Source organism: Euleptes europaea, chromosome 5 (genome assembly GCF_029931775.1).
Source record: "Euleptes europaea isolate rEulEur1 chromosome 5, rEulEur1.hap1, whole genome shotgun sequence".
NCBI classification, from domain to species: domain Eukaryota; kingdom Metazoa; phylum Chordata; class Lepidosauria; order Squamata; family Sphaerodactylidae; genus Euleptes; species Euleptes europaea.
In genome coordinates, this window is record NC_079316.1 from 53,196,643 (window position 1) to 53,268,472 (window position 71,830).

A 71,830-nucleotide genomic window follows, 5' to 3' on the forward strand; every position below is an offset into this window, starting at 1 on the left:
ACCCCCCCTAAGCACCACCCCCAGGAAACCGCATTCTCCTGTCACAGAGTCATGTGCTCGCCCTCAAGGGCCTACCAAATCGGCAATCCCCCCAGGCCCTTACTGGGATTCCATATGGTCAGTAAGAGATAGCAATGCAAACACTGATCACCAAGGACTCATGAACGCTTTGGTGTATCCACAATCCTATGGACTCCCTATAGGGACAGGACTCAATCTGATCTGCACCTTGCAAATGTGCTAATACCCTAAGGCTTCCTCCATGGGGAGACATTTCCTGGCTGTCAAGACACCTTGCAGTCCCTGCACTAAACTCAGTTTTAATACTTAGCAACTTTGAGGTAGAGCTGCAGTAGGGAAGAAGATGGTGGTAGGTGGGATTTTGCCTTGTAGTTTTCCCATCTGTATCCTCAGCAGAGCAGGGACGCCATGTCACCAAAGAGAGGCAGGTGTCACAGAACCTCTAGGTTTCATTCTGCCATCAGGAAGAATTTGTATTGAGCTTCCTGCTGGAGGAGCAGAATAGCCCAATAAATAGGTTGGTGATTTTTCCCTGCAAAACACTCCTCCCTTCCAGTATAACCTACAGTGATGATGGGGAGGTGGATGAAATCGCACTGGAAAAATTTAATCCAGAATACAGCCTAAAGCTGTTCATATGTGGCCTCACTTTATTCCCAACTGTACAGGATCTCCTTCTTGTCCCAAATAATATTATTTGTTAAGCATCTTCAGTAATTAGGCAAGGAAGGGAAAACAGGGGCCAGGAGAGTGACATTTGGGGATTGGTCAAGAATTGTGTGTGATACTGTGCTCAACTTCATGAGGAGATGCAGGCATCTGGGTCTGGGAAACAGCAGAGTTCTGCTATGATGTTTGACTGGAATTAGGTGCATTGACTGAAAGAAAATTCAATTTCACAAGGCTCTCAAAATTGCGATTATAGTGCATGGTAGGAATTAAAGGGAGCACCTATGAGAGGTTCTGGTAAAGAACGGCCATATGGGAATCTCTGCTACTCATGCCCTGCGCCATATCTCTTATTTTTGCTGAGAAGCCTAACGGTTTGTTTGGAAGCTCCTCATCTCTCGGTGTTGCTGTCCCTTTCCTATTGGCATCCTCAAGTTACAAAACCATTAAGTCCTTCGGGAGCATATTATAAGTAGCTAAGAATATAAGAGCTGCATTAGGGTCCTCCAGCAGAGCGCAAGGGACTGCACAGAATATAATAGCCACACTGTTTCAGAGGGCCACAGAAAGACCCTATCTCACACAGTCATTTGCATCAGTGTAATAGACAATCTCCAGATCTCAGAAGCTAAGCAGGGTCGGACCTGGTTAGTATTTGGATGGGAGACCACCAAGGAATACCAGGGTTGCTGTGCAGAGGAAGGCACTGGCAAACCACCTCTGTTAGTCTCTTGCCATGAAAACCCCCCCAAAAAGGGGTCGCCATAAGTCGGCTGCGACTTGATGGCACTTTACACACACACAATAGACAATCTGGATAAGAATGCTGAAAGGGAAAAAATAGCAGGATGACCACTCTGAGGCATGCAAAGCATTTGGAAGAGTCAAAGGTGACACTGAAATCCCATCACGTGATATTGTTGGTCTATAGTGAACATAGAGAAGTGAGGGATACTGAACTATCGGGGAGTTAAGGAATCACTACTGGTGGCAATATTTAGATGACAGAAACAAACGTTATCTGTCCTAGCCTGAGTAACTGCCTGTGCTGAACACAGCTTTATGCTACCAATACTCTTCTATCCTTTCCTAGTCCTGAGCTCCACTCAGCTCTACTGTTGCTACATCCTAAACACCAACCCTTATACCTTTGATTCCTCAGTTTCAACCCCACAGAGTCACAACTCTGAGACAGCGTTTAGAGCAGGAGAGGGGAACGTCAGGCCCGGGTGCCATTTAAGGCCTGCTAAATCATGTGGTCTGGCCCTTTGTGGGTCCTGGCAGATCTCTAGCTAGAAGGATCTAAGACTGGTGATCCGCCCCCTCCCGCGGACAGGAATAGCCTCTATTCAAGGCAGATGTGAGTTTTGCCGAGGAAAGGAACCTTTTCCTCCCTTGCAGAAGAGTCGTTAGCTATGGAACTGCTAGGACCACCCAACAGAGTTAACCCTTTCCCACCTGAGCCATGGAGAAACGTACTACAAGAGGGCTGTACTACAAGAGGGCTGTACCTCTGTACTACAAGAGGGCTGGGGGCGGAAGTGGCAACAATAGAGGGGTTAAAGGAGGCAGGGCCAGAATGCGTGTGTGAGGGGGGGGAATTCTTAGCCAGTGTGTCCTTATTTCATCCCTGCAGGCAGAGGTACCAGGAGCCGGATGTAGAATCCGGCCCCAACCATGCGGAGCAGGAGCAACTCCGGCATGCGGATGGATGGCTATGCCTGGCTGGTGCAACAGACCATGCTGTGCCACCAGGTGGGCAAGTGTGCCACTGGTTGGATGCCTGCCTGCTTGCCTGCATGGGGAGGCGTCATCTGGGGCAGCTGCCTGCTTGGGGCTTGGTCGGCTAATTTTTAAGTTGATGATTTTGTATGGCCCTCGAATGATGTTATAAATATCCAAATGGCCCTTGGCGGGAAAAAGGTTCCCCACCCCTGGTTTAGAGGCTGCTTCAAGGCCCCACTGGAGCAGGGTCCCTGTTTGGAGTGCTTTCAAACAAAGTGTGATTCAGGAGGGATTCCTGTGGCAGTGAATGTGAGATGGGCATGAGGCAGAAAGAGGCACTGGTTGACTCAGGAGTTACTAGCTATGCAAACAGACTTCCATGTGCACTGGAGCCCCTGTGCGGCTCTTCCCTTCCTGAGACTGCCACCACCTCTTGCCAATTCGCCTAATTAATACTTAAAAATCTCTCTTTATATAATCTAGATTTGTGCTTTAAGGATCACAGATGAACTAGACCTTGAGGCAAGGGTAGTGTAGTTCCGTTTCTACAAATAAGAAATTTAAATACAAAGGAAGCAACTACATTACCCAGTCCCATAGTCTCAGGGCTCTTCACAGCATTTTTAAAGCTCCTTTTTCCTTAACTTGGACTACCCCACCCAGGCTGCTGAATGATCATTGCCACTCACAACATTCTGCCCCTTTTTAATCCTCCTCAGAGGATTTAATCCTTTCCATGCATACACTTTGTGAACGGAAACAACTCCCAGTCTAACATCCTCCTATCCCTTGTCATCAACCTCATTTATTAATTGATATTATTTAAAATATTTATTAATTAAAATATTCTTACCTGGCTTTTGCTTTGGCCATACAGGCCAGTTTCCATAAGTTACATTCCCTTAGCTCCCACACCTTGGATCTTTGCCATTCACAGTCCTCCTTGGGGTCATCTTGTCCAGACAATTCTGCGTCTCAAGAGTGGTCACCAATGCTTCTCATGCCTTCAGACATATAACAGAAGCACACCAGGCTGTAGGTGGTATTACTCCTATCTCAAGACTCTCTCCAGTGGCCTACTCAGAATACTGCAGAGTTGCCCTACTAATCTGTAGCCACACATTGAGGCGGCTTCCTGCTCAATGAAGTGTGCATCTGATGATGATCAGAGCTAGTCCACATTTTATTGTTGCCTATTTAACTAATTTGAAACAGCTCACCCAGTGGCCATAAAGTGTGAAGTGGATCATTCTCATCTTAAAAGTTTCCATACTGCCATCAGCCACCATCAAAAATGACTTGTGCTGTGTTAATGTATGTTGCAGAGTGTTTCACATTTTATAGCCAATGATGAAGTAAACTCTCTGTGGAGGCAGTTTCAAGCTTCATGCATGCAGAGCCACAGTGTTTAAACTGTCCCTATCAACTGGGTCCAAGATGTAGGCCTGACAGCAACTGTAACTGAGTAGCTTCCTGTTGACAGCTACCCATTTGTGTGTGTGTGTGTGTGGAGGGGTGTTGGTATAAACTGGTCTCCTTTGGCAAGTATCTGGCTCCCATGAGGTTGTGAAGGTGATACGCCCCTTACAGTATCACCCTTTCAAGGTATAAAGCAGCCCTGAGCTTTTCTGAATGGATTTGTACACTAAGGAATTGACACACACACACACCGTGCTTCCATCCTCGCATCCTCCAAGGTGTTTTTCTGGAACAGGGAAGCAAATTCCGTGGCATTCCCACTTACGGGCTAAATAGGCAAAGCAACAGCAAGATTGGATGGGAAGTGCTGTAAACAGAACTAGGAAAGCACTAGGTAGCAGGCAGAATGGAAACTAGAATCTAGCCTCTCCTGCATTTTCTAGAAAAGCCTAGTCTCAAAGTTTCACTTAACAAGTTGAGAGGTGGTGCTAATGGGCCCAACACAAGGAGCTGTCTTTAAACTTAGTTAGGCAGTCCTGAGTTGAATGGATCCCTGGCTTATCATCCCCAAATTTACAGGCACAGTTTCTGCTGCCCCCCAGCCCTGCTACCTGAGATCCTTTAACTGAAGATAAACTGTGCATCTTCTACATGCATTCCTACAGCCAGCTCCCCTGAAATAGACTTTTCTACTTTTCCCAGTGCCTAGGGTCAGAGTCAGCCTTAGGCCCACCGGAAACAATGCTGGACAGATAGAAACAGAAGAGGAATACCCAATAAGTTTCCCCACCATGCATAATGAAGCCTCCCACCAGTCCAAACCATACACCCTTGGGTTGAGACAAGGGCTTCTATTACCTTTCTGAGAATATAATCCTAGGGGATTTTATAGTGAGAAGTCTGTCTTGAATTGCATACACAACATCACTTCTAATGCAGATTTGCCCCCTTGACACCCTTTAAGCAAAACTGTTGCATGTACAATCAGGCTGGCTAGACTTCCCCACCCCCAGTGGGATTTTCAATATACATTCATGGATGATTACAGAATTAGGTTATCCTAAAATAATTGAAATAAAGAAAGAGGGTGTAATCTTTCCATTTGGCATTAGGTGCTCCTTCCTATCATGGTGGTTCTATCTAGATCATGCCTCAACGCTGCAAAGCTCATGTCCCAACTCATCTCTTACCTTCTCACAGACTGTTTATGGTTTCAATCTGTTTCCATGCTGTTTGTTGCTTCTCTTAATCTGAAAGCAGTCCCCATGTGGACGGGATTGCCTTCAACAGGGAACTAGATCCCTGATGCTGTCTGCTGCTCCCTTCCTCACCCAAATGCCAGCTGCATCTCTTTCTACCTGTGTTCTCACTACAGTCACTTGGCTGGGGACCAAACTGCCCAGTCTGACCACACTAGTGGGGCACATCAGGCTCTGCTATCCGCTTTGCATTTTCAACTCTGTATATTTTGTATAATAACAAAGATCAAATATGACAATAAAATGCAACCACAGTGGCTATGCACTAATACCATGGCCTCTGCTGCTATTTGTTTTCCTGTGCTCCTCTCGTAGTGACAAGTTGGTGCTGAATTTAGATAAGCAGCAATACCCTCCCATTTCCTCAGAGTTGAAACTAGTGGAGACCACATCTTCATATGTGCAGCCTCCACATCACATGGGAATTTCTGATTTGTTAATTCCTAGATGTCAGTAGAAGATCTTCAGACTCTCCAATGCAAATAGGATCTGAAGTCTATCTTGACAAGTGCAGCTTTTTTGCTTCTGTTCATCTCTATGGATTCTACATAAATTGAATCTCCCTTGAAAGCTGCTGGAGGTCTTGTGTCCACAAACAAAGGAGAGGAAGCAACTGTTACTATATCATTGGCTAGGGTAGTGAGTAAACCTTGCAATGATGTTCAGAGTTTGTCTTGTGTGGTATCAGGCTCTGCTAATCAGGTACCACATTATAATTGTCCAAGCCAACTCTGGCTATCTTAGCCATTGAGCAATATCACTTATGCTTAAGTTATGGATACATTTTGTGTCGGGCGGGGGGAGGGGGAAGTTGTTCTTTAACCAAACATTATGAATGATGGAACTACCAATCACTCTTTCATTACAGCTCTTACAACCTGCCTCTGAAAATTACAATAGTACTAAAACATCAAAGCAATATCTCAGTTTACCTCTTCTCAGTTACACAGGTTCAGTTTATATTTCCTACTACTAAAATATACGCTAGTGCAACATGCTTCTTTCTGAAGATGACACAGTTAGCATTTGACTAATTTGTGGTTCAGGCACACACACTCAACCTAACCTACCTCACAGGGTTGTTGCGAGGATAGAATGGAGGAGAGAATTATATAAATCTTTTCAATCCCTGCAAGGGAGAAAATGAAGTAAATAAATAATTATGAATCATCCACAAACAAGCTGATAAAGGGATTGCGAGGCTTCAGAATCCTAAAATGGGAGACCATAATAATAGCTCAACTCAGTATCTAGTCCCATAGCTTTCCTTTGATAGACTAGCAGGAAATGGGGTAGTCCTTATGGCTAAGAGGTTATGTAATAAAATGTTCGAAAGCTGGCCTACTAGTCAAAGAAAAAGGATGTCAATTGCAGTGATCTGTATAAGGATACTCTTGTGTATAAAGGCAAAGAAACCAAACTAATTAAAGCATCTTGAAATTGAAAGAAATATTGGGGGAATTATTTCAAGATGAGCAAAGCAGTTGTGACATTTGAAATACTGCAGCAGCTACCCAGCCACCACTAAGAATTACAAATATTAACAATCCATAGCAAAAAGACCCAAGCTATGCAACCAGTCTTTCCCCCTTCATCTATACCAGTGGTTCCCAAACTTTTCGGGCCACCGCCCCCTTGGTTCCACAAATTCAACCCCAGCGTTCCCTACCCTATCGTATAGAAAGCATGATTAAAAATAGGGGTTTGCATGATGCACTAAAGAAGATAAGAACAATAAAATTTCAAAACAATAACAATTAATTGCACATCTATTCAAAATCAGATTAAAACATTTTGTGTGTGTGTGTGTAAAGTGCCGTCAAGTCGCAGCCGACTTATGGCGACCCCTTTTGGGGGTTTTCATGGCAAGAGGCTAACAGAGGTGGTTTGCCAGTGCCGCCTTCTGAACAGCAACCCTGGTATTCCTTGGTGGTCTCCCATCCAAATACTAACCAGGGCTGACCCTGCTTAGCTTCTGAGATCTGACTAGCTGAAATTTATTCAACAAAACTGATGAATTTGATTCAGTGGTACCAGCTCTTCAAAGTCTGGGGGAGGGAATTCTGATAGTTCCCATCAAATTTGCCAGCATGGTGCCATAGCTCGATCTACTGTAAATTAGTGAACAACAAATTAGTGAACAAGAATTAGTGAAGGCCCCCGCCTCTAGCGCTCCCCTGCTGCCCCCTTGCCTCTTAGTGCCCCCCTAGGTAATCTCACCGCCCCCCAGGGGGTGGTACTGCCCACTTTGGGAACCACTGATCTGTACCATCATTCTTAAACCATGTGAACGTTCCTGCCCACCAACAGTGTCATCTAAAAGCAGAGTTATATCTTTCTAAGTGCATTGAGTCCAACAAGAGTTTCAGGGTATAAGCTTTCGAGAGTCAAAGCTCCCTTTGTCAGACAGGAGTAGAAATGGAGATCTGAGGTTTTTTATTCCAGTCAGAAGGTGGGAGGGATGTTGCAAAGGATGCAAAGATACAACCATGCAGCCAGAATTTTAATTTATAAACCCAGTGCCCTCTGGTGACCAAAAATGGAAAAGCCACACCATGAAGATTCCGCCTCTTAAATAATAGGAAACCTACTTCAGTAAGCTATACATAGCAGTATAGACCACTCTCTAATCATTTATCTAAGTATGTTTGTGAACTATTTTGTACAGTGTAACCCTATTACCTTTGCAGAAAAGCCCTCTTGAATAATTCAGCTTTGCATAGTTTGTGGAAAGCCAGGAGAGTGGGAGATTTCCTGTCATCCTTGGGCAGACCATTCCATAAAATGGGAGCCACAACAGAGAAAGCGCATGTATGGGCAGTTGTTGATTTTGACCATTTGCAGGTTGGCACCTGTAGAAGCCCCTGCTGACATGCATACTGGGGACTAAGCAGAAAGCTGAAATGTCAGTGGTCAGGAGCTTCAATTTCTGTACTGCAGATTGTCATGATTTAAGACAGACACCAGACAATAAAGATGCCAAACTTTGAAGAGCCCTGATTTTACCAAGAATGGGAGCCATCTGTCATGAACAGTGGCTGGTGCTAATATAGAGATGTTGCTAAAAATAAAGTTGCCTCTTATTTTTACTGGCCTTGCTGCAGTGCCTTTGACAGCACAGAAATTCAGCAGAGTGTTTTCCAGACATGGAGATAAGGTGAATTATAAGTTTCACTTGCTTAATTTCTACTTTTCAGATTGCTTACAGAGGCACTAAAATATTGCTAAGCCTAGACCTAAATTGTTATTTTGACCTGGTAATATGATCCTAGCATATTTGGTATTCAAAAGAAGCTAGACTTCCCACTGACTGCCACCGAATAGTACCAAAGAGTTATTCTATATGCAAATGAGCAATAACCAGTTAATTGTGAAGTGGCATCCTTTCCCAGAAAGGGTTGCCAACTAACCAGCATTTTCTTACCAGTTATTAGTGCAACCATTCTTTGTACTGGGATGTGAAGAATCTTGTAAAGTTGTAGATCACCTAGGTTTGGTCCATTAACGTACCTAATTCTCCTCTGGCTCCTCTCCCACTCGCTAGATTGAGGCTTGGCTATCCATAGTGCCTAAACATTTTCTAAAATCAAGACTTGGTAACCCTAAACACCTAAAACAAGAATATGTTCAGGCATTACACCTCGCATAGATTACGAGAACTGTTAACTATGCATCTTCCCGTGAAGAGACAGGCCTTTACTAACGTACAGTAGGCAAAGTCGTGGCACACATCACCGGTGCAAGATTACCCGCTCATTGCACTCGCCCAGTGGCCGTACAGTTAACGGTGTGGCGAATACAAAAGGCAACCGCCTCATCTCTCAGCTTAGACATTCCTTATGAAAGGGCCTATCAGCGCTCACCCTCCAGCTTGGCGAGGACCAACAGGTCCTGACCACGCAAAAGCCTCTAATGTTGCTAAGCAACGGACTCAGAGGCGTGGCAAGGAACTTGGGGAAATGGGTCAGACCTCAGACAGCTCCTCCTCCTTTCTCTTCCGTACGATTGCAATGTGCCCAAAAGTCGACGGGAGGCGGGGGAGGAAGCCGCTTCCTTTTCTTACACATGCGCAGTGCTACAGGGACCTATTTTACCGTTTATTTCAGCGCTTGCGCAGTTACACCCACCGCCTTGTTTATTTCCCCCATCGCTTGCGCAGTAGCCGTCTCAGAAGCCTGCGCGAAACTGCGCACGCGCATAAACATGGCGGGACGAGGCCAATAACTTTTCGCATGCGCAGTAGGGTCAGACGCCAATTCTGCGCATGCTTATATGTAGGTTCCACCCCGCCGACCCCCGCAGGACATGCGCAGTTTATCACCTTTACGCTTCTGGCGCTTGCGCAGTGGGCACGTTTTTAAACTTCCCTTCCCCCTCCCTTTTCTTCGCCCAGTCAATTCGTTCCCTGAAGCAGCCGGGTTGTTCAACGGCTCGCTCCTTCGCCTTCCCGAGGTTTTTGGCTGGCGCGTGGCGAAGGAGGCGGAGCCGCGCGTGATCAGTAACAGCGGCCCTGGTTGGCGGCCGAGCGGTTGGTTCCGGCTCGGACCGGCTGGGGCTGGTTTTCCCCGCGCAAGCGCAGCCTGTTACGGTTAGAGTAGCAGAGGGGGCAATGGCGGCGGGAGGGAGTCCTGCTGCGGCCCTGACTGCGATGGTGCAGGTCGAGGAGCCGCGCGGGGAGGTCCAGGGCGCGCCCGGGCCGAGCCCCGGGCCTGCCGCCGCCGCCGCCGCCCCCAGCGAGGTACCCCCCACCAGGCCAGACCCAGCAAGCCCAGACACGGATCTCGAGAGCGGCGCCGTAGCGGCGGGCAGCAGAGGGGCGCGGCGGTTCCTTTGTGGCGTCGTGGAAGGTAAAGGAAACGGAGGAAACCGGGGTGGGGGAGGGAGAGAGAGTATAGAGCGAGGCGGCGGAGAGCTGGAACAACAAAGCGATGCCTGCCTATTTCCTTCCTCCCGATCACCCCTCCCCCCGTCCCCCCCTTTGTGTACGGTCAGACTCCTCCCTGGCAGTGAAACCTGGAGGTTGGCGCCGTCGTGTCGAATAGGCGGAGGTGTCCGTTTAACGAATCCCTTGAGATGCTCTGAAAACTTGCTGAATTTAAGCTGGGGCTGGTTTTAAGCTCTCTGCACACCCAGTTCTTTCTCTCGCAAGGATGTTGGGGGCTAAAGCGTTAATAGCGTGTCGGGTGCCAAGAAGTACGTCTGTGGAGTGTCGAAGACATTTTACCTACTTTAGCATAACTCTACCGTTCTTTGGTGGTGCAGTTAACTGTTCTTTGTAAATGAACAAGATGCTTGATAAAGGCAACAGGTTCGTTTTCACCTTTTGTTGCCTTCGGCAGGATTAGTGGGGATTCTTTCAACAGAAGTGATCTATACTGGTTGCCTTTCTTGTATTATGTTCTCATGTGACGTTTGGAGGTTTAGTTGTTCAGGAGAATAGATTAAACATCATAGTGATCATCTGTGATCTCCCCACCCCCCACCCCCCGTGCAGCAACTAACATTATTTACATTGTTTTGCTGGGATAATTATGCAAGTTTGGTTACTTTTGTATCCTGCCTTTTATGGAACTTGGGAAGCATATACTTGCAAGAAACCTTGTATCATTCGAGTGACCAAACTCATACGTGATTAGCTTCAGCGAGTTTGCTGTGCCATCATATCATTCCCAGGGCCTATTAAGTATGTGTCCGCTGTGCAAAAAGTCTTGGTAAGGTCTGAATGTGGGACAGGAGGTTTCTTGCCTGCTAGATTGTGTGAAGTGTTTTGCATTTGTGACTCTGATAGTAATGGTACCAACTTTGTGTGGAACATTTGGTTTAAGAAGCTAAACTAGCAGATGCAGTCAGGAGTGAAATCAGGTTTCTTTATCAATCACTTTATGTGTGATTTGCAGAATACTTTTTTTGGGGTCTAAAAACTGCTAAAGGCTAGGAGTGCAGGACACTTTATGGTAATTGTATTGGCCCTTGTACTAAAGCCCAGCTAGACTGGAATGTTCGCACAAACAAATCCATTGTTACTGAAGAGATTAGCTTGTGAGGAAAACTGATAGCTTGATAGTATTGTTAGCTTGAGCAACCAAAGGTGAACATAGCAGCTTCCTACGCTGCTAATTGTTGGGATTTCTGTGTAGCAGTGGAAAAGACGAATCTTCGATATTGTCAATTTTCTTAAAAGTAGATGCTTATATATTCTTTGGTATTTCATAAGAGTGTGTCAGCGCTGCTTGTTTAATTTGCTTCTTTGAAATTTATGTCTGTATGTTGTTTTAAAGGCGTTTTATCTCTAAACATACACAAAGCAGCAAAAGCTGGCAAGATACAGGATAAAGAATTCAGTTGAATGATCAGAATGGCAACCAATACACACCACTTGCATAATTAAAGAATTTGGTGTGGCAGGAATAAAATCACAGTGGAGTATCGGATAGGAGTTTAATCTGAGTAAATGCAATTATATATTCTGATTAGAGATGAAGGTTTAAGTAACGACATTGCAGAAGGTATGGGGTTTAAAAAGGTGTTTGAAAGAAAATATTTTGACTAAGTGTTGAAATATGTAGTATCTGCCTGTGAGGGTGCTAATAAACAAAAAGGGAGTGAGATGAGGGGTGTATTTGGGCAGACTGGGAGCAAGCCATGCCTCAGCAGTACTACCAGTGCCTCAGGATATGGATCCAGCTGGTGACTGTATCAGGAGTTGGTGATGGGCATAAGCTGTGCTCCTTGCCTTCTACCACTTCAGGACTTTGCCTCAGTTGCTCCAGTGGGGAACTGGCCCTGTATGATGAGCAGAATGGTCTGGCATGCCACTATTCAGCACATGTGCTGTAAATTGTCTACCACAGATATAGATGGCAGGAGTGGGAACCAGATTCCCTTAAGCCAGGAAGGTCAGAATGGAAAGGCGAAGCAGGAACTCATGCTGAACTGGTTTTCAGTAATCAAAGTGGCCAAATACATATTTTAAACAAGAGAGGACCACTGATATAAATGTACACATGGCTAGGTTTGATACTATCGTTCCTTTGATTTCAGAATCCCAGATGCAAAATGGTTGCCTGTTCTTTTGGCTTTAAATTGTATTGTGCTCTACTCTGTATTGATAATGGTTTAAATCTCTCAAGGAGAGGATTTCAAGGTTTCTGGCCATTGTAGTAGTTCTGCAGTCTGAATATAGAAATGCTAGTATCTAGCTCCGTCTTTTCACATGCTTTTCTGTAACATGATATCCTAGCAGTACAAAGGAGGTGTAAGCATCTTATAAATGGTGGATGATGTGAGGGCCATCATGGTGTAGTGGTTAAGAGCAGTGGTTTGGAGCGGTGGAGTCTGATCTGGAGAACCGGGTTTAATTCCCCTCTCCTCCACATGAGCGGCTGGGCTAATCTGGTGAACTGGATTTGTTTCCCCACTCTTACACACGAAGCCAACTGGGTGACCTTGGGCAAGTCATGCTCTCTCAGCCCCATCTACCTCACAGGGTGTCTGTTGTGGGGAAGGGAAGGTGATTGTTAGCCGGTTTGGTTCTGCTTTAAGTGGCAGAGAAAGTCGGCATATAAAAACCAACTCTTCTTCAGTGCTTAGATAAGACCATGTATTCAAGTTGTACCTTGGAACCAGTGTTTCATTGAAAACTGCTGTGATGGTTTGCTTGGATTAGTGGCTGCAAACGTTTTAGATAGCAATTCTTTTGAAGATATAATATACACTCCAGACACTGGAACTGTCATACCACCACACTGACTGTAACCAATCCCTCCTACTCACATATGTTTGCCTTGGAGATCTGTGATCCCATGCAGCTCAAATTCAATAATTCATCAAGCACACAAGACCTTAATCTTATACCTCACCTAGCATCCGTATACACACAACCCCAAATCCTGTTATCCTAGCTTTTTGTGGGTATAAATTTCCTATTCCTTTTGATCCTGTGTCTGCAATTTCCAAAATGACTGTTTCAACATCTTCTTTCTCCCACTGGCTAGTATCTGGGGGTGGGGGGAGCTGTAACAACTCCATAGAAAAAAATTCTGTGCCTTAGGGCTGCTTACAGGAATACAAACAACTAGTCAGGAAAAGCAGTTAATCTCTTAAATTATCTCTATACTTAAAAGTTGTGTGTGAAGATTCAGACACCTTGTAAAAGAAAAGAAAAACTTATATATTCAGGCCTGCCTTTGTGTTGCAGGCCAGGTAAATGCAGCTTTAGGCAGATACTTTGTCCTACTTGTAGTTTAACTTGTTCTGTTTTCATTGTCTCTTAAAGTTGCCTAAGAAATTCATAGAATGAAAATTGCTTTGCTGTAGCTCAACCTTGGATTGAATCACTGTTAGTACATCACTCAAATGCTACTTGGTTTGTTTAAAATGTATTCTTTTCATAGCTGTGAACAGATTTTATTATATGTTTCTATAAATGAAAATGTGTTTAAAGTTTGTATTCTAGAATTTAGCAGGCTTTTTCCTTACACTGAAAATAATAAAACATTTTATTGTGCCTAAGAACTTTGACACATGAAAGCTTAATATTTGGAACTTATTTTCCACAGGATTTTATGGAAGGCCTTGGGTTATGGAACAGAGGAAGGAGCTTTTTAGACGGTATGTACCATAATGTGTGTTCTGCAGCGATCTACAGCACAATTAGTTGTATACGGTATCCATTAAATACAGTGTTGATGCATTACTAAGTTGAGCAGTTCTTATCCTCCGTTACCAACATAGTTGCTTCAATTTGTGACATGCAATAGTAAAAGGAACAGAAATTTCTGCAGACTATCCCATCAACTGTTCATAGCTGGACCCTACATTTAAGGTTCCTAAATCATGCTCCAAATTTTTTTTCTAAACTTTCGTCCTACTAAATATTGGTTTGGATCCAAAGAACCCTGGTGAATGGGGTGGAATTCACAGAAGGGGTTACATTGGAGTCTCTCTCCTATCTTCAAGGTAGCTTGTACACTATATTTTCCAAACACTAAGATAGCAAGCCACACATGCAAAAACAACCAGCAGATACAATTTCTAGGAATTCATAAAACAGTCTAAGCTAAATAGGTAGAGAAAGTTGACATATAAAAACCAGCTCTTCTTCATTGATTTCTTTAATACTTATCTCTATATTGTAACATTTTTATATGTTTGCTATGCTTGGTTTTTCTAGATTGAGGGTCCCCAGTCTTGGTGGGCTTGTGAGCACATTTGGAAATTTGAGAAAGGGTAGTGGTTGTCTCAGCAGAGTTACTTCCTTGGGCCAGTAATAAAATGTTGGGAGGCTCCACATTAGGCTTTATAAGACTAGAGCAGATGTTATGGTAAAGTAGTTTCAAGCAAACAGATATCCCTCATGAAGATATAAGAAGCCTAGCTGTGAGCTCAGGCACTTGTAACTCTTTTAAGCTGCACTTCTGCCTAGACTTTGTAGAAGGCAGCTCTTCTGCCACCACTCTAACCTCCCACTACCTAGAGCGGACATCAAAGCCAAATGGAGACATGGCATGAAGTGGGGTGAAGGGCAGATGGAGAGCAGAGAAAGGGGAAGAAAGGAATGTGAAAATGATGATAAAGTGTAGAAAATGAGGGATTATAACCAGGTCAAAGAGAGGAAATCTTGCAAGGGGATAAGGAAGGGATAAGGAAGGTGTATGGAAGCGATTGGGAAGTAGGGTGCCAGAAAACATGTTAGTGGATTGTTTTAGATTATCAGTCTGTTCCAGTGTTCCATAGGTGGATGTATTGCTGTGCAGTTGTGCAAATGTTGACGTACAGAATATTCACCTAGTGGCATGTTTTGTGTTTGCTCTGCAGACTGCAGAAATGGGGATTAAATACATACCTCTATGCTCCAAAAGACGATTACAAGCACAGGATGTTTTGGCGAGAAATGTACTCTGTGGAGGAAGCTGGTAACTAGCTTTATTGTATTTGCAAAAAAGTTGTTCAATAAATGCTAATTTAGATGATAAACTAAAGTTTTATCACTAAAGTGATAAACTGAATTGTTGCTTTCGGTTAAGGATGCAGTACTTGATACCTCTAGAGGTGAAAATCTAAAATGACCTGGTAACAAAAGTCCCCAAGGCTGAGAATAAATGAATGTCACATTTTATGCCAATCTCCTTTGTGTCATGGAGAAAGAAAGCACACATGGCCCATAGGGCTCTTGTTTTTTCCAAGGTGGGGGTGAGAGCACAGTGCTGTAGCATCTGTATTCTTGGATACCTGCTGCCAACCTTAGAACCATGGTTAGGTCAATGGAAGAGTCCAGTGGATTGTATCCTATTTACTCTTTTCAGCTTGTGTGCAAATTCCTCCTTTTTAATTTTTGTGCTAGTTGGGGCATCTTTTCATCTTCAGCTGGGATTAGCTCTAACTACAGTTGACAAAACACACTTCTCACCATAGTTCCAAAGTAGTTTAGAACTAACCATGATTGGCAAAAATTCCAATGAAGTTGATAATGTTGGATGCAGCCTTGCAAATGTCTGTAAAGTTCTAGCACACAAAATATTTGTTTGCTTGCACATGCGGATAAGAGTTAATTTTTAAGCCTCTCATGTTCTATTCTTAATGGTGTGTAAACAGCTGTTCTTATATGAGGTGGCTCACTAAAAATGAGAAATTATTTAATGTTTATATCTGGAATTAATTTCAAACAAGCAGTCCTTTTCTTTCTACAGGTCGAAGGTGCACACATTGCACTTTTGTTTGAACTGGCATTCATTCCTTTGCATGTTCAGTTGGAAAATGTCCTATGGTTTTTAGTAGTGCTCACTCCCAGGTAAGTGTGGATAGGAATGCAGCCATACTGCATTTCTTTGTACACTTACCTGGATGGGTAGTTCACAGTGGGTAGCCGTGTTAGTCTGTCTGCAGTAGTAGAAAAGAGCAAGAGTCCAGTAGCACCTTAAAGACTAACAAAAATATTTTCTGGCAGGGTATGAGCTTTCGTGAGCCACAGCTCACTTCTTCAGATACCTGAGATGGGTAGGATGATGTTAGGTTGCAGTGATGCCGCTAAGTCCCATTGAATTCAGTGAGACCGACTTTTAGGGATACATGTATAGAAACAGAAGCATGTTTTAACTCATGAAATGGCTTAGCGTCCGTAAACTATATCCAAAGAGCATTTTTCATTTTGTCACTTAAGTCAGCAAATCAAAGTATGAATTACATTTGATTCCAAAATTAATTTGATTCCAAATGACTCAGACTTTGGGTATGCAGGCCATGGTATAAATAAATTAGTGTAGACAGTCAAACTGATTCAGTTGGATGCAGAATCTCAGGTACAAGACTGTGCATAATATAACAGGTGCTGTGATTGTCTTCATAAAACAAATTAGAGAGCTTTAGTTGCAAAAATTAACCTGCTCAGACATTCATGGAGGAGTACTGAAAGTTACCTTGGCGGTGGGCTAAGCATAAGTAATTTTTTTTAATGTTTAGGGGCCCAACTTGCACAGAAGGTAAGCTGAATCAGTCCAGCTCACTCAAAAATAAATTTATTCTCTTCCCCAGGCAAGTTGTAATATGAAAGCCAAATTAGCCTGTATCTTCAATCATTTTATAATCATTTGCATTTCAGGAATGCCCATTTAAATATTTCAAATGGAGTGTCTTACAGTGCTCTGTCAGACACCCTTTCTGAATAAATTATTAAAATTATCCTAGACCCATTCTATTTTCTAGTGCTATTTTAGTTGCGCTTTCTTTGGAAGTGAAAGTAAATGCCACTCTATTGAAATTTTCCATAAGGATTCTTCTATATATGTGCACAATGCACAGGATTGTTCTTATTGTTTACTTGTTTTGATAAGATATGTGAAGTAAATCACAGGCCTTCTTTACTTAAAATGTGTCGACTGTAAATAAAGGGAAAAACATGAATATATTAACTAATGAAACAGCTTAACTTGTCCACTGTTGACTGGCTAAAATTGTTGGCTTTGATTTTTAGAGCAGCTCATGACTCTGATAGCAGCTGCTCAAGAGTATGGGATAGAGTTTATCTATGCTATATCTCCTGGACTTGATATCACCTTCTCAAACCCCAAAGAAGTATCCACACTGAAACGCAAGCTGGATCAGGTATTCATTTATTTGCAACACTTTCTTACATTCTGATAGCAGCTAGTCATAAACTTGGTCTTATTTACCTTATTTGATATGAGTAAGAGATCTAAATAGCCTTATCCTGCATCCTGCACTGCTACTAAAAAGACTACTGCTGTTAACGTTACTTAACAATATAGTAATGTTTTCTGTTAGACTAACAAATGCAGTAACAGACACCCCTACAGAGTCCATGGCAACCACACAGATTTCCATCACTTCTAGAAGCATTCACACACTACTTCCCTTTTGGCACACAGCAAAATCTGTAGCCATGACAGGTTTTCATAAAGGGGTGCTGAGTAGAAAAAAACCTAGAAGGGGCTTCCTCCCCCAAGGTACTTCCTGCTTTAATCTACCACTTTTCCTTTGTCTCATGACTCCCCTGCCCCCACTTTACTCTCATTTTGGATGAGGCAGCCCTGTGGGAGGGTGTGCTAAAGTAGAAACTGGAGGATGTGTTTTCACGTTCCATGTCACTTTCCAGCTGTTTTTTATATGCCGACTTCCTCTACCACTTAAGGGAAAATCAAACCGGATTACAATCACTTTCCCTTCCCCTCCCACAACAGATGCCCTGTGAGATAGGTGGGGCTGAGAGAGCTCTTAATAGAACTGTGACTAGCCCAAGGTCACCCAGCTAGCTTTGTGTGTAGGAGTGGGGAAACCAACCCGGTTCACCAGATTAGCCTCTGTCGCTCATGTGGAGAAGTGGGGAATCAAACCTGGTTCTTCAGATCAGATTCCACTGCTCCAAACCACCACTTTTAACCACTATACCATGCTGGCTCTCAAGCAGGTACATAAGGTAGATAATAGTTTTGCAATGAAAAGGTTAAGGGGCATTTTTGCCTTGATTTTTTGTAATGACTTGCTACTAGTGTGCGTATAGAGAGAGCAAGGATGCTATGCCTCTTGCATGAGCTTGCATATATTGAGAGGGCCAGCAGGATGGTAAAGAGAGCCAGCGCGGTGTAGTGGTTAAAAGCGGTGGATTCTAAACTGGAGAAATGGGTTTGATTCCCCATTCCTCCACATGAGTGGCGGACTCTAATCTGGTGAATGGGTTGGTTTCCCTACTCCTACACTTGAAACCTCCTGGGTGACCTTGGGCTAGTCACAGTTCACGCTGGACTTTCAGCCCCACCTACCTCACAAGGTGTCTGTTGTGGGGAGAGGAAGGGGAGGTGATTGTAAGCCAGTTTGAGACTCCTTAAAGGTAGAGATAATCAGGGTATAAAAACACACGCTTCTTTTTAAGGGGCAAATTCAGAGAGCCCTTCACCACAAAAACTGTCTTTTATTTTTCCCAGCTTGGCCTGCCCTACTAATTCAGTGCTCCAGCATGCATATAGTGTGCACCACCCCTTTAAGCTATTGCCCTTTACATTTGCTAAAAAGTGATGCCTGAGGGTTGGAGGATCCTTCAGCAGGATATGTGAATATTCCCCCCCCCCCCCAAGGTCTTTGCAGGAGGGACTTCTGTGATCCAAGCTGTTATCTGGCAAGAGGCTTTTTACTCTTCTTTCATTTAGTCTTCTCAAAAGGAAGAAACATTTTATATTAGCATTCTACACTGGGCATAGAATGTTTAATGATTAATTGTTTTAGTGGTAGTAGTCTAAAGGCTTGAATTTTGCCAGCTTTCCTGCTGATCCGTTTCCTCTCTTCCATGTTTTTTTCCCCATATGGGTCATATAATTCCTGCTATAGTCTGTTTTGAGGTGCAAGAGACCACCCATCTGTCTTGGGTAGGCAGAAAATGGGTAGGATCCAGTCCTTTGTGGGGTACTCTGATGTGTTCTTTAGTTTCCACATTGAATAGTGAACAGTGTGTGATCACAGCCATACATAAATAGTCTCAAAGAGTACTTGGTAATTTTGTACTAATTCAGCTTTTGGGGTGTGTTGCTCTTCTCCCTGGTAAACTTGTACTATTTTTCCTTTCTCTGGTAGGTTTCTCAGTTCGGTTGCAGGTCTTTTGCACTGTTGTTTGATGATATTGATCACAATATGTGTGCAGCAGACAAAGAAGTATTCAGCTCTTTTGCCCATGCCCAAATTTCAATCACTAATGAAATCTATCAGTATCTAGGAGAGCCACAAACATTCCTTTTCTGTCCCACAGGTAAGAAAATAAAGATACCTAATTCAACTGTTAGTTAAATATCTATTTTGGTTTTCCATATTGCTCAAAGTGGTTTACAGTAAAACAAGCAAATTATATATTCTCCCCCCCTTTCCCAATACTAGTCACCCCATGTTGCAAAGTGAATGTTTTTGCCTCTCCTCCAGGATGAGAGATCTTCAGTGTCCTGACAGCAAAGCAGGAAGGAGCCACGTCTGCTCTGCCTCTAGTGGTAGAATGGCAGTTGCGTGGATAGTGGGTTCACTAGCCCCTCCTCTAGAACAAGAGGCCTTTAATGTCCTGGAAAGGAAGAAGATCCTAAAGGTTCTTTTTTTAAGCCTTCTGACCCCCCCTTCAGGTCTCTGGATACAGGAATAGATAAACCTTATTAAGCAGTGAGTTGCCCAGGAAATGTTCTGAGCTTGTGGGTTACAACCAGTCGCTGTATTTCATTTTTTCCTCTCACATTTGAAAACACTTGTAGAACATGCTCTCTTTCAAAAACTGATAACTATTGATAAATAGGCAGGGTTTTTTTTCCGGTGGAAGGAAGCTTTGGCCCATTGAATAGATTGATTATGCTGCAACAAAATGTTATGAAATTGGTATTCTTGGTTTTTTACATTTATTTTGGTATTTTGTATCTTTTTTCATTCAGCTTTTTCATGAGTAGAGGATATTGTATGTGCTAGCCTTTTGGTCAGCATTCAGCATATGTTTCATGGTAGCTGGCTATCACTGTAATTTGATGTGCGTATGCCACATATTTAATTTTATTTATTTACGTTATTTATAGTTCACCTTTCTCACTGAAACCCAAGGCTGATTACAGAGTGTAAGTCAATACGGTCAAGAAGATAAGCAGTGTAATAGGATTTGGATTGTTGATATCTGAAACAAAGCAGAAATCTGAAACAAACGCTGAAATAAAGCATAAATATTAACATAATATGTTAAACAATGCAGAAATTACACAGTAAGATCATACATATTGTAGGGCCCCTCTTGGACGCCCTTTCGTTGCAGCAGGTCCATGGTGTGCTTATGAGGGGGAGGCTGAACCCCTCTGACGACGAGTCCGTTGTGTCCTTAGGGTTCCCCCTGTCCCCCTGGGCTTGAGCCTTTTGCCCTCAGAATCAGAGCAAGCTGGAATCCGTGATGGGTTTTCCCCTCCTTGCCCAGCTGCAGAGCCTGTCTTACTTGAGGCAGCTCTGACAGCCCTCTACACCCTGGCCTTGACTACAGCCCTAATTTATAGCACAAGTCCTACCCCCTTGTCCCAGGCTCCACTCTGTTTCTTCCTCCCCACCTCCTGAGGCTATATAAGTCCCAGCTGGTCACCCCATCCTTATTAGCCCTCTTGCTAATTTTCTATCAATTTTCTACAAAAAGATGCTCTAATGAAGACTGTTCAGAGAGCTATGGGCACTGGCAACTCTGAATTTTAAAGAAGTTTTGGAACGAGAGGCGAGAATATTTTGCAAATGTAATTCTTTCCTTACTATTTGTCTCTGATCTTATCTGAACATCCTCAGCACAACAATTTGTACATATTGGCTTGGATGCAGAGAACAGCTGTAACAGAACATGCAGAACCACTTCTTTGCTGCAGCCCATTTGGGGTGACTTCTGTGGATTTCTTTCCCATTGCAGCCCCCTGAGCCACATCCTGTGTTATTCTAAGGATTCCCTAATATACAGGAATTGGTTTGGAGGGGAAGGGTATGTGTACGAAAGGTTGCAGCAAATAAGGTGAAAGCAGCAAAGATCTAGTTCCTTGAGCTGTGCTTGGGTTTCTCTGGATCCCAGCCATTCTCTTTTGCCAAGATCTAGCAAGTTAGTATTTGTGATGCCCTTTGGAGTAAATTTAGTGGCTGTTGTTCATCTAAAGTGTTGAGCTAGTCAAATGTCCAATAACTGTGTCCTACGTTCAGTCTTGCCAGGTTGTGTGATCATGGTGTTGAGTTACTTAGGGAGTTGCACCAACTTAACTCAGGACTTCAATGCATTGAGTATGCCTAGTTGAAACAAACCTGAGTTCAGAGAGGAGGGAGAGGGGAAATCTTCACTGAATGGAACATGAGAGAGGGAAGAGAACCTGAAGGTTAGAGACTATACTTTTTTCTAGATAGACGTCAAACATATTCAAGGATTGATATGTGCTGGATATCGAAGACTTTAGTCCTTAACCTAGAGAGCATGAAGATAATTCCAAAGACATTTGCGGATTATAATCCACTAGAAGTAATATGAAAACAAGCAACAGCCAGAAGAAGAAGGTGGAGATTGAATGATAATTTTATTACAGGATGGTATAGCAAAAATGCAAAAAGGATCTTGAAGAATTTTTTAGATTAAACAATATGGCAGGCATTCCCACAGCAACTTTTTAGGAAACCAGTAAGGCATATATGAGAGGGAATTTAATAGCTGTAGCTTCTAAAAAAAAGAAGAGTTGGAACAAGTTGAGAAAATAACAGACAGAATCAAGATAAGGCAACTTTAAAGGAGATGAAAAACTAATACTTCAACTGGATCTGTATGAAACTGAAGAAATACAGGAAAAATTAAAATCTGTAAAGTATTTCGAACAAGCGAATAAACCTGGAAGATATCTAGCACGTTGTCGAAGGAAAAGGATTGAAAAAAGAGTGATAACGAGAGTGAAGAAAGATGGCCCAATTACTCATCTAGAAGAAGAGATTCAGGAGCAATTTGCCCTCTTTTTTTTGGAAAGCAACTCAAAGTATGAAGAAGGAATGGAGGACTATATAAAAAGAATACAAATGGAGAAGTTCACATCAGAACACAGGGATATACTAAACCAAATGATTACTATCCAAGAGATATCAAGCAATACAGAAAATGAAAAGACCAAGTTCCAGGTCCAGATGGATTAACAGAAATGTATTATAAATGCCAGGAAGAAAATCTAATATTACCTTTGCAGAAAGTTATGAACAAAATAAATAAAGAGAAATTATTGCCATCACCATAGCAAAAAAAACATAACAGTGATATATAAAGAGTAATGACCCAACACTACCACAATCCTATAGACCTATTTCATTACTGAATGTGGACTACAAAATGTTCAGTTCAGTAATGGCATACAGGTTAAGAAGATGCATACCTAAACTAATACACACTGATTAGACTGGTTTCTTTACCAAAGAGATTTATGAAAGATAATGTTCATTTTGAAATTAATGCAATAGAATTTGTGAAAAGAGAAGAAAGCAGTGTTGATGTTTTTCGATGTTGAAAAGGCATTTGATAATATTTCTTGGCCATTTCTATTGAAAACTCTAGAAAATTTAAAATGCTGTTCAAGATTCATGAACTGGATACAAGGAATCTATACAAAATAACATTCAGTGATATTAATAAATGGAGTCCTAGCTGAAGGATTCCACATTGGAAAAGGAACACATCAAAAATGCCCTTTATCACCATTTCTATTCATTCTTGCCTTGAGACTAGCTACCTAGACCAGACAAGATCCCAGAATTAAAGGGTTGAAAGCAGCCGGGGAAGAGTTTAAGATGAAGAGCTCTGCAGATGATGTAGTGTTGACAATTTCAGTTCCTCAGATGTCAATGCAGTATATAACTGAGCGAATTCAAGAATATGGCGCTTTCTCAGGTTATAAAATCAACAGGAAAAGGACAAATTCTTAGCCAAAATGCTCGGTTATAAATATTTATATGGGGAATTAGCGAATCAGTAACCAGCAATGGGTACAACCTGCAGGATCTAACCTGTGTCTACGGGAGTCCAAACCGTGATTCAAAGAATAAGTGGAGTCAATGGTTTTAGTTTTTCAAGGATTTTACTTGTTGCTCGTATGTACACAGACACTCAATAGCGTGCACGCACCAACACAGAGAGCCTAGGAATTAAAGAGTAGTATAGAGATGTTTGCCAATGTGGCAGGCCCTCTGAAGACGGGTAATACTGCACCTGGTCCAGAAGCAGAGACGTCTGGGGTTCCATGGGCTAAGATACTGAGAAAGTGAGGAGAAGAAGAGGGGTTCCCGGGACTCGACCAGCGAGGCGGGAGGGGAGTGTGGTCAGGCTGCGCAAGACCCAAACCAACAGAGTGACAGCAAGTATGTAAGAGGAAGACCTAAGGTAGCGTATGGACTATGGAGACCCCAGTTATACTCTCTCAGGGGTGGGGGCTGATTGGATTACCCGGGTGGTTCCCTATGTGAGCAAAGGTGACAATATTACTAATGGCTGCAGGGGTGGGGCAAAAGGGCAATTGAGACAAACTATTCTACTCCTACTGATTTGCGCAATTCCTGGAGTCATTCGTAGATGGGATTAACGAGCTGGAACAAAGACACGTACAGCTGGGTCTGGGGTGGGTCGCTTTACATAGCCGGGTGAGCGATCCTCCGTTACTGCTATCTCAATGCTTTCCGATGGGCCATCAATCATGCAGATGATGCGGGGAGATGGGTGGGTATTGGTGATTACGTGCTTGACAGTTCTCTGCGAGATGGCTTCTGCTGGAACGGGCGCACAGGAAAATGGATTCCCTCTAGTTCACAGGAGGGGTTGACCTGGCGGTGGTTCCTTGGCTGCCTGTTTCGCGGGACTGGATAGGAGCCCTTCCTGTGGCGATTCGGGCTGGCCTTCATGTCTGGAAAGGTGGTGGCACGCATCTGTTGGGGTTGCCATGACCAGTCCGGGAGATTGGCAACCCATTTGCTGAGTTCCTTAACGTAACAAGAAGATAATATCAGAAAGATTACAGAATATACAATTAAATATTTGGGAATAAATCTGACAGGACAAAATGATACACTTTTCAAGGACTACTATAAAGATTTGCAGAAAGATGGACTAAACTACAGAAAAGAGAAGGCATGTTCAAAGATCTATCAGCCATACTGTTTCTAGGCAGTTGTCCCTTTAATACAGGGAGCAGGAAGAAAGGATGCAGTCAAGACACCCCAACTAGGAGCAGCTCTAGCACCCTGAAATCACATTAGCTAGCTGATTACTGTCCCACCAGCCTTTAATTGCTGAAGTCTTCCTAGCACCCTCAAGATGCAAACAGAAGAGGATCTTTTTGAAATCTAAGAAGTGGCTGACATTGTCAAGAAACCTTATGGATTCCATTAGAACCAATTTAGATTCATCTGTTCAGTTTGAACAAAAGATCCTATTTATTGATTGTTGTCAGCCAGAATTTATAGGCATCAAAAAAAAATTAATCTAAGCAATGCACTTCATTGCAACAGTGTACAATGTAACTGATGCCTTTAAATACAGAAGCCCCACCACCTTGAGGAACAGCCTGCCTGATAAGACAGGCTCCCACACTTTGCAGAATGTATGCAATGGAAACTGTTCTAGGAGTATTTGCATAGAGAGCACAGGGATATAGGAAAATGAAATTCTACAGGAGGGCACCTGCTATATACGGTAATACAATTACAGGCAGCCTTTTCCCTCCCCTTCAAACTGCTTGCTCATTTATTAAACTGTACTTCAGAATCTTATAACTGAAATTCCAGGTTATTGGATCTTGGTTCTGTTATTGTGAAATCCAGTTTATACTGGTTCTGTTTCATTGTTTAATTTGTATGATCCAGTGTTGTGGCATTGTTCATGGTGTGCACTATACTGTATTGTGTTTTTTATAACTGTAATCCACCTTTAATCTCAGCAAAGGCAGATCATAAAGTGAATAGATGGATGCTTGTGGAAGGCCCACTCCATAGAGCTTTTTGTGATACTTATTTTTGTTCATGCTTTAGATAAATATGTCCATCATTGCAAAATAAACGAAGTTATAAAAACTAACAGGAACAATTGCAATCCTCTTGCAATGCCACCTACTAATGTTAAAGGTTTTGACTATTCTTGGTTTCAGTTTTTATATAGATTATGCTGATACCTTGTTTTACTCTTCTTTTTTCCAGAATATTGTGGTACTTTCTGCTATCCCAATGTTGCTCAGTCTCCTTATTTACGAACAGTAGGAGAAAAGCTGTTACCTGGGATCGATGTATTATGGACAGGTAATGTGGCTCTTTTTCCAGTTCAAATTAACACTGAATCTTGGTTTAGCTCAGTAATTTTATATAATGTTTTAGTACACTGGTTAAACTTTATCAAGCTGCTGTATGAATATTCCACAAGCATAATCTGAGTTCTTCATTATTCAATTATATTTTAGGTCCCAAAGTGGTATCTAAAGACATTCCAGTAGAGTCCATTGAAGAGGTTTCAAAAATAATTCGCAGAGCTCCAGTGATCTGGGACAACATTCATGCTAATGATTATGATCAGAAAAGACTGTTTCTTGGACCATATAAAGGTCGATCAACAGAACTCATCCCACGTTTAAAGGGTGTCCTGACTAATCCCAACTGTGAATTTGAAGCCAACTTTGTTGCTATTCATACCCTCGCAACCTGGTATAAATCCAACATGAATGGAGTGAGGAAAGATGTTGTGATGAGTAAGTTGGCTAGCGTGAGACCTGACTCCTCTACTACATTATGAAAAGTGCTTCTAGAAACGTCCTTCCCTCCAGAAGTTAAATTCTCGTTTCTTTTTGCTCCATGACTTCGTTCAGGAAATGTGATTTGATCGCTTTTCACACAGAGGCATCTTCGTAGATGTCAAGAGACAATTAGCTGTTGTATTTTTTTAGACAGCAGTGATGACTGCGGTGTAGAAACTGAAGGCTTTCTATAGCTCTTTACAGGCATTGGGGAGAATGTCGCAAAATAGCTAAATATCCTTACCAGCTTTGCCAAGCCTAAAGTCCCAAGTTTTATGGGAAAGGTCTGCAACATGTACATAGATAGAAAGTGTTCATTTCAGAATTTAAAAAGATAATCTGTAATACGTAAGAAAGCAGGAGTGAAAGAACCAAGTATATGAACTGTTCTCATTCCCTGTATTGTTTTTAGGTTAAGGAGCTGAATGTTTGGTGTTATAATTTCCCTCCCTCAATTCAAGAGCATTGGGAACTTGAAACTTATTTGTCAGTTAATATTCTGTTTTCTTAAAATTCTGTGCAGCTGACACTGAAGACAGTACTGTTTCAATCCAGATTAAACTGGAGAATGAAGGGAGTGATGAAGATATTGAAACAGATGTTCTCTATAGCCCACAGATGGCCTTGAAGTTGTCATTAACAGAGTGGCTGCAAGAATTTGCAGTACCTCATCAATACAGCAGTGAGTAAGATTTCTTTGGTTTTCCTAGAACTGAAACATCAGTGTGAATAAGAAAAAGTTCTAAGTCTTCAAAAGGAACTGCTAAAATATTTTGTACAGTTGTAGCTGAGATTCCATAATGTCTGACAACCATAATTATTACTTCAACTATAATTATTACTTCAAACAGGTCCCAGAACCCAGTAGTCTTCTTTCCTGAGTAGAAGAGACTGTGGGGCGGGGAGAGATCTGCAGTCTTGTTGTGAGGGGATTGCTGGGTCTAGTCACACTGAAAATGCAAGTGTCTATTTTTCCACGATCTCTGCACATACTAGTACGCTTTGTTTATAAAATGGAGCATATTCTACATGTAGGAAAAATACATGACGCTATATATATATATATTTTGTGCTCACAGGTAGGCAAGTGGCCCACAGTGGAGCTAAAACAAGTGTGGTAGATGTTCCACTGGTTGCACCATCCTCTTTAAATTCTACCACCGTGGTTACTACAGTGTACCAAGAGCCCATAATGAGCCAAGGAGCTGCGCTGAGCAGTGAGCCCCCAACTCTGGTCAAAGAGGAAGAGGAGAAGAAGCAGTTGGATGATGAGCCAATGGATATGGTGGTAGAAAAGCAAGAAGATGCAGACAAAAACATCAATCAAATATTGACTGATATTGCTGAAGCAAAAATGTCAGAGGAATTAAAACCAATGGATACTGATAAGGAAAGCATAGCTGAATCAAAATCTCCAGAGATGTCCATGCAGGATGATTGTGGCAGTGATATTGCACCTATGCAGACAGATGAGCAGACCAACAAGGAGCAGTTTGTTCCTGGTCCCCATGAGAAGCCTTTGTATGCAGTAGAGCCAGTGACTTTAGAAGATCTACAGTTACTTGCTGACCTCTTCTACCTCCCATATGAACATGGGCCCAAAGGGGCACAAATGCTACGAGAGTTCCAGTGGCTCAGAGCAAATAGCAGTGTTGTCAGTGTAAATTGTAAAGGAAAGGACTCAGAAAAGGTAAGTGACTGCTTTGTCTTCCTTCAGTAGGTTTGCATATTTCCTGTTCAGTAGCGCAGTACCACTAAGAGTGTATTTGGCAACCTTATAGGAAATCCCAATCTGTGGAATTAACATACATATACACAGGGTTGTGGTGGTTGTCTTACGTTGTGGAAAGTATCTTTGTTTGAAGACTAGACAAGGGTGGTCTTAGCCAATGAGCTGCTGTTCTGCCACTCTAGATACAGAAGTATAGCTGAGAGCTTCATTTCCCATCCATTAGTAGAAATACAGCTATGGTAGTCTAGTCTGCATGAACCTTCTTGAGGAGAAATCCTGTGTTTGGAATGTGGTGTTGATCTTTGTCTCTTTCGTTAGATTGAAGAATGGCGTGCTCGAGCCACCAAGTTTGAAGAGATGTGTAACTTGGTGATGGGCATGTTCACTCGCCTTTCCAACTGTGCCAACAGGACAATCCTCTATGATATGTACTCGTATGTCTGGGACATCAAGAGCATCATGTCAATGGTGAAATCTTTTGTGCAGTGGCTAGGTATGTTCTGTAGGAGCCAATTATAGTGGCAGGTAGCATACGTGATTGTTTTGAATTAGTCCACAGGAAAAAAATCTGTCACTTTTTAAAACATAATCTACTTTATCTTCTGGGGGATCACTGTTGATGCCTCACTATAAATAAGATTTGCAATAAGAGTAACAGTAGTTACCTAGCGAATGAGTTTATTTTGATATTTTTTTCCTTGGGCTAATGAACTTTGAAAGTGATGACTGAAACATGACTTGGGCTGAATGCACGCTGGACTACATCAAAGTATTCCCTGGTTCTTTTAGAAAATTGGAGATGACTCTATGAAATGTGACCATGCCTTAGCTATCTGCTGCTTGCTCTGTCTCAATAACATGATTGCTGTTTTCAACAGAACAATTGCTGATGTGACCTTTCATTGGGCCTGGCCAAGAGGGAGCCGAACCTCCCAGCCCTTTCTCTGCGCATGCGAGCTTTAGCATAAGGCTATTCTGGTGCAACAGTGATTTGTTTTAACATTTGCGAGATGCCTGGTTTTTGGCAAGGGGCAAGAAATTCTAGAACTCTGGAACTGGCTGTCATACTAAACTGACTACCTCTAAAGAGAAACCAAGAACCTTTTTTGTCTGCAGCTTTTTAAAAATGACATGTTTTTTTGGGAATAGCACCAGCATGGCCTGGGTTCCTCTAGTGACTTCATTTCACTTTCAGGTTTCAATCCAACTGTCAGGAATATGCTGTGGACTTGCTTTGATGTACACAGCAGGCAGCAAGGCTAATGGCTTCCTGTCACGCCTTCTGTAGCGGTCACAAATCTCACAATCGATAAACTCCCTGCACCATCCTGGATCAGCCTACAGTACTGGATCACTTAAAGTCCTGGTCGCTTGTACGTTACATTTTGGAATGAAGAATCCCAGATTAGTTACCAAGATATTCAACATCACACATTTATTATTCAACAAAAGATGTAAAGTTTCTAGCAGAAATTTGAGGGCCTATGATATATGAAGCATATTTTAATGTAGTAGGTGTACATTCATACCTTGGACCTTGGAACATAAGTTTGACTGGAGTTGATCTCTCAGAAACAGGTTATGGGTTAGTTACAGGATAGGAAAATGGTCTCTCAGAGCCTACATTCCTTTTATTTCTAGAGACCATAAATTGTCCAGCTTCTTTCAAACCACTCCTTTAGATATTATACTGCCACCTGCTTGGGGAAGAACAGCAGTGCTTTAAGGCATAGAAGGAATAAGAGAAGTAGAAATACCAGGCAAAATGCTGGGAGTATTTTAAATCAGGTGTAACAACAGAAATATTTGCAACTAACTAAACATGGAAAACAGATAAAAGTTAATTAAAACTTTATTTAACACTAATGCTACTTGCTAAAGCCAAGGCACAATTAATGACTTTAGCAGGAGCCATCCCTAATAAGGGTTCAGCACTTAGCACAATCAAGAGAGCACCCCCTTTAGTTCTGAGATGATGGAATGGATGTACTTAGTCAAAAGACAAACTAGCAGGAAACAAGATCAATCAGACTAAAGTTTTGAGCCAAACTGTCTTACATAAATGAGAGCCAGTTTGGAGTAATGGTTAGGGCATTGGAGATCCAAGTTTGCTGGATGACTTGGGCCAGTCATGCTCTCTCAGCCACATGTACCTCAGAGGGTTATGAGGCTAAAATGAGGAAAGGAAAATGAGAAAAACCACATAAGCCACCTTGTACTCCTTGGAGGAAGGGTAGGATTAAAATTACTAAATAACATCACTTTTGTTTACTTGTAAGCCTTGCATAAACTCATATCAAACACCAAATCAGGGTTTAACCCCATCACTTATATGCTTGGTGGCCCACTGAAGGCTGATCTCCTACCCTCTCCTACAGTCCAGCTAGCATTCAGTCTGTGTAACTAGTGTGGACAATAATAATATGGATTACTAATGCCTTCTACTGTCTTCTTCCCCAATGTGTGCAGATGGGAGAATCTTCAGCACAAGTGTCTACTGCTTTTGGATGGACCACGCCAGATGCTTTCAGCGTGTCGTGATTAATAAATTTAAGATGGGAAGGTTCTGTCTGAGGCAGCTCAGATTAGGGATAGTAGGCATGGGCTGAAGTCACATTTGCGCAGCGACTCAGGCATTAACCCTTATTTTCATTCATACAGCTCTTCATTCATGCAGCTCTGTAAAGTGTAATAGTTGGAGTGCTAGTTACAGAGTCGTCTCAAAGGAGAAGTACTCCAAGTTACCAGTGAAAGGATAATACAAAAACTATATGAGAGACTTGGATGTGGGAGTAGTTGGAACTCAAGTTATAGCATGCTTGGGGTCATCTCATCTTGCTACATTAAAGACCAGCCTCTATAATTTGATGCAAACTTGGTTCACTTTGAGACTACCTGGCTAGCATGACACATTTGACTGTACTGATCTGAGATTGTTACTTGAACAGGAAGTAGATCGCTGTCCACAAGAGGAAACAAACTGGCGCAGCTTATCTTATCAGAAGACTAGGCAGGCTACTTAATCCTCACATCTACAATTCACCTGCCTATCCCCTCTCAGTTAACATGTTAATTGGTTTTACAGCTTGGCTAGCCAAACTGTTCTCAGAGCCAAGCCACTGTTGCTAAAGTTTATATACTACTACTTAAAAAAAAATATGTAGAGGGGCATAGTAAGACTGGCTATGTGGCTGTCAGGAATTGTAGCATTTCTGACATGGTTAAGGGTGGGGAAGGTAAAATACTGCAACTGAGACCATTGTTGCCTTTATTGGTAACAACATGTGTACTGTGTTCTATGGTCAGTTGTATAAACAAGCACAAAATTGGACATAAATGGTCTCATCTTTCATAGAAGAGGCTTGTTTGGGCTCTTTTATCCAATGCACCCAGTTCCAAACCTAGTTTTCTGGCAAGATTCAAACAATATGAAAATGTGACTTCAGACAGGTCCAAGTATTTTCGAGGGGCTGTGATAATGGCTAGTTACTGTGCCTCTCTTTCTGGGTGAAGCTGTTCTGTACAGCTTCTAAATGTTCTTGGTGAAAAAGAACAGGACCGAGCTCACTCTTTTGTGTGTGTACATCATGCACTTGTCTGTAATGAAGCAGATTGCTGTAAAAGTGTTGAATGGTCTACTCTTTAAGGCTATCATCTAACATTATTTTTGTTTTGTTAATAAAGAGCATGAGCACCTAGTCATTAGAAATCTTTACCAGCTGTGCAACATTATTACAGCCCCATGAGTCCTTGGATTATAGCTCAGTTAGAGAGATTCCCACAAAGTGTGTGTTAGCTTGTTGGACATTTTAGTATCTCAGGACAATCCCCCTTCTCGTAACGTTCTCCGCTTGGATCTGATCTCCACAGGGTGTCGTAGTCAATCTTCAGCACAGTTCTTAAGTGGAGACCAAGAACCCTGGGCCTTTAGAGGTGGTCTAGCAGGAGAGTTCCAGGTATCAATATGACTTCACAACTGAATGACATTTGTCTTTGTTTGAGAAATCTTTTATTGCACATCAGAGGGCTTGGAAGGCTTGGTCTGCCGAAGGCTTTCTGGTCGAAACCCAAATGGCCTGACAGCTTTGTTTTAAAATAATTTTCCTCCCATTTCTACAGTAATATCCCAAGGAGATGCTGCCATTCCCACGCGCCTGCGAAGCGCAGCGGCTTTAGTTGTACATTTCACATTGTTTCTTTGCAGGTCGCACAGCGTTTTTATCTGCGCCCGCAATTGCACAATGCGCGCCTGCTTATCTGCCGATGAGAACTCCATGAGCAAAGAGACTGTCACAATACTGTGAACTCCAGGATTCTCTCAGTGCAAAACCAGTAGATAAGTTCTGGTAAATGCAATTGGCAAATCTGTCCTAATTCTGTTTGTTCTGTACTTGTACTTGCTCATGGATTTTTCAGGGGCTATACTTTCTTCCCCCTCACAGGTGCTGTCTGCGCGCAGCCAATTGAGTCAGCACGTTGCTTTTGGGTTAGTGTCTCCTCTGGCCAGTTAACCCTCTTCAGACCAAACCTTTCCTCCTGACATGGCTATACTATGCTGAGAGCATAAATGAAATTTGGTGGAATTATGTTAAAGCAGAAATGAGTTTAATGTAAACTCCATTAAGCGCTGTAACAGTTGTGCATTTTAAAAATTTCCACTCCGATAAAATGGTCCTTACATTTGTAAAGCCTGCAGAACCCTACTTCCCTCTGGGGTGCCTGCAGTAGCAAAAGTTAACTTGGGAGTCTGCAATGCACGCCCAAGAATGTAATGTGTCTGTCTTCTCAAACACTTACACTCATTCTTTGTTTTCACAGCGTTTGCTGCCTATTGAAGGAGCAAATGACCTCTTTTTTCAGCCACCTCCTCTGACTCCTACTTCCAAAGTATACACCATCAGACCATATTATTCTAAAGATGAGGTAAGCAGAAGGATTGGCCATTCTTGTATACACTTCTGCTGTTTAGAGAAACTTACTGATGATCACCTGTTCCCTTTACGTAAAGCTCCCTATGTCCAGAGAGCCTTCTCCACACCGAGGAGATGGATGGATCAAATAGCTGTTGCACCAATGTTGCGTAGCCTGAAATCACTGGAAACCCTAGGAATACTAGCAAATAGCTTTCTCCTAATTGCATTGTATAGTTATAAAAAAATGACCGCATTTCTAGAAAGAGAATGTAAATGTTAAATGCTTCATGCTTCCTTCCAGCTCAGATAGCTCCCTTGATCTTCCTTATCTAAAACGTTTAGCCAGCAAATGCATTTACTATTTATAAAGCACTTTTAATCTAGCAGGTGAACTGTACCTCCTTATACCTGCCAATGTTATGAGTTCTCACTATCTCCTCTATAGTTAATGAAGCGTTTTTTCCTCAAGTCAGCCCATATTTTCCAGGCCCCACTAAATGACACCGCCTCAGGTTGTCCACTTATTCACTGTACCATTATTATGAAGATCAGATTAATGTCACAAAGGGGGATGACATGCAGAGGTGTTTTGTGGGCACCCAGCATGCCTGTTATCCAAATCAGTCTTCCATGAAACTTCACTTTCCAGAGCAAAGGGTGATGTTTGTGCAGTGGCTGCTCCAGACAAAGAACAAAGTCTTCATCAGGACCACATAGAGAATTCTGCTTTCAGAATGCATCTTTCCTGCTTCCCTGTTCTTGCTGCAGTCTGCTTTGTTCCCCAAAATGTGGCTCCTGTGGGTCAGACCCTCAGGAACAGCATGAGGAAAGGGTGGCAATAAAAATCCCCCTAGTAGACTATCATCTCTGAATCTGTAATTGATTCTGGTTTTATATTGTTGATTACATAGATTAATAAGGAGTTACATGATCCACATATAAACCTGAAATATTCTGAAAATATTTCAGAAGTATTGTGGGTAGTTTCTGTTACATTTGTATCCCATCCTTCCTGCTAAAATGTCGGTGGCTTGTGTGGGGTTGTCAACTTTCTCAAAGGCCATCCTGTGACCTGCATTTGAATTCATACCTTCCTAATCTAACCCAATATCCCTCAAGTTGCACTGTCAGTATGTACAGTAGACTCTAATGAATGTAGGGTCTAATGAAGGAATGAGCATGCTGGTCTGTTAACTGGTACAGTAATTTTTTTGTTTGTCCTTAGGCATCGGTTTACAAGATCTGCAGAGAAATGTATGACGATGGAACTGATGAGCCTTTCCATAGTCAGCCAGACCTAATTGGAGACAAGTATGTGTACCCTTGACAGTGGCATCTGAATCATTGCATTTTTGTAGTAACAGCTATATGTTTTTTGTAGTCCAGAAATGTGTAAAAATTTTTTAAAGCAACTAGAAAAGGCAGGGGCTCTCAACAGAATACTTCAGTGGCTTGTCAGTTGCATAGAGCACAAATTAACAAATTGGTTTTATTGTGGAGCTGGCATTTCCCTTTAACCCCTGATCCTTCCTAACTACTTAGTAACTTGTACAAGCTTCAAGATTTCATGCAAGTTTGCCTGTGACTCAAACAGTGTTCAAGTAGCAAAAGAAAATTAACACCTGCAGAATAAAACCAGACTTTCTCATCCCTTGTAAAAAGAACACAGGCATGTTTTTAAATCTTACCTGATCTTTATAAGAAGAATAGTAGTCAATTTCTAGGAAATACTTGACTAGATTTCCCATGGAACAAAATTTCCCATGGACCACCCATTATTTTCATGACTGGAAATGATCGCAGATCTCCTCAGTTTTAGGCAAACTCTAGCTCCACTTCACTAACTAATCTGGCTAACTTTAGAACATCTCTTTTTGCCTTGATCACTTACGGGATAACAAAGCGTGTGTAAATCGGGAAGTTTCCAGCTAACAAAGCAACAAATAAACACTGTGCCATATTTCAAATTCCATTACTCTTTGCCAGTGCATCTGGATCCACTTCTGTCTCCTTGCTTTCAGAAAGCAGGTGCCTGATGATTTATCATTTGGAAAAGGAATGTTTACTATTAAGGCAGGAGAAAATTCCAAACATATAAATTTTATTGTGAATCCACAACAAAAGGCAGCTGATTGCTCTTGATCAAGCAGTCAGTGCCATCCTTGAAAGGAAGCAGTTGTTGATCCTGAAATTCTTGTATACAATTATTCTTTGTTGCAGGATAGAGGTCTTATTCCACTCTATGTCTTTGAAGCAGCAACTTCTTAAAAAATTTGATGCTTCCTCAGATAGCTTCCTTGGCAGATGTTCTTTTTCAAAGCCAGAACCTGGTATACAGTGGTAGATTGTAAGGATGCATATTTCTATGTCTGTAAGCAATCCAAAAAATGTTTCCAGTCATGAACTGGAAGAATGGTTTTCAGTACCTTGGCTTCTCCGTGGCATCACTAGTTAGCTTAACCAATTGTATGGCAGTCATTGCAGTTTACTTCTATCACTTTTGGATTACAGTGCTCCCTTACACAAGAGTTGCTTTTTGGCAGACTACTCACAGAGATCCTGTCTGGGATTTCCACCAGTCAAGTTTCTGTATTCCTTTGGATCTGTGCATTAGCCATAAGAACTCTCATTTTGATATCCATTTACCACTTCCAATTTTGGGGGCAGGGTGCCAACTCCTGGCTCTTGACAGCGTGCAGTTGACACCTACGCGCGCTGTCAGGAGCCTGGGGTTGACCTTAGATGCCTCCTTATCAGTGGAGGCACAGGTGACAGCCATGGCCCTGGACAGCTTTTTACCACCTCTGCTGAGACTGGCAGTTGGGGCCTGACCTCTCCCGCCCTGACTTACACATGGTGATCCATGTGACATCACCTCCAGGCTAGACTACTGCAACTCGCTCTAAGTAGGGCTGCCCCTGAGACTGACTCGAAGACTCCAGCTGGTACAGAATGCCGTGAGCACATATTACACCAGTGCTCCGTCGACTGCATTGGCTCCAGCTGGAATATTGAGTTCAAGGTGCTGGGTATGACACTTAAAGCCTTACACAGTCTGGGACCTTCATATCTTTAGGACCGCCTCTCCTGTTCCCCAGAGTGGTGGTCCCCGGCCCAAGGAGTGTCCGGCTGGCCTCAGCCAGGGCTTTCTCTTCCCTGGCCCCTGCTTGGTGGAATAGCCTCCCTAGTGAGATAAGGGCCCTGCGAGATCTTCAAGAATTCCGCAGGGCCTGCAAGACAGCTATTCTGCCGGCTTATAGTTGAGGCCAGCGATGGTTCTCCCTATAAATACTGGCCTCCCTAATCTCTTCCCCTTCCCCATTCTGGGGAGCAGTTAGATTCATTTGCCCGGCTGCAAGTACTCATTGAAGAGCATGGAGGGGCACGGGATGTGTTTCTTTCAGAATCCTTGTTTCATATAAAAATGGAATGTGCAAGTAAAGTATGACAAGCTTTGTAAAATACGCTGTGTTTTTCATGAGTGTTCATGAGTGTTCATAAGTTTTTCATGAGTGTTCAAAGCCAAGGTAAACAAGGTGAGGGGGCTCTGTGCTTTTCTTAAGGGGGCAAGTCTACATTTACACATCCCATGTATTGATGGCATCCCTAATTTGGAATAAAATAGGAGAGATTGTACTGAAACATGTAGGCATCCACAGGCATTGCGTAACTGTGATAAAGGGGCATTATGTCCTAAGTCCTGTGTTTTCTCAGCAGTAAATGAATGGTACATGCATATAAGTTCATAGAATGGTACGGTGTTGCAGAAGCAAACCATTCTTTTGCATGTGTTTCCTGTTATCAACAGGGGTAGAATCTTTGTCTTTGTATAGGTAGCATTTAGGTAGGGTTGGGAGTAAAGACTTAAACTTTTCTTGGGATTTTTTAAGAGGAAGAGGCATTTGCAGAGCTAATTCATGTATTTTCCCTGAAGTTGCTACTTTAGCTATATTGTAAGGGTTGACATGGGATTGTCAGAGAGACCATCTGGGTCTTTCTTCCAGTGTGCTCAGTTATGGCAATGATATAACTATAATTTCTTCACTTATACCCCAGAAACTTTATCTTTCCTAATATTCCATCAAACATTTCCTTTCTGTGGATGTTGTTCAGTTGCTGATTCAGTAGTATTATGGATTGATCTTCAAACGATATGTTAGCATTTGTCCTTTCCTTTTGCTCCCATTTAAAGCTTGCCAGTTCTCATGATCAGCAGCTTTTTTCCATTTTAATTTACAACTAGGGTTCACTACCTGTGGCTTGGCGGTCTCAACTGATTGCCATAAAGGTGGTCCTGCTAATCTTCCCTCTTGTTGTTTGTCTCTTTAGTCAGAACATCTCTGCAAGAATAAGTTTATGTCCTGTCTCTGTAAGCTTGACAGTTCCCTGCAATCACTTCCTGTTCCTTCTAGCATTTGTTTAAAGCTCTTAACTTTACTTTCCTCTAGCCCTTGCTATTTCCTACATTCCATGTTCTCTGATACTTATGTGCGGTATGCAGTACCTGAATCACAGGCATTTGTTAAGGTTGAAATTATACTAGTAGTCTGTTCTTAAGGCTATGTAGCTTAAATGTGCACAGGTTGTAATTGTATTAACATCACCTATGGCTTCTTCCTCCCTTACGAAATTTCAGTGGCTTAACTGATCTGTAGATATATTCCTGAGTATCCATCAGTTACCTAACATAACCTGTATGATTTTGCTTTCCGTGGGCTTAACTGTCCATTTCTTTTCTTCTCCTCTCAGGTTGGTAGGTGGTTTGCTGTCCCTCAGCCCAGATTACTGCTTTGTCCTGGAGGATGAAAGCGGCATCTGTGGCTATGCACTGGGAACTGTCGATGTAACTCCTTTCATTAAGAAGTGCAAAATGGCCTGGATTCCTTTCATGCAGGAAAAATATAGCAAGCCAAGCAGTGACAAGGAACTATCTGAGGCAGAGGTTAGCCATGCTAATAATGTATGCTTGAGTTGTCAAAGTATTGTGAGCCTGTATATCTAGGCTTCTTTCTCCAGACTCTAAAGATATGTAAAGGTGGTGTAAGCTCTAGCCCTGCGGCAAACCCATAAACAGATTTCAGCAGACGGCAAATCCACGAAAGCAGTTTTATTGGTTAGAATCGACAGGTTTCAGAAGCCATATTCAAAAGGACACTAGTAAGGGTCAAAGGCAAGGCACATAGCATATATGGCAGAGCAAAAGGAGATAACCGGTTACCCAGGCAAACCCCCCCCCCCCTCCAACAGGCAGGAAGGAGCACTCGGCGATTTCCACAGTATGGGAATCTATGAAGACTAAACACGGGGCTTAGACTGGCCTTGGACAGAATAGCACAACAGCACCTGGAAGCAGCACAACAACACTACCACATACCATCCTCATGGCCTGCTCCTGACAGGTGGAAACAATTTCAAAAGCAAAACTTCAGATTCAGCGTTTATAGTACACAGACCAAAAAGTCTCTAGAATTAGTTTTCCTCTGGAGATCTCAATCCACCATGATCTGTGAATTTTATAGGCTTTGTGTTAAATTGCATCTTTATGAAATTAAGTATAATTGCATGTAATTTTATCTGACAGTTCAGTTACATGTACTGTAATCAAGGGTGCTCCTTAACTGCATAGTGTCATTGTCAAGCATTAAATTATAGAAATTGGCCTCCCATATAGAATGTAGTACAGTCATCAGATTTTGGACTCTCTGGCATATAACATGCATGCACACTGACTAACCTGTTGGTGCAAACAGCTTCAAAATGTTGATGAGTGTCTGCAAAATATTCTGGGAATGGTGTTTGGAAGAAGCTAGATGAGATCCTTATATATTCTTGGATCCCAGGCCTAATCCCCCGTCAAGAGGCTCCTCCCCCACTTCGCAAACATACTGATGTTTGCATGTAGGACAGTGTATGTAGCTTAGCATGGAAAGCATTATTTGTGGGGGGGATGTTAGCTATTTGTGCTGCAGAGCAGAGTATCTCTAATTAAAACTTTGCTCAGCGGTTTGGATTTAATAAATTGAATAGTTTTGCTTACTTTGTTCAATGAACCTATACAATAAGACAGACAACCTTTTGACCCAAATGCTGGAGAACAATGCAGTGTCTGTCTGAAGATAGTGGTGTGCTGGCAATAAACGGGGTGAATGTAGCTGGCCATACACCCTGCATGTTGCTCCCTGTTACCTTTGGTATCTTCAGTTACTTCTCCATACACATAAATTTTTCTTGGGACAAAATAGTTTTAATTCCCAAAGGCCATCTCATTAAATCTTTCTGGATCCTAACTAAAACCAGGCTCTCCTGTTTATAACTCCTCCTGTAGACCAGGGATAGGCACCGTGTTTATCAGTTTTCTTCATCCAAGGCTGCTAGTCTTGAGAAATCTTGTTCCCCCTTGCTGCAGTTCAAAATACCCCCTTAAATACTGTTGCTGGGAGTCCCCTATTCCCCAGGAGCAGCATTTGGGCTGCAGCAAGTGGGAGAGGCAAAAATATCACTTTCCAGGCAGAAATCTGCCTTCTGCCCATGGAAACGCTGAAGTGACTGGTGGAAATGCTGGCAATGACTGGTGCTGTTGGCCAGGTCCAAGGCAAGCGAATGAGGTATTGGCCATGGAATGGAAGGCAGCAACACGTCTCCTCTTGCCCCAGCCACATGATGGGTTTAGGTGTTGTGCAGCCTATGGGCTGTCATTCATTGAGCAGAGCCTTGCTGGTGTGGGCATGGGGAGTCTCTGGCCAGGTGGTCTACACATTTCCCAGAAAAAGTAAGAGTCCATGGGCAGAAATCCTTCTACCCTCAGAAACCCTGTGCTGGATCCAAGCTGTGGTCGTCTTCTCCTCCTTCATTGACCAGGAGGAAGTTGACCCCCAGTAAAACAGGGTACATCTTAGAGTTATGCATTGGATGCTGCCAGTGACAGTAGTTTATTGACACTGCCGCATCCTGTGCTGCCATCAGCCAGAAGAAAGCCCAACTCCAGTGATCCTGGCAGCATTTCAGGGGCCTTCTGTTTTAATCAGTCTAACATTTAAACTTGTCTCAGACATAGATGAAGAGGTGGGTTTGGTCTTTGAGATGAAGCTCATAAAATTTATTGCATGTAGCAAGTTGGGAATTGATGTGAAAATTAATCATGTGATTAGTATAGCCCAAGTCCATACGAATGCACTTCGGCAAGTGCATAGCATGTTTCCAACATGATCACTGAACAAATTATGATACTTAAAGATTGTTTCTTTTGTGTATATTCTAGAAAATTATGTTGAGCTTCCATGAGGAGCAAGATGTGCTTCCAGAAACATTCCTTGCCAACTTCCCATCATTGATAAAGATTGACATCCATAAAAAGGTGACTGATCCAAGTGTAGCAAAAAGCATGATGGCCTGCCTACTGTCTTCCCTCAAGGCAAATGGTGAGTTTCTGACAGTAATAGTGGTAGCTATTGGAGTGTTAAAAGCAATTACAACCTTCTACACCTTGGTACAAACCTCAGTTCCACCTCTAACCAATGTAGGTGAAGTTTTCAGATAATTCAGTGAGAAGGATGTTGAAAACCAGCTCCTTCATTTTTGCAAATATTTACGCCAGTTTGTTAAAAGATCACCAGGAAAGGGCCACTATTGATGGCACTGTTTCCAAGGAAAGTCAGTGTGTCCTAATCCTTTTTGTTCCATGGGAATTCTAGTCAAGTATTTCCTGTTTAACAGCCTTTAGTTTTTCAAGCTTTTTTTGGGGGGGGGGAGGCTGTACTTGTATGTCCTTATTATGGTTGCCAACCTCCAGGTGGGGCCTGGAGATCTCTCAGAATTACAACTATCTCCAGATGAAAAAGATCAGTTCCCCTGGAGAAAATGCCTGTTTTGGCATTATACCTTGCTGAGGTCCCTCTTCTCCCCAGACTCCACCCCCAAAAAGCCAGTAGTGTCCAGGAATGTCCCAACATGGAGGTGGCAATCCTGTGTGTACTTGATCTATATTTGCTGGTCACAATCATATGACAGACTTTTGAGTTTATCTTCAACTGCTGCAAGAATCTTTGGGGTTAGTAGATGGGTATTAAAATTTAGAAAAAACTGCAGTAGGTTTATTTGCATATCATGTTCTTGATTCAGAAGCATGGACATACCTTTGAGCATAATAATCCAAAATTGACTCATTTATTTCCCATCTCATGCACAGTTGGCTTAATTGTGCATCATCCCCTGCATGGTTACTGTTTTTTTTTATTGTGTAGATGGAGCAATATTGTCAGAATTGCTTGTTAGAGATGACTACGAATAGGAGGTCTTTGCATTAGAAGCAGAAAATGACCAATGTTTGCAGCATCTGTTTTATTTCCTGTTGCTGGGTGAGAACATTATACTATAACGATAATTTTGGTAGTCCTCGTGACCCCATTCCTTTAAATCTCAGCTAACTGTATAGTTGAGCATATGCCTCTGTACGGCTGAAAAGGGCTGGCTTCTGCAATTCAGTCTGAAACAAAGAATACCAAGCAGCTGGTTCTTGATGCCCAAGCAGACTCTGGGATTTCTTACCCTCTTTCCACATGGCAAACCTGTTTTAGAATTGATGGGAGTACCTAAGTTTTGGGTTATGGCTATTCTTGGGTTCCTAGCCAGAGAGGTACCTGAAGTGCTGAGACTGGGAAAGTGAGAGAAATCTGATTGCGGAGTTTCAGCTCTTATTACTGTAATTTCTCTTCGCTTTTACCCATTCCCTAAATATTTCTTATCTTTGTTCTGCAGGCTCTCGTGGGGCTTTCTGTGAGGTGAGACCAGATGATAAAAGAATTCTGGAATTTTACAGCAAGCTTGGATGCTTTGAAATAGCGAAGATGGAAGGATTTCCTAAGGATGCCATTATCCTTGGAAGAAGTTTGTAAGGAGCTTGGTCAATGAGTATTTGATACTTTAGATCCCTAACTGCTGGAGAGTGGTGAGCCGAGTTTTACCTTATTGTCTGTCCATACAAAGGCAGCAGTCAGCTGGCCTGACGGCTTTGTGAAAATTCACCCATCACCTCCAAGATGCTGCTGAAAATACTGTTTGGCGAACAGATACTGGTCATCCTCATTTCCTGGTCTTAAGCAGAGTGCCAAGGAATACTGCATATGATGTTGCCTTGGGGAAGAGACCCACAAATTCCTTAAAGTACTGGTGGCAGTTCCATGCATCTACCTGCGTATCAGCTGAATGGTTGTCTTACCCAGAGGGTCCAAACATGAAATGCCCCTTCTCCCATGTCATGAAGTGGGATGAGAGAGGTGCAAACAGGATTTCATCCTGGGAGAATAAAGGAAGGTGGCTGTGTCAGTCAACAAGAGAAAAATCAATATTGACAGCTCTGGGTTTGGTCTTCTGTCCTGCTTGCTGATAGGGAAGGAATGGCCGTCACCTCTAAAGAATATTGGTTAAGCTTCGTGCTTTGTAGGGATAAACTGCATTTGTGTGTGGCGAAGTCACTCAGTGGCAGAAGTGTAAATTTCAGTGTGTAAATATATATAAACTGTATGCTGACACTTTGTGTTTAATTGTTTTGTAATTCTTTTGCTTTTCAAAGCAAAGTGATGTTCCAAGACAGCACTTTTGAATAATGTCAAACCACAAGAGAGGCTAAAGCTAATTCCACTACTGGCCTTTTCTGCTGTGCCTCATGCCCTTCAGTAGAAAAGTCATGGGGGAGGTAGGGAAAATGCTGGTCTAGGAAGGTCATTCCTTTAGAAACAAGTTATCAAAAGGTGCAGTAGATGCTGCCTCCTGCTAGAGAAACGCTGGTTGGAGGGTGATCCAGTGAGATCATTAATGCCACAGCCAGCCATTTGCCCACCTGGACTGTGTTAAAGAGCTGTACGCTATGATGTACAGCTTCTATCCTGAGTGAGTCTGTCATTCTGCATAAATCAGGGTCTTCAAGTCATGCACGCTTGTGTCAGACTGCTTTGTGGACAAAAAGTACATTTTACACATTATTTAAGTAGTTGCCTAATTTTAACGTACTGCCTGTTTCAAGTGTTTGAGGTTTTTACCAAAATCCAACAGGTTGTATCTGCATGGCTTGGCATTGTAGTAGGGAGGTAGCTGCCCCACTTGGGAGAGTTGTTCCACTGAATGCCTTGTTCCCAGGAGGCAGTCAGCAAACACCACACCTCATTTCTCTGATCTGCTACAATCAATTATTTTGGCTTCTTTTGCAAACATCCCCTCCACCTACAGAAGAAGTTTTCTACACTTTTTCTAACGGCATTTGACTACTAAAACGTAGTTTGAAGCCTTTACAAGACACCGATGATTGGGCTTCATTGTTAAACTTGCAGGTTTTTGATTTTTCACTATGTGAACAGTTTTAATAGCAAAGTATTTAAGCTGCAGCAAGTACATTTCACTTGGGGAACAAGGCACTGAGCAATGATAGATCTTGTGTAATTCCAAGCTGGCTGTCATGAGTTCTGTATGGCTTTGAGTATATGCTGAGCAGCAAGCCACTTGGTTTAGTTTTAATTAGATGCCAGAAAGAACATAATCTGGATTTATGGCATTAAATATTTGTGTGTGGGGAGATCTTTTTATACAGTTAACACAATCTCTCTCCTTAAGAATTTATCACTGTTAAGCTGATTTTTGTTGATAGGCTGGAAAGTCTGGGTCAGTCCTTTGCTCTAGGGTTGTAAAGCAATGCATTGACACAGCTTTTGCGGCTATCAGTTTTCATTGCGTATACAGTTGGAATGCCACTTTCAGGACTGTCTGTAGACCTACTGTATCTGTAGCAGAACGGACTGTGTAAAACTGTATTTGAAGACCATGTGAGAAATAGAATAAATTGCAAAGTGAATGTAAAGGATGTCTTTGTATTACTGAATAAGGAAAGTGGGTAGAAAAAAATTCATGTTGTACTCCTGTTGATTTTGCTCCATTGCAAAAGTGTGTCGCTTCTGAATGCCTCAGGGTGTATTGTAATGCTAGGGCCTTGCATGTTTGTATTTTTACAATTTCCATATAATCACTATTGATTCCCTCAGGAACCTTCCATACCAGGCATATTAAAGACATTTCTTCCTTAGAGGTAACTGGACTTTCTGTTTCCAGAATGCACTGCTCTTGTGTTGAAGTGATTGAGTTAGCATTCTTTATGAGCACTGTGGGCTTTTTCTTGGTTAACTAAGTTCAACAAGATTTAATGTACTCTATCTTGTGATTATGGAAGAGCTTATTCTCCTCAGCAACCCGTCTAAACTGCTGCTTAAACTTGTTTGGGCCCATCTTTGGAGATGTCAGTTCTTCTTGAACCCAAACTGAAGAGGTTGACTGAAAAATGCTAAAATTACAAATATATGAATTTTAATAAGATGCACATTCAAGTTAAAAACATAAGGCCTCTAGCATAGGCAAGACTTTCACATTCAATGTATACAAACATGAACACCTGCGATGTACAATCTTACACTGACCGTGTGTGTGTTAAGTGCCATCAAGTCGCTTCCGACTCATGGCGACCCTATGAATGAAAGTCCTCCAAAATGTCTTATCTTTGACAGCCTTGCTCAGATCTTACAAATTGAAGGCTGTGGCTTCCTTTATTGAGTCAGTCCATCTCTTGTTGGGTCTTCCTCTTTTCCTGCTGCCCTCACGTTTTCCTGGCATGATTGTCTTTTCCAGTGACTCTTGTCTCATGACGTGACCAAAATACGATAGCCTCAGTTTAGTCATTTTAGCTTCTAGGGTCAGTTCAGGCTTGATTTGATCTATAACCCACTGATTTGTTTTTTTTTTTTTGGCAGTCCACGGAATCCGTAACACTCTCCTCCAACACCATATCTCAAAGGAATTTATTCTGTTCCCATCAGCCTTTCTCACCGTCCAGCCTTCACACCCATACATAGCAATAGGGAATACGATGGCATGAACTAATCTAGTCCTGGTAGCCAGTGACACATCCTTACACTTCAAAATCCTTTCTAGCTCCTTCATGGCGGCCCTTCCCAGTCTCAATCTCCTCCTGATTTCTTGGCTGCAGTCTGCCTTTTGGTTGATGGTGGAGCCAAGGAATAGAAAGTCTTCAACAATTTCAATTTCCTTATTGTCAACCTTAAAGTTGTGTAATTCTCCTGTAGTCATTACTTTTGTTTTCTTGATGTTCAGCTATAGTCCTGCTTTGGCATTTTCTCTTAACTTTCAGCAGTAGTCGTTTCAAATCTTCACTATTTTCTGCCAATAATGTGTCATCAGCATATCTCAAATTATTAATGTTCCTTCCAATTTTCACTCCACCTTAATCTAAATCTAATCCAGCTTTCCTAATTATATTTCTGCATATAAATTGAAGAGATAGGGAGATAAAATACATCCTTGACCAAGTAGGATCTAAAAAAAGGACCAGACGCGTTTCGGCCTCAGAAGGCCTTCCTCAGTGGTCAGTAATATAGCTATAATTTAGCAGCCATCCTAATAATATAATTACATCATAAAGAACAGTAAAAAATGTATAAAAGCCCTTCTAGTATAGTGAAGCTCCCTGTAAGTTTATTTCTTATACACAAGAAAGTGGCTTCCATGTCTCACCTTCTGTTGGATGCCTGGCTCTTAATGATTGTATACATCAAGCAGTGTAATAGGACAAGTTTGATTCCCCCTTCTTCCTGAGATAAAAATTTAGTCTCCCGTATCTCCCTGTAATGAATCTATAACATCCCAGAACGGTAGTAGCTAAAGCTGCTGAAATTATATTCTTTGAACCCAGCTATATTGACGGCACTTTACACACACCCACATCACTTGATGGAACTGTTACAACCCAGTTATGTTAATTACATCATCTCTGATTTTAGCCTAGCTTTTTTTTTTCAACCACCAGTTTAACACTTGATCAAGTCTGATCCTAACTGATATGTGTCCTCAAGCTTCTTTTTTAGACCTCAAGGTTCTTTCTTGCTATTCTTAGCACTTAAAACAAGAGACTCTTCAAGTCTTATATCTGAATATATGTCCCATAAATCTCCACAGATTTTGGATCTCACATACATCATTCTATCTTTGCCATTTTCCAGTGTTTAAAGACCTTCGCAAAACTAATGAAGGTGTCTACATTTCCCCCCTCTTACTGTCTGGGGAATTTCTTCAGATCCAGTTCTGATACCTGAAAACTTAAATTAGTGTTTCCAAGTCCAGCTCTTAACTGAAGCACCTCCATCTCATACTGTCATTAAGCGCTCTGCTCTTTAAAGTCCTATGGAATGTAAAGTGGCATGCACAGCACGAAGAATAGAACAATTAGCTGCTAGTCTGTGAATGGTGCTCCTGTCCTGTTTAATCACAAACTGAGTAATGTGTGGCATATGGAACAAAGTGATCAAGAGACCTGGAATATAATTGATCACTGAGCAGATAACCTTTTAGGCCACAGTTTTTCTCACTGCCTCCTACTATGCAATGAGTAGTATAAGGAACACCAGTGCAGTAGCTTGGAAACGAGAACAACTTGCTACAGTTAGTCCATTTTCTAATGAAGACAAGATATCTGTGTGAGGAAGGCTATTGACTCTGAAGGGAACTGCAGCTGCCCATAGGTTTACATATCACGACTCTGTCCAGCACATTTTAGCCCTTAGCACTATTTCACCATGCTTTGTTATCTTTAAACGTTGCATGTTTACAGGCCTTTGCTGTAGTGCCCTTGGATGTATGTGCATGTTGTCACATCAGTGACCCACGGTCCTCTTGAGAGGAATCTTGATGTTGGGCTTTCCAGTGCCAAAATACTCTTTAGGCAGGTGGTACTAGAGGAAAACTGGTCTTCTGAACAAATTACTCATTTGTTTCATTCTGTTTCAGATTTCTGAATGAGCAACAAAGGAACTGAAGTTTATAGTGGCATGTAGGCAGAAATAAGCCTTCTGTGAACCTGTTTTATTTTGTGGTCGAAAACATGCATGGGAACAGGTTAACATTCTGCCAAAGACTTGCAGAGAATACAATAGTGAGAAAACAGTCTTATATAAATGCTTGCATGTATTGATAGTGAGGAAACAGTCTTATATAAATGCTTGCATGTATTGATATGTAATACAATAGCTTTACTGTGTAGTATCTTTCCATATCACTCAAAGCAAAATGATGTGCCCTAGAAGAACAAGATTGATTTGTTGGACAGAGCATAACTATTCCAGATGTTGAGCTGGACAGGAAAAGGCTCTTGAATAGAAAAGGGGTGGGCCAAACAAGAGAAGGAACTTCAGGCTACAAGGGCCTTTTATTCAATCTCTGGATAGATGTTCAATTCATACCAACTTATGAGTCAAGTCTTTATAGAGCAGCATGTGCTAGTTAGTAGGATGCCAGACGTAATTTCAGTCATTGGACGCCTCCCAGTTAAGGAATGGTCCTGACAATAGTGCAAATGGTGTTGGAATAGCAAGTACATTTTATAACGTTCTGTTGTCTGCCTTTTATAGTGATCACAAGTGGTTATACCCCACCCTAAATGTCCAAAGTCTGTAACTAACATTTCATTAGGAAAATCTATATAACAAAAATGAAACCAGTTTCAAAATCTGAGTAAGACTTGACACCTTAATTTAAGATGTTGATGGACAAGGAAGCGATGGGCAGTGTTTTTGTCTGAGGAAAGGAGTAAGTGGGATGAAGAGTAACTGTGTGCACTGTTTGGTGACTCTCTGGTAGAAATTACACTCCCATTTTCAGGTTTTTCCCCCCTCTCTAACCAGGAGGGTTAGAAATCACAGCTGGTGCTTAAAAACAAACTTTACTGAGGCAGATCCTGCTTTATGCATCTGAAAAAATAGCGTTCAGATTACATATATCCAAAGCTACAAAAAGCAGAATGAAAGAAGGGGGTGATTATTACAAAGGAGGGCCAGGAAGCCCAGCTTGTCATTGTAGCCCCCACAGTTTTGCTGTTCATAGTTGGGCATATATAATCACACCTGGCCTTTTGATGGTGTGGCTTCAAGGTCCTCCTAACCCAGTGGGCTCTGGTTCATGGAAGCTTATGCCACACTAATTTTCCTTGTCTTTAAGGTGCTGAAAGACTTCGCTAGCTGTAGCAGATTTAACAGGCTATCCTTCAGGAATTTGTTTTGTAGGGATTGCTGGGTTATTTTCCTCACAATGTCAGCAAGATAAGATATTTCTGAGCCCTTCAAACCTCACCCGTGGGAGGCCAAATTGCTGGTCATAGAAGTTACCTTTCCAAAATCCCACTGGGCCCATAAAGGAAAGCATTTGTATATTCATCTCTTGTTTCAAAAAAGAATTATGGAATTATGGCAGACCAAGAAAAAGTGGGAGTTGCTGTAACAAGCTGCAACAGCAAGAAACTTGGAAAGCCCCAAGAGATGCATTAGTGCTGAGTAACTGTAATTAGGCTTATATATAATTGCCTGTTTGGTTTATCTTGAGCCATCTGCAACTTCAATTTGAGGGGAAAGGGTACAAGGGGGGGAATCTCATGAAGTCCAGTATAGCCTTCTCCAGACCCATGCCCACTGAGCAATCATTTTCACTTTAAAGAAGCTTTAAAGAAGCTGAAATTATAATCCAACAAAAAGAGGACCCGTGGACATGTAGCAGAGGGGAAATCCCATCTGCCAGCTGTACCCCTTTCTTCCCCTTGCTCTAATTGCTTATTTTTCCTCCTGCCCCAGCCAATCCCATTTTTAAAAAAACATAACCTTCTTCCCCCCAAAGAAGCAGGAAGTCAGACACGAGGAAACTGAGAATGCATAAAAGGCCTGTAAGGTGTGTCATGCATAACTTCCATTAGCTAGAGCCCACTTACTCTAATGCATGATGCACACTCTTCAAGCAGCAGAAGGGGGAGGGGGGAAGTTTCTAGAATTTTGTCAGAAGGTCCAAATTTCAGGACATAAGTGATTGCCTTTTTTTTTTTTTTTTGCCGTCAAGTCACAGCTGACTTACAGCGATCCTATGGAGTTTTCAAGGCAAGAGACTTTTGGAGGGGCTTTGCCATTGTCTGTCTCTGCGTCACACCCCTGGTATTCCTTAGAGGTCTCCCATCCAAATACTTGCCAGAGTCAAGGCTGAGAGAGTGTGACTGACCAGCTCACTTCCATGGCAGAGTGGGGATTTGAACCTGGGTTTCCCAGATCCTAGTTCAACATTTTAACCACTACACCATGCTGGCTCTCACTTATTGGCATAACATTCCAGTAAAAAAAAGAAGATAAGCCACGCCCAACTGTTGATGAATGTGAATAGAACCAGGACAATTATTTTCTGTAGAGGGTTTCTATTGAATCAAAGTCTGATAGTATCAAATCTGCATTTACATTCAAATTCAGTGGTTTCTAAAAGGGGAGAGAAGCAAGTAATGAGCTATCTTTACAGGTTTATACACACTATTCAGATTCATGCTAATGGTGAGAGGGCCCCACCCATTCTGAAGGATCATTGCCTTTCTTGACTGGATCTTTTTTTCATCTCAGCTGCGCAGAGTAATTTTAACACTATGACCTGGAGATAGATCACGATGGGTAGCTGTGTTAGTCTGTCACCAGCAGTGGAAAAGAGCAAGAGTCCAGCAGCACCTTAAAGACTAACCGTTTCTTCAGATGCAACTGGAATGTGATTCCATCTATCCTTAAGTAGAGATGAGTGAATTAGACACACTATGGCAATGTAAATGTCAAAAGCAAGTACCGGTAAATGACATTAGCAGGCGTGATTGGATTAGGTGTGATGGTAGGCGTGGAAAAATCAGCATTGGTAATGAGGCAGGAATCCCAGATCTCTATTTACAGGAGAACGCAGTCTCCAGCTTCATTATTAGTTGTAATAAAGGGATTTCAAAAGAAGATTAGAAAGAGACTGCTGAATTACAACTAATAATGAAGCTCAAGACTATGCATTCTCCAGGACTTAATAGAGATCTGGGATTCCTGTCTCAATGCTGATTTCTCCATGCCTACTACCCCTCTAAGCCCTGACCTGGATGGCCCAGGCTAGCCTGATCTCGTCAGATCTCAGAAGCTAAACAGGGTCAGCCCTGGTTAGTATTTGGATGGGAGACCGTCAAGGAATACCAGGGTTGCTGTGCAGAGGAAGGCACTGGCAAACCACCTCTGTTAGTCTCTTGCCATGAAAACCCCCCAAAAAAGGGGTCGCCATAAGTCGGCTGCGACTTGATGGCACTTTACACACACACTACCCCTCTGCATATCACACCTAATCCAATCATGCCTGCTAATGTCATTTACTTGTTTTTGACATTTACATTGTGTGTCTAATTAACTCGTCTCCATTGAAGGATAGATGGAGTCACATTCCAGCTGTATCTGAAGAAGTGAACTGTGGCTCAGGAAAGCTCATACCCAGCCCAAAATTTAGTTAGTGTTTAAGGTGCTACTGGACTCTTGCTCTTTTCTACTACTATGACCTGGGAAAGTGCTGGAGATTGTACATTGTTCCCAGTTTCTTTAGCTTCAGTCCCTATATCTCAATTACCAAGGAGAGGTTTCCTTAACCTCTAGAACAGCTAGCAACATGCATCATCACCTTTTGTGTTCCGAACTTCTACACCATTGTAGACAATGCAATCAAATAGCAGTAGACATCTAACAAACAATGCAATAGGACTAGGGCCACAAAAATTAGAAACAATGCAAAGGTGGTATATGTCACAAACTACAAAAATTGAAATACAAAAGTAGAAAACATAATAAAGAGTAAGACAATGCATACAATAAACAGTGGAATAAACTGCAATGCTTTTCTGTTGATAAAAGTGTCCTCCAATTATACTTTTCCCCCCAGTGGGGACCTATCATTCTTCCCTGCTCCATTTTCTCACAACAACCACTCGTATTAGTTGGATGAGTCTGAGAGAATGTGACTAGCCCAAGATCACCCAGCAAGCTTCCATGGTACAGTGGGGATTTGAACTCAGGTGATTAGGATTCTTCTTGAATACTCTATCCTTTACACCAGGCCTTTATTTCCTTTATAGAATCTGTCATGCTGATGTGTAAGAATTGTTTATATCTTGGCTGACATAATACGGTGAAATTCTGAGAGGCATAATGCCATGCAGATGACTGGAATTGCAACCCCACCACACACACAACCCTCCCCCCCCCAAAAAAATTTTTTGTTTGTCTCTGAACTAATAGGCATTTTTCTTTGACAGGACAGGAAGGAAACTGCCTCAATGCAAGGAGAATATGATGTCTGGTAGCTTTGGGATTGCTCCATTCCCAGCACTTGTGAGTTCAACCTTCTCATCTTTTGACTTATGACAACAGTAATCAGCTACCAGGAAAACTCATCAGGATCCCACTGGGCTTATAACCCTCCTACTTTTACTGCAAAGGAATAAAATACTATAAAGATGACATTCAGCAAAATGCCCCCTGCCTTCACTTACAGCTGGGAAATCGACCAGGCCTCACCAAAACTCTCCCTCTGTCTATGTAAGGCCAGTAGATATTTGGAGCTGCCCCTCAGAGCAGGACTGTTTTTGAAATCTCCAGAAAACAGCTCATCATATCATGGCTTTGGCCTCCATGGGAAAATAAGGCTGGCCGTGGAGGGGACTGCTGATTTTAAAAGCCATCGAGCTGATAGATTCCTGAATGCTACTGCAGAACTATGACAGGTGAGTCTTCTGATCCTTAATGCTGACAGGGCCAGTCTTGATTAACAAGGCAGTGTTGCCAAGGTCGGTAATGTGCTGGTCCATTTCAAAACACTCTGTAGGCCTCAGCAACCCCAAAGTATTGGTCAGGTCACTAATATATATTTATTTACATGTTGATAATTGAAATGTCTTCAGCCTGCCTTCTTCCTATATGGGCCAGCCAGCTAAGATCCTCTTTGCAGGCCCAGTTGCTCTCTGTACCTCTCTCTGTAGAGATGAATGGGTTGTGATCAGGCAGGGCCTTTTCAGTGGTAGGACCTAAAATTTTGAAAGCCCCTTGAGCCTTGTCTAGCCCCTACCATACTGTTCCTTAGGCACCAAGTCAAAATTTTGAACCGAAGGGTTATCTGTGTTTTAGTTGGGGTTTTTTTGTGGCCTGCTTCAAGCCTGAAGGCTTATTTTAATGCTAATGTTATATCCCTATATATAATTTTACATCTCTTTTTGTTTTGAATACTGATAATTTTAATGTATTGTTTTTATGAGTCTTTCAGTTTTACCTTGTGAACTGTCTTGGAGGACATCTCTGGTTAGGCCACAAAACAATACAGCAATGTTCTTACCAATTGTGAAGAATAAGGGTTTTTAACCCAAGGTCTTCACTTCCTACTCACAGTATTTAAAGGATTTCCCTATCTTTTCCGTGCATACAAAATAGGAGATTCTAACCCAAATTCATGATTTGTATGCAATCTATGGCTGTAGTTAAATTAATGCATGTAGGTGGAGACTGCAAGCAATGTAAAAGCTACACTCTTGCCATCTTCCCTTCCAATTTTGGCTAAGTTGATGGACATTTTAAAGAACTCCATTTAAACAACTTTTTTTTTTCAGGGAAAGAACTCCACTTGGGATGAGGGGAGAGTAAAGGTTGGGTATATTTGGGCCCACAGATCATACATCCACGCAAACTCTCCTCTGAGTTATCGCCATGCTTGTTCTCTTACCTCCACCTGTTACCCTGTCCAGAAATCTTCACATGTTACAATAACTATGGATGTCTCTTTGCAAGTAGAGAATCCTAGGGGGCCTAACCAGGTGGAGCTTTTCCCGACCCTGTTTCTTGCTGCGCTCTGACCTTTTTCGTGTTTCCGTCATTTGCCAGTTTTTGATCTGGGTTCGTATTTCTGTAACTTTGAGCAACGTGCGGCTCTTCTTGACAACTTTTGGACTTGCTCCGGCTATGCCAGCGGATGAGGGGCAACTCACCTCTGCCAGGTACGGTGTGCATTGGTCCTGGCACTGCACCCTATAAAACCCCAGATTGCCCCTCACCTTTTCTGAGGCTGAATGATATTTCAGAATCTTAGGGCTGTTTAGCTTAAAAAGAAGGCGGCTGAGGGGAGACATGATAGGGGCCTATAAAATTAGGCACGGTTTGGAGAGAGTGGACAGGGAGACGTTTTTCTCCCTCTCCCATAATACTAGAACTAATAACATAACATAATACTAGAATAGGTCATCTGCTAAAGCTGGAGGGTGAGAGATTCAAAACAGATAAAAGGGAGTATTTTTTCACACAACACGTAGTTAAATTGTGGAACTCCCTGCCCCAGGATGTAGTGATGGCTGCCAGCTTGGAAGGCTTTAAGAGGGGAGTGGACATGGAGGAAAGGGGTATTCATGGCTACTAGTTAGAATGGATACTAGTCATGATACATACCTATTCTCTCCAGGATCAGAGGAGCATGCCTATTAGGTGCTGTGAAAAACAGGCAGGATGGTGCTGCTGCAGTCTTGTTTGGGGGCTTCCTAGAGGCACCTGGTTGGCCCCTGTGTGAACGGACTGCTGGACTTGATGGGCCTTGGTCTGATCCAGCAGGGCTTTTCTTATGTTCTCATTTTAAATTACCCCCTCTCACACACACACAAATGGACAGATTCTTTTCAAACGGATCTTAGAAAATGCAATTACCTCCTTACACGTCCCAGGGAGGAAAGCAGTCCCGCCCACCTCGTCCGCACCGGCCTTCTCATTGGGGGCCGCGCGATGCTGTGCGGTCGGAGGCGGACCCTGGCGAGTGCGGTGGTGAGGCTGTAGCCTCCTCCTCCCTCTTTCGGTGCAGGCATGGCTGCCTTCTTGGATCCGGAAAGCATCGTGGATGGCGCGGGAGCTCCGCTTTGCACCGGCGCCTTCCTGTTCGGTGAGTCCGAGTGGGAGATGTCGGCATCTGGAGACTGGGCGCTTTAAAGCGGCGAGCTTGTTGGAGAGGAAGACGATCTGCGTCCCTGAGACCAGATTTCATTTTGGGGGGGGGGGAGGATAAATACTACCGAGATCTGTGTGGCTGGCGTGTTGAACTTGGATGGGAATTGCTTGGACGGGGCTCTTCCAATAGTGATCCAAGCTCTGAGCGAGCCCAGCCCGGCAGCACGTGGCAACTCGTTGCTTTTCCAATAGCGCGGCTTAAGCCATCAACGTTACCGCGTGGTTTGGATCATTGAGTTAAGGGAGGGGAAGCTGTCCCGCCAGAGGTTTATTAGATCTTCCTCGGTAAAAATTGAGCTTGTCCTCCAAACAAATAAATGGCAAAGTTCTTTAATCCCAACTCCATAGTCCTACGTGCCGGTACGCTGGCGAAAGCACTACTGAGTTCAGTACGTAGGATCTGGCCTGGGGATCTTTTAGAGGTTGGAGGGGCGGGATAATATTTCTTAATAATAAATAATAGGATTTTAATGTGAACAGGGTTTTGTTTTGTTTTTCTGGGCCATGTTGGAAACATAATACATCCACTTGTATCTCTAGTAGTTAAAGTTTTAAATTGTAACCACAAATCATCTGCTATGTACTGCTATGTGACTCTTTAGTAAATATGATTGAGGTGCTTCAAGGGAATGTAAGTAGGGGGGAGAGTTGTGTGAAACCTTAAAAAAATTATTAAGCAAAGAAAAACAATGAAATGTTTGGAACAGGAAGTATGAATATTTGGTTTTGATATGCTGTTTAATTGTGGAAATTAAAAAAACAACACATGCCTACTACAAAAAGGCTGCCCAGATTCCAAGAGCCATCCTGTATAGGGTTCCCATCTTTACAAACTGAGGAGAGAGGGAGGCTAAACTTCCTGTCATCCAATCCAAAGCCCACACTTCAGCCATTAAACATACTTGTTTGCTGTGCTGTTTTATTGTGGGACTTGGGAACACAGTCATTTGAGTAGATGCAGAACAACTATGTCCTCCATTCTTTATTGTTAGCTGCCTCAGGAATCAATTATCTATACAGCAATAAACCATAAATAAAAAATAAAACAATAAGTATTTTAAAAAATTAGGAGTCTAATATGGCCACAGCAATAAATAGAAACTAATTAACTCTACCAGGAGAAGTCTTAAAGCTTCAGCAATGAATAGAATAGCAATTAACACCATGGGGGGGAATCTGTAGAAGGCCATCAACAGCATACCATCAATATGACAAATGTTACAATAAATCTTATCTAGTACCATTTGCATCCTGCCTTTCCTGCAGAGAGCTAGGGCAGCAGATTGGCATTTCTTTATCCTCTCAACAATCCCAGAAGATGGGCAAGGCTGAGAGAATACGATTGGCCGAAGGTCACCTAGGAAGCCTAATTGATAAGTGGTGATTTGAACCTGGATCTCCAGGTCCTAGTCCAATGCTAACCTAACCACTATACTACACTGGCTCACTCACAGAACAAGGCAGGGGCAATCCTAACACAAAAAGGAAAACTAAAACCAAAGCTACGTAAAGGCTCAGAAACATACCCAAGGGCAAAAAGATATATATTTATCCGACACATGTAAAACATAATAAGATTGTCACCGATCAAATTATGAGGAGGACATTCCAGTCAAGGCATCCTAACAGTAGGCCCAGTCTCTTACCCACCCACCTTGCTTTGGAAGGTGGAGGCCTGCTGAGCCAAGCTTCTGAAAATGACCTTGGGTGGTGGATAGTTACAACCACAAATTTGACTTGTCTGATTCCCTTGTAAGTTGTAATGTTTGCTCTGTTGTATTTTCTTCAGGGTGCGAGTTGAACAGCCGTGCCCGATCATACACTTTTAAAGTATCTGAAGAGGATGACTCTGATCATACCCTAGCTTTGAACACGGTAAGGCAGTCTGGCCAGTCGTTGGGCATGTGAAGAGCATGACTGGTGAAATGCAGGCGGTCGAGAGCCACTTGCATCAGACAAAGGCTCCTTTTGCTGAAGAAAAGCACCAGTGGAACAGATTTGAGGGCTCCAGGTCTATGGTGGGCTGCTAACAACAGCTGCCAGAAGCTGGCAGTAGCAGTGAGATTGCTGGTTTAGGGCCACTTTAGCAATGGATTCTAAGAGCATCCCTCATTTGCTTCAATTATAAGTGAAAGGCACCATACATTTCTTATTTAAGCCTTGTACAGATTTTGGGCATGTGAGGAGCAGTGGCTTTTTCATCCTGGTTGAGGGATCACAGTCATCTAATTGACAGTGAGTGGGATCATGTCCCTCAGCCTTTTTGGAAGTAGGTGATAGTGTAGTAGGCTGTGCTGTATTGGGAAAGTGCTGAATTCATCATGAGAATACAATGTCTCTCTTCCAAGCTTGAACAAAGAACAAAGTTTCCTCAGTGTGGGTGCTAACAGCTCAGCATAGCCCACCCTTTACATATGTTAATTACCTCTGCTGGACCACCCTTGATTAAATTTTATATTTATCCTACTCTTCTACAGTTAGAAGTGGTCCTCACCCGCTCTCTATGAATTGGTTTCAATGTGGTTATTGTTTCAGGCTGGCCTCTCTTTATAATATCTCCCTACTCCTGCCCTTCTGTTGCTTGTAACTTCAAGGATTCGTATCTCCTGTGGGTGTATACATCATGCTTCTGATGTAGTGAGCTCTGAATTACAAAGTTTATTATGAAATAAATGTTACTTTTTTAAGGGGCCACGGGGTGCCTGTTTCATTTTAGTGTAGGCACCAATTCCTCCAATCAGTTTTAGGTAAACCATGCACTGACCAAACGCATGGGCCATCAGGAGAAGTCAGTGTCTTTTCCCCTAGGGATAAAAACCAGCGCCTGACTAGTCCTCAGCCTGCACAATCACTGAATCAGTACATTGAGAGGAGATCTAGACCTAATGGGTGTTTATTGGGTTATGTTTGAGTCTGAGAAAAGTGGAGGGGAATCTCTTCCTTTTACAACTTGGTTGCTCCTCTTAACTAGATCCTCCTGTGTTCTCTGTCTTTCTGCCTCCAGACACTGGTTCTGTGAGTTCATCTTTGTTGAGAACACTGCCTTTTCAATGACTGCCATTTTTGACACTTCTGTCTCTTGTTTTCAAGGTTTGCCTGTCAGAAGGTGCCAAGGATGAATGCAACATAGTGGAAGTTGTGGGCCGCAACTATCACAATGAAGAAATTGCCGTGCCAGTGGCCAATCTGAAGCTGTCATGCCAACCCTGGGTAAAATAGCCTACTGAAATGGGGCTTAGGCCCCAGGGAAGAGATGATTAGCAGCTACAGGGAATTTGAGTTGATAGGAAGAGGGGAAAAATGCTTTGCTTTACTAGTTTGAACTTAGAAGGCCTGGGACTGCCCATTGGATATTGTATAGACTTTGCAGTACTTGCAGCATTTAAGGAATCCTACAAGGGGAGCTGGTTAAATTATGACGATGCTGAGTTCTACAGTGTGTGCACTTTGGTCTGGCTAAGATGTCAGTCATTCTTTTAAGTCCTCAGTTCAAATGTATGGTTTGACGCAACATTAGTACAACAACTGGGACAAAATTGGGCATACTGGTTGGGATTGAAATTGTATCAGGGAAGCTGAATTTGTGGGCAACGAATAAGGGATTTCATTCAGATGTGCATGCAAAGTTCATGGTTTGGACAAGGGACAGAAGAGGGTCAGGACGGAGGGGCTGTGGCTCAGTGGTAGAGCATCTGCTTGGCATGCAGAAGGTCCCAGGTTCAATCCCCGACATCTCCAGTTAAAGGGACTAGGCAAGTAGGTGATGTGAAAGATCTCAGCCTGAGACCCTGGAGAGTCGCTGCTGGTCTGAGTAGACAATACTGACTTCGATGGGTCAGTATTCAGTAGAAGGCAGCTTCATGTGTTCATGGGTGTTCAGGAAAGACCACTGGAAACACGCTTGAATTAGCAGAAGGGAGAATAAAGCAAGAGTTTTCCTGATCTACTTTAAGGCCCAGGCAATGCCCTCCCCATTAAATTTCTATTTTTCCCTAACTTCTATTTCACTTCTTCTCTCCACAGCTGAGTTTGAATGATTTTCAGCTTCAGCCTCCGGTGACCTTCCGCTTGCGCTCAGGATCTGGTCCTGTTCACCTTGCTGGACTACACCAGATCTGTAAGGAAATCCAGAGAGCTATTATGTACAAAATGGGGTGCCCTGGGAATTTAGAGGTGGAGAGACATGTATGTTGCTTCTTAAGGACAGATGTGGTAGAGGGTAGGCCAGTATTCTTGTAACCATTGTTAGATGAGGCGACCTGGCATTCCTCAGCAATGTGCTGTGTTTCTGGGATGTGTGCAAACACTTTTGTCTCATCCTGCCAGGATGTAAGGAGGACTACCACATATTAGGTGGAAGAATGATTATATGCACCCCTTAGTTTGAACAAGGCAGGGTGGCGTGGATTGTTGTGTGAATACACTTCCCAAACTTAGGTAATTCAGTACTGGAGACAGTTGCCTTCTTGCTCATGGGATGAGCTTGGCAGAGAAAGGGGCTGAACCCGGTTTCCAGGTCTGAGGGAGGCTGTCAAATAACAGGACTGTCTTGGTCTCAGTTCATAAACAGGATCTCTTGGATGATGAATTGAGTGACGAGGACGAGGATTTTAGTGAGGAAGATAAGTTCAGTGACGAAGAAGAGCTCTCCCCTGTCAAGCCAGCCAAGAAGAAACAGAAGTCTTAGCTTGGCTCCCCCAAAAGGTACGTGCTTGCAGAGAGGACGGTGCAGCTTCCAAGGCCAGCAGATTCTTGCCACAGCGAAGCACCATGTTGTCCTTGGACTATTCATGGGCACCCTTGCTTTTCATAGCCCCATTCCAAAACAGCAGCTTCCAATAAGAAGCTCCCTTAAAATAAAAGTTCCGGGGCAAGTGGATGTTTTGCAGCCCTTCCCCTCTCTCCTGAGGTTTCCGTAGTCCAGGTGTCTGTCCATCTACTGCAGAGCTTCAGTTTTGCAGCAAGCAAAAAGAGAGGCTGGACTACTGCAGTGTTAATGGAAGCGCCTTTCCCTGGTGCCTTCAAAGCTGCAGGGGCTGACTTTGGGGATGGGAGGGGACATGTGGGTCTACCTGATCATTTTAGAATACTCCTGGCTTTGGCAAATCTACCCTGTTCTCTGTTGGGAGGAGGTGGACCAGCAGTATATGGATAGTGGCAGGAAGAGAGATTGCCATGCTTAGCTGCACTTTTTCCTCTTCCTGCCAGGCCCTGCAGATTTTAACCTTCCTTGACCTGCCCTGATCATCTGCTGCTGCTGGATTTCATGGGAAAACTTGCCCATTTCTCTCTTTTTTTGTCCAGAACCTACAGCTAAGTGACCCTTGCTTCCAATTCCATGGGAAAAGCTGTTGTTTGAGGAGTCATAGGAGGCTTGAAAAAACACATCATAGATGTCTTCCATTTTCTTCCCAGGAAAACTAGTTGCTGCTGTGCCTTTTGTACCTGGAAAGGTACACTGATAACGCTGACTGCTGCTGCTAAGTGTGGTGTAGATCTCTATGCATTGTGTATCTTTAAGGACCCCTGTTCCTTAGAGAACTGGATGAGGCCACTAGGCATCCTCCTTGGAATTTCTGTGCCTTATGGCATTCAGTCGGTTTGACTCTGCACATGGTCAAGATGTTATTCTTTCCTTCATCACCTTGAAGAAGCCAGCAGGATGCACTTTCTGAAAAAGAATAGTATTTTCTTCTAATTGTTAACCCAATTTTTGAAAATATTAAATACCTCTGGTGTATGCTTCCCCCTGCCCCCAAATTTTTTTATGGATTGTTCATTGTGCACTAGGAGGAGTGAAAACAGCCTGTATGTGTTTCCTAGGCATAATTTTCCTTGTAAGTCTCTTCTTTAAATGTTTCTAGCGCTACCTTAAAAAAAAAATGGTGCTTTACATTTTAGAATAAAAACGTTTTGCAATTTGTACGCTTGCTCTAAATTGTTTTACTGGATGCTTGAGGAATTGGCAACATTATTTCATTTTCCAGGTACTGGGCTTTGCTGTCTTCTTTCTCGCCCCTCCTTTTCCCAGGTATAGAGCACAAATGAAGCTGCCTTATAGCGAATTAGATCACCGGTCCCATCTACTCTGATTGGCAGCAGTTCTCTAGGATCACAGGAAGACACCTTTGTCAGCACCTGCTCCATGGCTGGACATAATCAGGCAGGTGCTGCACCTTGCGATCCTTCTACATGCAAAGCATGGGATGTACCACTGAAACAGACCCCCACACACACACACATTTTCTTTATTCAATTTACCAGCATGGTGTAGTGGTTAAGAGCGGTGGTTTGTGTGGACTCTGATCTGGAGAACCGGGTTTGATTCCCCACTCTTCCACATGAGTGGCGGAGGCTAATCTGGTGAACTAGATTTGCTTCCCCACTCCTACACACGAAGTCAGCTGGCTGACCTTGGGCAAGTTACAGCTCTGTTAGAGCTCTCTCAGCCTCACCTACCTCACAGGGTGTCTGTTGTGGGGAGGGGAAGGGAAGGTGATTGTAAGCCACTTTGAATCTCCCTTAAGTGGTAGAGAAAGTCATCATATAAAAACCAACTCTTCTTCTTGTACCCTACCTTTCTCCCCAATGGAACTCAAAGAAGCATACATTATTCTCCTCCCCTCCGTTTCATCCTCACAACAACCCTGTGAGATAGGTTAGGCTGAGAGGGTATGACTGGCCCAAGGTCACCCAGTGAGCTTCCATAGCACGAGTTGGGATTTGAACCTTGGTCTACCAGATACCAGTCTAACACTCTTAACCACTACACCACACTGGTGCTCACTCACCTTAATCGATTGCCTGTCAGGACAGGGGTACACATTGTCAGGTACCTTCTAGCAGTAACCACCCCCCCAGCACTACTCACCTGCCCTCCCTGCCTGGTTTAAAGATATAGGGAGATTGTAGATATTTATATCCCATTTTCTCCTTCCAATTGGGACCCAAAGCAGCTTTCAACATCTTTCTCTCCTTATCCACTTTATTTTACATGGTGAGCAACAGTCAACCCTGTGACATAGGTTAGGTAGAGAGAGAGTGACTGGCCCAACGTCTCCCAGTGAGCTTCCATGGCAGAGTGGGGATTCAGACATCGCAGATCCTAGTCCAACACACTTAAGTGCTACAACACCCTGGCTTTCAGTATACTTTTCTTTCAGTGAAGAACTGGAAATCCCTTTATTGAACATTTTGTTAAGAAAGAGCCTTCAGGATGAGTGTGAGGTTGGGAATCGCCTCTTTTTGAACTACTGTTGGGCAGCACTGGGATCTGAGCAGGTGAATACTGCACACTGGAAATGGCTTCTTTTACTGCCTGGGCTCTTGGGTTTTGTGTCCTGTTGGCAGCTTACCCAATTAGTACCAGATCCTCATAAGTCCCAGCAAGACCATAACATGACTTCACGTTTCAGGGAATGTGGTCAACCTGCTAAAGGCGCCTGTGATTAACAGGTGCCCAAATGAACGCTCCAAAAATCTTCCTTCAATCTTGAGTAGAGGTTACTCTAGAAAAAAACAAGTCCCGTGTGCCACCACAAGATGGCAGCCAAGTCAGCAGGATGGGGGACCTCCTTGGACTGCTTTGTTGCAGGGAAGTGGGGAAATTGGTTTTGTTTCTCATGGGTCTTGGAGGAACTCTCAGCTCAGTGTGTAGGAAAAAAATAATTATGGAGCAGTCTGCAGTTGCTTCAGTTTTAAGAGTGAGGTTGGCCTTAAATGTATCTTTGAGGCCAGCTGTCACTCCAAACCCTTGCTTGGCTTAGTGTATTGCCATTAGGGTTGACAGCTCCAGGTTGGGAAATGCATGGAGATTTTGGGGGGCAGAGCCTGAGGAGGGCAGTGTTTGGGGAGAGACTTCATTGGGTATGATGCCATAGAGCTCGCCTTCTAAAATGGCTGTTTTCTCCAGGTGAACGGATCTCTGTCACCTGGAGACCGGTTGTAATCCCAGGAGACCTCCGGCCATCATCTGCATGTTGGCAACCTCAATTGCCATGTAGGAATCATCTGGCAAATATGCTGGGGTTTTTTTTTTTAAGACATTGTTGGATTTGAGTATGTATCCTGTCTCCTTACTTTCCAAGGCTAACCTTCCCTGCATGCTACCTGATGTTTCCTTAAATGCCTGATTTCAGTGTTGTTACTAGGATGCATTTTGGTCACATCATGAGACAACAAGAGTCACTGGAAAAGACAGTCATGCTAGGAAAAGTCGAGGGCAGCAGGAAAAGAGGAAGACCCAATAAGAGATGGACAGACTCAATAAAGGAAGCCACAGCCCTCAAGGACATTTTGGAGGACTTTGATTCATAGGGTCACCATGAGTCAGAAGTGACTTGACGGCCCTTAACACACCCAGACACACACACTAGGATGCAATCTTTTGTAGTATCCTGCTGGGATGGATGGATAGGATGCACATCTGATATCACTGAATGCCTACATTAAAGCTCTAGTCTTACAGGGCTGGGCTAGTGAGTCATGAAACCCCTATAGAATTCAGACATGGGCACATATGTACTGCTGTTTTACCAAGGCTATTGGAGTCAGGCTTGAGTACATGCTTCTCCGATTCAGTTTATCCTCACAATAACCCTGTGAGTTAGACTAGGCTGAAAGCATGTGACCAGCCTGCAGTCAACCGCTATATCCTTGTAGCTCTTACCATTTTAGCTCCTATCCACCTCACATCATTGCCAATTCTCAATCGGCAGACACAGTTGCCAGCCCTTGAAATAAATGACTCGAGTACCTTGGCAGAACCTGGGGCCACAACAGTGTTCTTCTAAGAAGTTTACAACTTCCTTCTGCCAAGCAATGCTAACCAGATACGGTATCCAGCCACCTTGGAGCTAACATGGTTTAGATTACAAATGTGTCATGCACAAAACCAAAAGTGCCAGCACAGCAGATCGCTCACAGTTGAGCTCAGCCATAGACTATACCCCAAGTTACATATATAACTCAAATCTATTCAGCATTTTATTGAGCCTTTAGAAGATGGTCTAGAAAACGTTTACCTATTTTATACACTGGTAATAATGGGGGGGGGGAAATGATACTGAGACCAATCCCATGAATAACTGGTGAATTAATGGCAAAAAATACAAAAGGTGCAGACCAGATAACTTAAGATAGTAAGCCAAGCTACACACTACAGGATTCAAGCATAATACAAAGTGAGGGAAAAGCAGGGAACATTTTTTTTCTGCTAGATGTTTGTGTATGCATGTTTATTGTAGCCTGATTGGTCCCTGTATTGAGGAGGTTCCACAGATACATCTGCCAATTACCTATTGCATTTTTATTCCATGCTTTCTTCAAAGGGCTTGGGATTGTATACATGTCTCCCCTTTTTGTTTATCCACACAACAACCCTGTAATGTAGATTAGGCTGAGAGAATGTGACTGACTTTGAAATCACCCAATGAGATTTATGGCTGAGTGGAGATTTGAACTCATGCATCCTCAGTCTTAATTGGTGTAGTAACCACTATACCACACTGGCTGGAGCATTCCTTCTGCCAGGGATGCTCTAGGAAATGCCTCTTTCATTGCTTTAAAAGACCCAATAATCCATGTTGTTGGGGTTGGATCAGCTTGTGCTCGATTGAGCAAGAACAACCCTCTGCTTCTGGCTCAGAAACAGCTGGTTCTGGACAAAGAAGACTTTTTGTCTTGGAGCTAGTGCCCAGTTTCCACACACTGAAGAGTTGTCAATGGGATGAGCTCTATCTTTGACTTGGAAAACTGCAAAGTCTGGGAGTGAGGGGAAATAAGATGCTTGAAGTTTAAATTATGGCATTAATAAAGTACCTCTGTTTTGGGACTATGCTTGTTTTAGCTGTAATCTCTGGAGTATTGTGCTTGTCTCATGTTTAAAAATTACTGGAATAATTAGGGTATGAAAGTATTTGATCTTTTCTGCAAGATATTAATGAAATTAGGGGCTGGTGTAGTGGGTCTGCAGTTCTCTTGATGTGTTGATCATGCTGGCCATGCACACTCTGTACCTCCACATGGTCTGATGCATTCAGGCTGGAAGGGGTAATATTTAACCCTTGTGGATTAAAGCATGGATGTTGAGATTGCCATCAGGGAGAGGTGTGTTTGGGAGATCACACATTTAGCTCAAGTCTAAGGGGAAAGAATAGGATTAGAGGGTCAGGCCAGGGCAATGGCTTCCCCTCTGGAGATGATGCTATCAAAACAGGTTCAAATACCTTGTGCAAACAAACAGGATTGTCAAGGGAGAAGAGAGCCTGCTCTCTCAGGTTGCTTTTAGTAAGCCTCACCCAAGACAAGGGGTTGTTAGTTTGTTTTTCCCAGGCAGAGAGGGGTAAGGGGTGTGTTTCCTTTTCCTTTTATTGAAAACAAAAGGGGGGGAAGGGGGACCAAAGTAAATTTTTCACGAGTGAGTGCCTGCAGACAGCTCACAGAGCGCTCCTGATGTGATGCTATGGCACAAAGAGTGAATGCAATCCCTGGATTTATGAACAGGCTCATGGGGAGGGATTTTACCCCCTGATCTTTGGACAGGTGCTGGCAACAGTGGCCAAAGGATATTGGCATCTTAATGAGGATGGATACAAGATCTAGAAGGATAAAGTGGAAGCTGGGAGATGGACGTAAGAGACCCAAGAAGCTCACTCTAAAATGACCTCAACTTTAAAGGGTAGAACAGAGGTAGGTAAAAAAGAGCCACAATTTTGAATTGAGAGTAAGGACCTTGCTCTGAACTGTTATGAATTAGTGGCACATATTACAAGAGAAATGGAGAGAGGGGGAATTCTGTAGCCTCCAGTACAAATGCAAAAGGGGTACAGACTTGCATATTAACTTCAACAGACTGGTGGCTGGGCTTGTATCTGCAACTTTTCTAGGAACTGTGTGTGGGCTTCTCTGATGAGGCCTGCAATTGCTGTGAACTGTTCCTTGCTGTTCTGTTTCAAAGACATAAGGGCTGCTAAACCTCAAACTAAGCACAGGGTTTTAACCAGCCCCAGAGAAACCACAGATTCAACTGAATATATGTTCTCTGAAGAGCATCTCTGGTCCATTCTAGCAGCCTAGTTCTTTCTCCTAGCTCATGTACAGGGCAGCACAGTTTGTGGGAGAGTTCATGTGTTGAGTGTAGGCTGTAGAAACCCTAAACTGGTGCCTGGAGGCAGTTTTCAAATGGATGTAGGCTTATAAACTGAAGCTTAATCCTGACAAGATGGAAGTGCTGCTAGTGAGTGGGAAGTCTGGCCTAAAATTTAAGGTATCACTCGTTCAGGATGGGGTTGCAACTCTCCCTGAAGGAACAGGCCCATTGTTTGGTGGGGCTCTTGAACCCAGGCCTACTGCTAGATAAAACAGGTGGCAGCTGTGGTCAGGAATGCCTTTTACCAACTTCAACTGGTTAGCCAGCTGCAGCCTTTCCTGGGCAGAAAAGATCTGGTCGTCGTGGTGCATGCCCTGGTTATATCTAAACTACATTACTGCAATGTGCTCTGTGTGGGGCCGCCCTTGAAAAGTGTTTGGAATCTTCAGTTGATGCACAATGCTGCAGCCAGAATGTTGACTGGTATGGGTTGTAGGGACCAGACTTGACCCATCTACACTGGCTCCTGATTTGGGCACAATTCAAGGTGCTGGTGTTGACATTTAAAGCCCTACATGGTTTGGGACTGGCTACTCCTTTAAGAACCTACCTGACTAAAATGGTCCTCTTCCGAGGCCCTGGTTCAGTTACCTCCACCTTCTGAGATTTGGTAGGTGGCAGCTGGGGAGAGGGCCTTCTCAGTCATGGTACTGTAACTGTGGAACTCTCCCCAGAAAGACTCGCTTGTCCCCTTCTGTTGCCATCTTCCACCAGAGGGTGAAGATGTTTTTATTCCATCCATCCATCCATCCATCCATCCAAACCTTTATTGGCAGAGATGTTTTTATTTCGACTGGCATTCCCTCAGTGAGCCCTCTTTCCTGCCCTGTTTTAATTGCTGTTTTATGTATGTGTGTTTTATTGCAATTGATGTGTATTTTAACTTGGTTTTAATTTTTTGAATGATGCGAGGGGGTTGTTTGGGTTTTAATTGTTTTTAAGATGTATTTTTATTACATACCGTATGTTCTTAATCTTTTAGCTGCCTCGGTGGCCCTGATCAGGGTAAAAAGGCAGGGTATACATTTTGTAAATAATAACAATAATAATGATTAGGATGATGTATTTGTCCTGGAGCCTCTATGACTTTGGGGAGGGAAGCAGTGTTACTCTGGTCTACATTTTGATTAGTGAATTAGCCCTGTCTAATATTTATTTCAAGGGAGGGACAAAAAAAATACACATTAATTAGAGTGGGAAGGCTAGCAAAGGTACTTTGGTTGTGTGAAAAGATGTATTCGCTAAACACTTTGCAGATAAATCTCTTGCATCCATTTCAGCTTGGACTCTACACTAGCAGTGTCAGGATCAGATGGTCCCAAGGTGCTGATCTGTCCAGTTGTGTGGGATACCTTTCAGCTTGTCCTGTCCTGAGGATGTGGGCAGGATTCTTGGAAGTTTGAGACCCTTGACCTGGTTGTACAACCTTTGCCCCTCTTGGTTACTTAAATCTGGGGGGGGGGGTCTGGTGGACTGGGTCTGGGAGACAGTAAATGCCTCCTTGAGAGTTAGGTCTGTGATGGTTCACACATCCACATTGTCACTTCAAGTTGAATGCATGTGTGGACTAACTCCAAAAGTTACTGCCTTGGGTAACCACTGCAAAATGTAAACCTTTATAATAATTCTTTGATTCATGAATATGTAAAGAAACCCTTGAGTTAAATTGTATCATGTTGCCAAGATTCATAGGCCACCCTCTTAAATGTTCGGAGCCTCAAATTCATTTGCCAACAGTCTAGCTAAAAGGGCTGAACAATTAAAAAAAATAGCCTCCTCACTTCAAGAGGGGACAGCTCTTGACCTTTGTACTAAGATGTGCCTCTGTTTGTTCTGTTATTGTCCAAAGCAGGATTAAACATGTTTGCCTTGAATTCTGAGAAGAGTTCTCTCTTTCTGGTTAGAAAGCTCTTTTAATTTGGTGCGAGAGTGGCTCTGTATGACTGTTGAGGAATCCCTTTTGTGCATTGCCTTCAATCAGCACAGTGAACCAGTAAGTCCCTGGTTCAAATCTCACTTCTGTTATGAACTTAGTAAATGGCAAAATCACTTTAGACACCCGCTCTTGCTCAGCCACCCACTCTCTAAATATACAACACGGGGTGCCTTGAACAATAAAGCCTAAAACTGGAGTGATGGTCACCCCAAACAAGGGCCAGTTTCCTTACATAAGCATGGTGTACATAAAGGGTGTAAAATTCAAGAAGTTTGGAGATAAGTGCATGCTAAATCTGCTTAATATTATGCATATTCTGGCATTATGCTTGGTATTCTGAGTGAAGTTGTGTGCATCTGTTTTGTATTGTGGTAGCAGGAAGTATGAGAAGGTTAGTGTGTGACATAACAGTAGCCACATGATACAATGGCATAAAGTGGGCTGTTTGTGTATAGAGTGTGCACTGGTAGCATATGAGACATGGATCCATTCTCTTCAGATGCATAATAAACGTGTCCATGATGGGAGTTGGCCTTGCCTGAAACTTGTAGAAAGACTCTGAAGTGGGTTGTTCTCATTCTGTTTGCAAGTAGGATCCAGATTGTTGTGTATTCTTATACCAGATAAAAGAATCCAGGTAAATATGGAGCTTTACATTAATTCCAGCTGTCCTGCAAATATATTGACTGAAATCAGAAACCAAAGATACATTAAGATATGCCCAGTCTGAAACAGAATTCTCGTCAGACTCCAGTAGTTATGCTCTGTACATCTGAGAATGGAAATGCAGACTGAGAATCTCCAATATCTTGAGGCCATGTGCTTATCATTAGGCCTCTGGGCTAGATGCAGACCATACTCCCTGTCTGTAGCCCTGTTGGTGAATTAAAATACCTGTCTTTTGCTGCCCTTTTTTTCCATTGTTTACATCCAAACCTTAAATGTGGCCGGGGAGCTGGAAGAGAGCCTGCTTTCCTACAGCGCCTTGCTGCTCCTTTCTCCGCGTTCAGAGGCACGTGGTAGAGAGAGGGCCAGTTTGGCCTAGCCTGTTACATCCAGCCAGCTACTATGAGACTGCCTGAGTGCGTTGATTTTGGGGAGAGAGAACTTTGAGTGCTGTCACAAGTGAACTCAGCACAGAGGAGCAGAGAGAAACCGGAGGGTGTAGAAGGAACAGAACAAAAATGAAAACTGCAAGAGGGAACCAAAAGGTGGGGTGCAAGGAGATCAGTGAGCTGGAGGAGAAAAAGTGTGATACCTGAGAAGCCTACGGGTAGTAAGATGTGGGGTGGAGAAGCAGAGAAAAAGGAGCTGCAAATGGGCAGGGGGTGAAGAATACAGAGAAAATGAAAAACACTGGAGGTAGCTGAAAACTGGGCCTTCAGAGCTATGAGTGCAGCAGATACGGAGCAGTTGAGGTCTGGAAGCAGGAAAACAAATATGTGAGAAACAGAAATGATGCAGACAAAGAAATCGATGGCAGTGCAAGGGGAGTGAGTATGAAGCGGGGGGAAATGGGATACCTGGGAAATAGGGCTGTGGAGAGAATATGGGCAGGGAAACAGAACAAGTGCGGATAATGAGACTGATGCTGGTTCAAAGGACAAGAGAGAGACTAGAAAGCATCGTAGAGTGGAGAGGGGAAAAACAAACAAGGAGACTTCTGAGAGATTGTAGCAATGCAGAAAAGAAGCTGCAAACTGTGGGATACAGAAAGAAAAAGGGGGATTAACAGAAAATGGGTAAAAAGAAACACAGTTAAAATTGTACCACGGCGTCTCTTCCTTGGATGATGGTATTGTGTGAGTCACTGTGGAGATCTGTCCCACTGAAAGGCAGAATATAAGTGCTCATTATTTAAAGTAAAGTAGTGGTGCAGTTCTCTTGAGTTAGTAAACGTAAAGTGTTCCTCATAATGATTTAAATTGTGCACCACTGCCTTAAATGTTCCTCACAAGGAAGCTTTAGCTTTCGTGGAGATATTATTTCCATCTAAGGGATGCCTAATAAGGTCCCTTGTTTTATAGACTGCTTCTTCAGTCTGGGGTCACAACTCCGTAGTTGCTTGAATAGAATTCAGGTAAGACCTTTAAGCAGGCCTCGGCCTTCCTTGTGCCTCCTGAAAATGTAATTAATGCTAATTAGAAAATGGAACTAAGAGTGTGCATTCTCCCCAACATCATATAAGGTTTACACCTGCACCACAGATATATGTATGGGAAGGCCAAGTTAAGCTTCACAGGTGAAAATATCTTTAGAGCCCTCGTATGAGAGGCATGCTTCATGTAACCAACAGGGCTCTAGGCAAAGGTTCCCTCTGCCCCCTGACATCATGCAAAACCAATCCAAACAAAGTATTAAAAGAAATCACATGATTTGCCCAACTCCATTCATCCATGGCATTTTGTTCTCTAACCCTCCTCTCAGTAGCCCTGCTAAGCAACAGAACAAGCATCTCACAAGTACGAATGTCATGGACTCTGTATTATACATCTCCTACATCTCCTCATAATAATCTCTCTTAATTTTTAATGTGCTAACCAGCCACCCTTAATTAAAATGAGACCATTTGGAGGCTATATTTAGTTCCTCCTTCCATTTTTCCTGCTTTGGTGTGAGGAAATGGACATAAGCCTCACGCACAGTGAATAATTTCAAAGAGATGTTGTGTCGTCTTCAGGATAGGATGTCAAGAGTGTAACCTCACTGTTTTGCCAACTCTCAGGGTCAGTAGTTCAGCCATTGCTGGGAGGAGAGGCCTGAAGTCCATGTGGTAGAGGTTGCTTAGGCCTACTGGTAAGTAAACAAACATGTCTAGAGTTACAGCTTCTCCCACTCTAAAGCCTGCTTGAGCCGCCCGCAGCTCCAGGTTTAATGACATATTCCAACCCAAATACTGTTGCCCCAATGCAATAACCTACAGGGAGGGTCGTATGTGTTGTTGAGCCATAGAAAAAAAATCCAAAAACGACAGTTGCGTAATACCTCTTTACCAACCACAGTATCACAGAACAGTGAACAAACTTCAAAGTTCCCCATGACTGTGCTTCAAGCTGGAATGGGATGTTCGGAATAATAATAATAATAATAAAAAAAAAAACCAGTGGGAGGGGGAGGAAAAAGTCATTAGTCTGCAGTTTATAAAGTCTTCAATGGGAATACAAGATACGCATGCAATTTTGTTTACAATTGGTATGGACTAGTTGGTTATATTTTATGCTATTGTTACCTGCACTGTTTTCAGTTATAATCTACCTTGAGTCTTCATTAGAAATGCAGGCTAACCATGAAGTAAATAAAAAAATGCACAATTTGGGCAAGAGGGATCCAGCTGCAGCCATGCACAGTTTGAAACCATTTCATAAAGATATCAAATATTTAAAGACGACGAATAAAATGTAGAGTTGCCAGCTCTGGGTTGAGAAATACATGGAGATTGTGGGGGTGGAGCATGTGGAGGGCAGGGTTTGTGGAGGGGTGGAACCTCCAAAGGGTATAATGCCATAGAATCTACCCTCCAAAATGGCCATTTTCTCCAGGGGAACTGATCTTGGTTGTCTGGTGATCAGTTGTAATAGCAGGAGATCTGCAGGGTGGCAAGCCTAATAAAAGGGTATTAACATCAAAACTTAAGATTGTTCCTTATGGCTAGTAGAACATTTAGAAGCAAATCAGCTCTAGTTCTAGAACTGTAGTAATGGCTCTTGTCTCCCTAGAATCACATCTATGCATAAAAAGAATTCTGTAGCATTGGCATTGTTTCATCACCTTACCTCTTGGAGAGAAGGAAACCTTCCTAGCTACTATCCTAGGATTTTAGTGTCTTCGCTTGTGGTCATGTATTGACTTTTGGACATTGTCCATTACTGTATTAGATACTGTTTGTATCTTGTTTTGCTTTGTGAAGCATAAATAAGTATTGTTTGTAGTTGTTACAGTTGTTGCTGTCTTATGTTTGCTAATTACCCGGAGGTTGGCAACCCCACATATAAGTACATCTCACCTGCAATTAGAAGGCTAGGTCTCCAGCATCAGCTTGGAGTTGTCACAGTATAGGGTTGCCAATTCTGGGTTGGAATATTCCTGGAGATTTAGGAGCGGAGCCTGGGGAGGGAGGAGTTTGGGGAGGGGAGGAAGCTCACTCTCTAACTCTACCAGTTTGTCAAAGGGAACAGATCTTTGTAGTCCCCCTGGAGCTTGGCAGCCCTAAATACTAATGGTTGTACATCCATACACAACTAGGAATTGAGCCGCAAGGTAATGTTCTGTAGTGTCACAATCATGTGCCTGTGAAGGGATGGACTATTTACCATACACAAAAAGCTAAAACGATGTGGAAACGAACCATTTGCTAGACCTAAAATGCAGCTAATGCCAGATTGTTGCCGCCCATCTCCAGTTTAGATGTGCACCAATGCCTTTTAGAAGAAGCCACCAAATAGTTAGATTAGCAGACGGCCTAGAATTTTCACATTTTATGGTGTGGGTGCAATCTCATTTTTCATGGGTTGCACTATAAAAGGCAAGTGCAAATCAAGCCTGTGGCAACTACATGGGAATCCCAAGATCTTGTCCCACCTCCCAAGAAAGAGATGCGTAACAGAGAAGCTTCTGATACCTTTGCCAGATGCCTCTTGCGTGAGCCTTGTGTCAGACAGATACAAGTTTGCAATTATTTTCCGGCTGCTTCTATGCATGTGTTTTTTAAGACTGTAAACAAAGACAAGTTACATGGGAAGCAGCCCCTAGGAAATGGCCTTGCTAGAACTACTGTACCCCAGGCCCTGTATAATGCCTTTTGTTCGTACTGGGGGAAGCCCTTCCGCCAACAAGGAACAGGGTGAAGAGAGGGATTGAGGCAGATCTCCAGTTTCATTAGGTTGGTGCCTTACCTGGGAAACACCGCTTCTGCGCTCTGCCCCTGATCATCAAAGAGTGTAAGAGAGGCCTGCTCCCATGGACGGTCGCTGCTGCCCCCAGGCCATGTTTGTGCTGTGGGTGTAAACAGCAAGGTCATTCCCATGGAACAGGGGCCTGGAAGGCTGGGCTTGGCAGGCCTCTGAGCCTGGGAGAGAAGAGATGTTAATTGCATCCCACAGTCTTGCCTGGGGAAAACTGGAGCCACCCATCTGTGGCAAAGGTGCCGTTGTCACTAAAAGACTGCATTAATATGGGGGGGGGGGCTCTGCCTGTGCTGTGAACTCTGAGATGGTTGTTTTCATTGGCTTAATCCCACTGCGTGTCCAAGTGGCCTAAAATGCAAATCTGCCTGGAGTTCTCATTCTCACACACTCGCTGGCTTTTTATGAGAGGGGTGTGTGGTTGAAAGGAAGGGAGAGGTC

General features: G+C 42.8%; 2 protein-coding genes across 2 annotated transcripts; both read left to right on the forward strand.

The window, feature by feature from the left end:
- The first annotated feature begins 9,637 nt into the window (after positions 1–9,637).
- On the forward strand, positions 9,638–41,695 carry OGA (O-GlcNAcase). The gene is made up of 16 exons (XM_056849428.1): positions 9,638–9,940; positions 13,652–13,703; positions 14,910–15,007; positions 17,062–17,192; positions 19,173–19,344; positions 25,284–25,382; positions 25,541–25,825; positions 26,394–26,552; positions 26,950–27,560; positions 27,921–28,095; positions 31,473–31,558; positions 32,421–32,525; positions 33,741–33,826; positions 37,265–37,457; positions 39,774–39,933; positions 41,270–41,695. Exons 1-16 carry the CDS (start codon positions 9,703–9,705, stop codon positions 41,404–41,406), a joined length of 2,787 nt encoding a protein of 928 aa, XP_056705406.1. The 5' UTR covers positions 9,638–9,702; the 3' UTR covers positions 41,407–41,695.
- Positions 41,696–53,255: 11,560 nt separating this feature from the next.
- Positions 53,256–58,099, forward strand: NPM3 (nucleophosmin/nucleoplasmin 3). Its single transcript, XM_056850192.1, has 5 exons — positions 53,256–53,338; positions 55,193–55,278; positions 56,494–56,613; positions 57,427–57,520; positions 57,963–58,099. The coding sequence occupies exons 1-5, from the start codon at positions 53,263–53,265 to the stop codon at positions 58,088–58,090; spliced, it is 504 nt and encodes a 167-aa protein (XP_056706170.1). The 5' UTR covers positions 53,256–53,262; the 3' UTR covers positions 58,091–58,099.
- Positions 58,100–71,830: the final 13,731 nt, after the last annotated feature.

Coding starts and splice junctions, on each gene's coding strand:
- OGA (XM_056849428.1), top strand. CDS start 9,703: ATGGCGGCGGGAGGGAGTCCTGCTGCGGCCCTGACTGCGATGGTGCAG. Junction 15,008..17,061: donor GTACTCTGTGGAGGAAGCTG/GTAACTAGCTTT, acceptor TTTGATTTTTAG/AGCAGCTCATGACTCTGATA. Junction 25,383..25,540: donor GATCGATGTATTATGGACAG/GTAATGTGGCTC, acceptor ATTATATTTTAG/GTCCCAAAGTGGTATCTAAA.
- NPM3 (XM_056850192.1), top strand. CDS start 53,263: ATGGCTGCCTTCTTGGATCCGGAAAGCATCGTGGATGGCGCGGGAGCT. Junction 56,614..57,426: donor AGCTGTCATGCCAACCCTGG/GTAAAATAGCCT, acceptor TTCTCTCCACAG/CTGAGTTTGAATGATTTTCA. Junction 57,521..57,962: donor TGCTGGACTACACCAGATCT/GTAAGGAAATCC, acceptor TCTTGGTCTCAG/TTCATAAACAGGATCTCTTG.